At 52.0% G+C, this 70430-nt stretch overlaps 4 protein-coding genes across 4 annotated transcripts in view; 1 reads left to right on the top strand and 3 right to left on the bottom strand.

Annotated features, from left to right (window-relative positions):
• Positions 1–18074: 18074 nt before the first annotated feature.
• On the bottom strand, positions 18075–18941 carry SrpRbeta (signal recognition particle receptor beta). The gene has a single exon (XM_003739409.2). It carries the CDS (start codon positions 18878–18880, stop codon positions 18191–18193), a length of 690 nt encoding a protein of 229 aa, XP_003739457.1. The 5' UTR covers positions 18881–18941; the 3' UTR covers positions 18075–18190.
• Positions 18942–23213: 4272 nt separating this feature from the next.
• LOC100900529 (activator of basal transcription 1) lies at positions 23214–24444 on the bottom strand. Its single transcript, XM_018642090.1, has 2 exons — positions 24424–24444; positions 23214–23953 (listed from the first exon to the last, which is right to left on the bottom strand). The coding sequence occupies exons 1-2, from the start codon at positions 24442–24444 to the stop codon at positions 23354–23356; spliced, it is 621 nt and encodes a 206-aa protein (XP_018497606.1). The 3' UTR covers positions 23214–23353.
• A 10648-nt stretch (positions 24445–35092) lies between these two features.
• On the top strand, positions 35093–51260 carry LOC100897237 (polypyrimidine tract-binding protein 1). The gene is made up of 10 exons (XM_018642089.1): positions 35093–35139; positions 47915–48001; positions 48156–48478; positions 48750–49119; positions 49237–49288; positions 49405–49814; positions 50250–50283; positions 50410–50502; positions 50661–50877; positions 51041–51260. Exons 1-10 carry the CDS (start codon positions 35131–35133, stop codon positions 51252–51254), a joined length of 1809 nt encoding a protein of 602 aa, XP_018497605.1. The 5' UTR covers positions 35093–35130; the 3' UTR covers positions 51255–51260.
• Positions 51261–65268: 14008 nt separating this feature from the next.
• Positions 65269–70430, bottom strand: part of r (carbamoyl-phosphate synthetase 2, aspartate transcarbamylase, and dihydroorotase rudimentary) — an 8066-nt gene continuing 2904 nt past the window's right edge. The window contains exons 5-12 of the mRNA XM_003739411.1: positions 70110–70430; positions 69793–69990; positions 69233–69664; positions 66492–69092; positions 66227–66366; positions 65946–66114; positions 65514–65866; positions 65269–65394 (exon numbers count right to left, since the gene is read on the bottom strand). The exon at positions 70110–70430 is cut by the window's right edge and continues 1412 nt beyond it. Of these exons, the coding sequence (XP_003739459.1) occupies positions 65292–65394; positions 65514–65866; positions 65946–66114; positions 66227–66366; positions 66492–69092; positions 69233–69664; positions 69793–69990; positions 70110–70430 (4317 nt within the window). The 3' untranslated portion in view covers positions 65269–65291. The remainder of the gene's footprint in view (positions 65395–65513; positions 65867–65945; positions 66115–66226; positions 66367–66491; positions 69093–69232; positions 69665–69792; positions 69991–70109) is intronic.

Here is a 70430-nt window from a genome sequence, read left to right on the forward strand (position 1 = left end):
CTCCCCGAATCGACGGAGATAAAGGACGAAACGAACGAGAGGAAGGAAGAGAGCCACCGCCTGTGAGCAATGGGTTCCGAACCGCGGAGCCGGCGCACCGACGCACATCCTGCTAACCTTTCAAACAGTCGCTGGCTTCGCGAGCTTTCAGCATAATTGTTTCCTTCTACAACGGCGGCTTAGCGAGGAAGACGAGCTGGAGCGAGAACCCCACCGATGGGACAAGGGATTTCGCCTATGGGTCGAGGAGAACCCAACACCTCACTGGCGGGAATTAATCTACAATGATTTTCGTGCCTGATGTGCACGGCACGAAGTTCTCTGTGACAGTTCCGCGAACAGTTGCCCTGGGCCGTGGATGGTCATTTGTACAGCACCAATGTTCAAGCAGATCAATCAATGGAATTATGCTTCGATGTTTGATGACGATAGTTTGGAGAAGAGGCGGGATTGAGGGCGGAACATTTTAGGGTGGCATCGAGGCCGAATTCGGGGTCCTGAAGCGACATCGGCAGCCGCGGGGTGTGCGGCTGGTTTCCGAGCGATAAGGGGGAATCGAATCGATTCGCAACGAGAAACTGTTAAACTCCTATGAGTTTTCAGTTCCGCTGTCGACAGCAGCGATTATTGTTTTTTCGCTCGTATGGTCCCGACTCTCGTTTCGTCGGCTCCTTGTTCGAGCCCCGATTCAGATAAACGGGTCCTGGGTCGTGAAATTCCCCCTTCCTCATGGTTCGGATCCGGTCGAATCGTGACCTGAGTTTCCGTTGTTTTTTTTTCTCCCGCTGCCAAGATCCCCTCATGTGTATTAGACAGTTTACAGTCGGCGCAGCAGTCGACCCGTGACTAAGGTGAAGTTTCCGGTCTAGTGTCGCAGTGACATTTTCGTACCGTTCGTTGGGGCATTCTCGTTTCGATATTCCCTCCCGGATACTCTTCCGGCTCGGCCGCTATCTCGTCCATGGCGCGCTTCGCCGCGAATTCGAAGCCACACTTTGTCTCTTGATCCCCGCTGCTCGAACGAATTCGAACCTGTGCTTCGGTGCTCCACAAGTCACAATCCTATCTCGCCGCCCTCTAAAAGCCGCTCCGCGCTTTTCTCCACAATGAATCCCCGACAGCGCCGTGCCACCGTTTTCGTTCTCTTTTTCGGCTCTAAATCCTAGATACGCAGCTGTGTCCAAGGGATTATTCTGCCAGAATTCTCGATATAGAAAACGTTCTTAGGATCGGAAGGAGAAAATCTCGGCGTTCCGCGACAGCTGTTCGAAGCAGTCAGCGGTAGCGAACCGCGGAACTGAATTAGGTAGGCGATAAGATTCGTCGATAAAAAATTCACTGGAAGCAGTGCCTCCTATATTGTTGTCTCCAACTGTCACGGGGATATCCGCGGAGTCTGCTCCTGGCATCGAGTCAAGTAAGCGTGACAAGCGGAGACGTTCCTGTCGACCTGAGACCATGTTGCCAAGTTGACACAACGATGATGATGTGCTGCTGCTGCCGCCGCTGCTGTTGGTGATGTCGACCCGACATATCTGAGATGTTTGCGATTACGACAACCCTTGATCTAGCTATGGTGACGACCACGATGACGGCAAACCCAGGTTTTCTGTTGATTGTCATGACATCTTTTCTCGGTCTCACCTAGCAGAACTTTCGGAACTTGAGACGAATCCACAGCTGTGCTCCGAGATGAGAAATTCGTCGCAACAAAAAAGCTCAATGAAAGAGACTCTCTCGTCGTCCCGGTCGCAATTCCCTCGGGCTGCTTTTACCGCCCCAACATCTCACCCCACCCCGTTCCGCCACTATCGAGCAAGCAAGCAAGCCGTAATTTATCACTCGGCGGCTATCGACCGGAGTCTCAATCAATCTTCCCATTTGGGTTCTCTTGCCCAATGGATCTGGCTGGATTTGATTAAAACGGATCGCTACCTGCGAGAGTACGGTCATCACTTTCGCGACTGAATTTTTGATGTGAGCTGGAGAGAAACTTCTCTTTCTTGTCTCTGTCTCTCTCTCGTCCTCTAGATTGGTCCCCGTGTTTATGCTCAAAGTTCTCGGGTAGAACATCGTCGAGGCTTCATTTTCAACTACTTCCGAGTGTTTCCTCGACTCTCTCCGAAAAGTTGGCTGACAAAACTTGAGGCTTCAGGACTCGTCTCTGAAAAAGCTCCCTCCATCCGCTAGGCCATCCGCCGCGTGTTGAAAACTTCTGAACCAAATCCAATATCCTGCAGAGGGCGTATCCCGAGTTCCGGTTGACTCCCAACGACAACAGAACGAGGATGGGTCTGGGTAGGTCCCGAAATAAAGCCAGCTAAACGCAACGTGGCAGTTTGCATACCGAGACAAGACTTCTCGGCTTTTTACGATTTGCCATTTAAACCGTTATGACTCGTTTTTCCGTTACGGTGATGGCTCGTTGCTTGAGAACTCCGACGTCCCAATCTTCGGGATATCGCCGTCGGGCCATCGGAAACGCCGCAAAACCATTACGGAGAATACTCCATTTCCCATAATTACACCGCGGGATCGATGTACTGCGTAAATGCCGACGAGTCGAGTAACTTGATACCAAGTAGTGCCCAGGGGATTGCGTCAGATTAGGTGGATGACCAGGTGGATCCATAAAAAAAGGAGCAACGGAAACTCCGGGACGGAACTCGTGTTCGCTTGATTATTCTCGGGAATGTTGGATGCCACCCTCAGCTGTGGCCACCACCACCACCAGCCTCGGCCCGCCATGGCAACCACCGACCTTACGCAGGAGAATAATGATAGAACATTCGCTAATTAATAAAGCAGCGTAAATTTGCATCGGCCGCTGTGTGTCCGGTCTGCTCGCTTTTATCTTCTCTCTCGGCCGTCTAAGCCCGCAGAGCGCACAGGTCGACGGTAGGACGCGCAGAGAAGCCTTATGAGGAGGGTTCCCGTTCGAGTTCTGAGAAATCTTCTCTTCGGCATCCTGTACGCTCTGCATGAGATGAGACTTCCGTGTCGTGGGGCTAATTGTCTGAGCCTCTGGAGTTCTCTTTCCCGAATCCAATCTATCGAAAGGCAGCAAAACGAGGAGGAGAAGCGAGCTTGTCCAAATCGGGAGGGAAACAGTTTGGGAGATCAAGCTTAGGAAATATCGTTTCCTAATAGTTCCCTACTTACCCTGAAGGTGTCCTATCGATGAGTGGGATTTGGACATCCGAAGGATGGAGCCGTTCGTGAGCGATTCTGCTGACCATCCGGGGGAAGAGTGGTCGAGACTCGGGAATGTGATATAGGGAACAGGAAGGAGAAGCCGCCGGCAGACGAGTTGCTGGCCGCTGATAGCTCGCGTGTCGACAACTGACGAGTTTTCAAATCCCAGGCGGAGCATACCGGAGAGCGAATGAACGAGAGGACGTGCGAATGAAGCAACGAAGAAACTTGCTCACTGTCTGCCTGACTGCCTGCAGGGTTTCTGCCTACCGGCCTGCGTGGTCCCTCGTTGTCCTGAGGGAGACGGGTTCATTACAAGTTCAGCCGGCGATGGGTAAGGAGTTTCTAATTCGACGATCATCCAAGCTTGCTCGCTGTCCGCGGGGTCGTTCTATCCATCACGAGCAGTTGCTCCGCCGTCATCGAGACTCGACATCGAGTCGTAAGAACTCATGGCGATGCTTCTGGAGAAAAAGTTACTCGCACGTTTAATAGAGGTCGGAGACAATCTCGTTCCGCTCGCAATCGGAACTCAACGCAAGCGACTCGCCATTAAAATGCTAATGGATCGCTCGCCGATTACGGTGTACCTTTCTAAGAGCTGCGTCTGTTGCTTTCAACACTTTCAACTCGTCCACGGCTCAGATTCCGGCCGAGGCGGAATCTTATTGAAATTACTTCCCGAAGACCCCTGGTTCAGCTTGGCGAGAGCACATGGTTCCCAGAGCCGTCCGCGCTTCATAGGTGTCTCGCCGCCGAGAGCGTCGCAAGAGCTGATATTTCTGATTTTATCGACAGAAATGTCCGCTCCTACATGTGTTTCCGCCCTCTCGAGGCGCCCGCGTCATTTCTCGTCGCCTGTCCATGTATCTCTACAAGTCGCAACACCCTCCTCCCTTTTGATAGGTACATGGAAACCCTCCTACAGGAAGAATTTTTCCGCCCATTACAGCCAGCGAGTCTCGGATATAACGAATGACGCCCTCAGAATAACTGCTCCGCTCCTCAGCGACACGGATCGGCAGCAGGAAAGAATGCCCTCATGAGAACACAGCGAGAAAGAGCATTCGTTCTGCTGCTCCTCTAGGGTCTGGCCTTGTCGTTCCGAAACGATAGACTTCAAAACCCGGAGTTTTCTCATTGGACGGCGGGGTCGCTCCGGGTTCTCCGCCCGAAAGCCGCAGCGAAGGAAAGAGCTAGTTTGTTCCTACCTTGAGAAATCTGATATCGCGGAATGCCCTCCATACAGTCCCAGTGGCCTCGAAATTCCCAATTCGGCCTTTCCGCAAGAGAATGAAATATATTTTTCCTCGTCCGTGTAGTGGACATGGAAACCTTCACGAAGATCTGAGCTGCAGAGAGTTTTTTGCCTCGAAAGCGGCTCAGCGAGGAACTCAGCTCCGAGCGAGAATCTTTTCTGATGTTCGCCTGCAGAAATTGAAATCCGCTCCTTTGCCTTCCCCAGGGATCAGGATAAAAAGACAACGAGAAGCCTCTCGTTCTCCGAAGATTTCCGAGAATCACCCACGCGACCTGTATCCTTTGTTTGTTCTCAATGCCTCACTGCTCGGTCCCCTCTTTTTCCTTGGAGAAATACCTTGCGAGTTTCGTTTCCAACGGTTTCCTTGACGTTATTCACTCCGTATCCCGACTCCGACACGGTGACCGTGGAGCTGAAATGACGAGGTGCTCCGTGAGAATCTCCGGTTGACGGGAGTGCTCCTTCTGTGAGCCATTGTTCGACATCGGGAGGAAGACGCATCGTCGACGTAAACGCGAACGATAGTGCAGCGAAAGAGGCTGATGGGAGAAATCTGAGGGAGATGAGGTAATCCTTATCTTGGTTGGTGGGCACGCAGGCAGGCGGGCGAACGGGCTGTCTGATATCTCCGTGATGGTGATACCCGTCGTGCTCCCGCGCAGGCTGCCTGACGGATCAGGAGATGATGACGAGAGAGATTCCATCAGAGATATGGAGATAGCCGCAAGCTTCTCGGTCCACGTCTCCGTCTCGCCCCCCACCTTAATATGGATCAATAGAGGCCCCGAGTGGCCGATAGGGACAACGAGTCGCGTAAAATAACCACAATATAAGCGCACTTTAGCGCTTCATGACTGATTTAAATAATCGTTCCGCGGAAGGCTTTTGTATCGATCGTCATCACGAAATGATATCCTGTTCTTTTTTGAAACCCATCGATTCTCGCTTCCGGATCGAGTGGAATCGTTTCTCGAGTGTAGGTCTGGCCTTATCGCCCGAAACTGACAGAAGTTGCGGAGAAAACGTAGATAAGCGGGCGGAAACTTTGTTCGTTGATGTATCAGCAGACGCAGATGTATCTGAGGGAGCTCTAGTGATGAGGTCTCTCGGGAGCTGGGTTGAGGTTCGCCTCGTTGTTTCCGGAGCCTGTCCCCGGCCAACAGTCCTAACTTCGGGCCTTGACGAATCAAACGATGTATGGGAGACTTGATTGGCAGAAAAAAAGTTCCGATGACACTGTGGAATCTCCGCTGTTTGCAACGCATCTATCAATCACCAAGGTATTCTGAGGCTAGCATTCAATCCATTCGTTTCACGGATGCCTTCGATCATCGATGCCTGATCGGGTGGATGCGCGTCCGTGATCGAAGAAATCCCAATCTCCAGAATCCATAAACCTCCGACCAGTGGAGATCCTTCTATCATAATGATATACATCATATATATGAAAAATATGCAGGGCTTCGGAAATTTCCGCTCTGGGACTCTTTCGAATCCCATTGTGGTGGAATCCAGGAGACCGTCGAGACAGCTGATCCAATATTGTCTCAGGCTAACGCCGGTCACTCGTCATATTTGGGCGCTGCGTGCCATTGCCAGAGACTGAACGATAGCGTCAGCGGTCCGAAGCTCCGATAGAAGTACCTATCCGAAGCGTAAGCGAGGTAAACCAGGCCGAAACGGCGAAATAGGGAGCAAACAGAAAATGTGAAATTGAAGAACTCTCGGAAACTCTTGGAGGCGCCCACCATTGAAACGCTGGGTTGATATGGACGCATTTTTCCTCCTTGCGTGGAGTCGAGAAGAAGAAAAAACTATTTATTCCGCTGGCTGAGACTTACTTGTCGTGCGACTCTCTCGACCCGATGCTCGCCGTCCGGGTCCTTTCCCGTCTCCCACGCTTCGGCCCCATCTCCAGAAGCTTCTTCCAAGAGAGTTTTTCAAACGAGTCACGGAGAGTTGCCGACCGAGAGGCAACTGGGGTCTGACCGAGAACGTTCGCTATGCGGGTCTTTCGTTTCGCGGACAGCTGAATTTTGCAGCGGAGACAGTCAGACGCAGGACGCGGGCCGAGGGCCACGGCGATGCATACTGCTGAGCCGGAATACATACATTCCGCGAACCCGGTACCGATGCAACTTATGTGCAGTGTCAGAGAACGGTGTCGCGAATATTTCGCGTATGACGAACGCCACGAAAGGAACGCGCTTGTCGAGTCGAGCTGACCAAGAGAGAGATGGGAGAATTCATTCGGACCGAACTTCGAGAGGTTTTGGATCCCACCCTCCATTGCTAGGTAGCAGTAGAGAAGAGGCTTCTCCGGCTTGTCATAGAGTCGAACAAATCACCGATGGATCTGATCCAAAGAGCTCAGAAGCAGCCCGTGGAAGGATTGAGAAGCATCGAGAGGACATGGTCCCGAGATCGAGAGAGATCGAGTGAGCCGAGCCAATCACGGCGACACACAGTGGTACACAAGAAAGCGTCCGGCCGAGCACATGGACGAGATAAGAACGTTTGAACTCTGGCAACATCCTTGTTGCCCTCTCTCAGACTTCGCTTCCAAGTGTCGGCTCCCTCTTGCCTCGGGATATTTTTCTCTCGCCGGCATCCACACTTCGTATTCCGATCAGAGCCATTGCCGGAGAACGCTCTTTAAAAACAAATAGACGCGTTACTCGCAATGGATGCGCGGGAGGGACCGACGGCGTCGCCTAAATACAGCCGTTCGACCGCGGCAGCCAGATAAATAAAGAAATCGCGGTCAGACGGCGGATTACGCCGATACGGCACCACCATACCAAGCAAGTTCCATCGTATCCTTTCCTCCGAAGGCTATGTGCTCGCGCAGCTCCTTCCCCACGCGGAGGTTCGTTTGCCAGCTTTCTTGGCTGGGCATACCCCTCTACTCGAGCAACAATCGCTCCGAAGTGCCGGGATTCTCTACGTGCGAGAGCTGGCTGGTGGAGTTGGCGAATCAAAATCTCCCAAGAAGAGACAGTCGAAAGACTGACGGCTGATGCCGTTCGTGTCTCGGGGAGTGTAGGAGAAGGTGTCGAAAAGTTCTTCCTTGTTTTGCCGCAGCTCTTTCTGCGGCGGTCGTCGATTCCCTGGAGACCAGCGAACAGTTAGAGGACACCGAATGGAAGTGAGGAAAAGAACGACGAGCAGGGGAAACGAACGAAAACGAAGGAGGATTCAGAGGAGTGATCGGACCAGCTGTGGCAAATTGAACGATGGAAACAAGACAGAAACCGACTCTCTGAGAAAAAAAGAATCTCATACGAGCGGGAGAAAATGTCAAGCGACAGTGGCTTCCTGCGTCTTTGTATGTCAATACTTCCCTCTGGTCTCTCGTCCCCTTTGCCTCGCCCGACCGAATCGAGAGCCAATCTTTCTGTTTGGGGAGAACATACGAGGAATTAGCTGGACTCGCGGTCTGCCGCGGCTCCGCTGCTGAATTCGGCTAATTTGGTATCGAGAGTCCCGAACAAATACGAGCAGGAGTTGCCGGTGCGCAGGACGTGAGATTTCCACATCCAGTCTCTATCCTGCAAGCTTGTGTATCTCAGATCGGACTCCTCCTTCCGGAGTGATTTCTTTGTCGCTCAAGGCTCAAACGAAGTCTCTTGAAGCAGGAGCACGAAGAAAGAAAAAGAAGAGGTAGGGAGCCGGATCTCGATTGTATTCCTAAAGAGTTTTTTACTCCTCTGTTCCCCCGCGCTAGACGTTGGAGGCGCGCTCACGTCGGCGTCGCTCGCTCGGAGGAGTAGGATCGATTATTTTCCCGGCTCGGTCTCTTTCCCCTCCGAACGATTTTCCACTTGAACGTCGAACGGAAGTTCTCGCTCCACGTAGACAAATATGCTCCGGACTATTTTCTGACGGCCCACGTCTCAGTCTCTGTCGGCGTTCCGACGGTACAATCTTTCTTGTTGGCAGCCTGAGTAGCAGTGTGTGACCCTCTACTCGGCAGCCGCGCTCACCATCAATCCGGAGAATAGGAACAGAAGTCGACTTGAATACCAATGCGAACACGAGAGCGAAAACTGCTTCCGTGGAAACAATCAACAAAGAGGTAGTCGGGACCTCCCCCCGACACAGTTCCGTGGCAATCACTTGCTTGGAAGGAAATCGTCACGGGGGAGCGCGTCTCTTAGATTATGTCGCGATTCATCGAGTGCGAAACCGTTTGATGATCGAATTTCACAACATCTATACCTCTATCATCGTTCGCCGTTCTCTTTTTTTTCGCAGATGTCGGTCCCCTCGCTCATTTTCTGGAATTATTTTCCTTGCTCTCTATCTAATCCCTCGGGAGCCAGATTCTGATTGATATGTATATGATTATTCCAGTGGTAGGAACGATTTGTCGGTCGGACGCCCAGTCGCTCGGATAATAATCGATTAGTCGGACATTCAGTCGACGTAATTGTTGAGAAGCCCACGAGTGGGGATTGACGGATCTTCTGTCGGATCTTTTCAGGCAGGTGGAGGAGGACTGGCAGCAGTGGCGAACACATCGCCGACGGTCTCTACGACCAGTCGCCGTCTAGCATTAGGAAATCCCCAGTTGAGTCTTGCCGCCATGGAATGGCTCGTCGCCCAGGAGTGTCCTGCACAGGTTCTGTGGACACCTCGCACAGAGCAGGACGCCCCCTCGGAGTTCCAGGTCAGCATTGCACATCCTCGTTCCTTTGTTGGAGCCTTTTCCTCCCGACTAGTTCGGTCGTCGGTCGACGTCCTGAGACGATTGTCGAAGTTCGTAGCGTCGTTCAGTTCTCTCCCATTTCCCTCCTGTTCCCTTCGAGATACCACAAGGATGCCGAGGAAGAATGGCCCCAGCGAGTGAAGACTGTTGTCTACGTCAGAGTCATTTGCGCATCGATACTCGCATTCGGACCAGTGAAGTTCAAACTAGCGACGGCTGCAAGACCCCAATCGGAAAATATGCGAACTCCGCTTGGGGTTGTCTAGAAACTTTCTTCGAGACTGGCCAGCCGAACAGCTAGTTCGCTCAGCTTGCCCCTAATACAGGATGGAAATAGCAGAGAGGAGTCGATACAAAGTTTGAGCTGAAGATAAGCTCCGGCTCAGAGCGTGTCTGCACAAATCAACGTTATTCGATGCCTACCAGATCTCCGAAAATTCCCCCCCCCGACTCGGGTCGTTTATTTTTTTCCCCGCATGGCAAAATAATACAAATCGTGAAGCGAGACGACTGATGATGTCGCGCCTTGAGTTAGGGACGAATCATATTCGACGGGTATCAATACCGGAAAGGGTCTTCGCGAAAAGCTTAGGACCCCTCGCTCGTGGGAGCTCAGGAGTCACGGGATCGTTTCCTGACCGAGCGGCACCGACTACTAACAGGATTTGTTTGACTCATTTGCCGTGCCCCCTCTGAATCGGATCGGATGTTTTATCTGCTTGAAGATTAAAACTTTAGCAGCTTAACGATGTCCCGCCGAGAGCAGACGATTCGTCGACGCGATGTCGTCGACATAGACCGTTAGAGCGTCATTAGGGGTCTGATTATCTCATGAAGGCAAAACGAAAAAAAAATGGGATCAAGCTACGGGCGATAGCAAAAGAGGGGAACCTTGATGAGGTTGGTCGGTCGGTCGGTCGCTCTACTTGTCATTCAAATGGATTACACAGCTGCTGAGGAAATGGAGTTCGCTCGCTCGTTCGCCCGTCCCCCTCCTTTCTCCCCGCTCTCCGCTCCGTGTGGAGCCGGTATGATAGGATAACACGGGAATTGTACGTTGCATGCGAGTGTTTGGGGGGTGGGCGCTCGTTCGGCGCGGAGCGGCTCACGACGCATCTGCCTCCTGGTCGCATTGCAGTGAGCCACGGGAATCCAACGAGGACGCACGGACAGGCGGACGATTGAGCCGCTCATTCGGTCGCTCCAGCCACCGAAAAGACGCTCCCGAAGAGCTTCAAGTGGGAATGCGCTCATTGAGTCTTGATTATATTCTAATGCGTTTGCTGCTGTATCCGAATTAAAGACACTCTTTCCCTTGACTGCCTTCACAATCGCTCGAACTGTCCCGTCCGCCGCCGCTCCCGCCGGTACGACGCTTCTCCTGCCTGCCCTCAAGCTGCGTTGCGTCCTGCGGATTGAGGTCCCTCCTCAGGGAAGTCCACCGATTCCCTGAGCACCAACGGCACGAGCTGGGGAAGAGATACGCGCAAGCCCCCTCCCCCCATTGCTCACATCTTTCCATCACTAGAAGTTCAGCCTTGCCGAAAACAGTGAATTCATCCCGACAACTGCATTGGTAGCCAGGAGTTCTGTCCCCAATTTCGTTCTATTCCTTTATTCGTCTCTATGCCTCGGTGCGTTCGTATTTCTCAAGTTCCCCCCAATGTTTCGCCTCGCGGTAATTTCACGAGGGACTTGGGATTTTCGGTTGACGAATTCCCGCTCGCGCATTCGTCTGAACCTGAAAGAGCAACGGGCTGTTCGGGCCTGAGTTCTCGTCGGGGGGCCCTTCTTCGCATAGTTCCCCCTTTTGCTGGCGATAAACAGGGAACTCGAAGGTGAAGGGTGCCGCCCTGAGGAGGTGGTTTGATCAAAGAGCATGTTGCTCGATTCAATTATGCAAATCATTTCTGTGGCTGGGCAGCGTTGCCGGATGCGAGCTCGCTCGCTCGTTCTTCTCCTCTTCGTTCATGGTGCAGGGATCGGCTTCGGGGTATGACCCCGGTGGAATCGTCGGTGGGAACTTGCATTCTCCAGGCTCTGACGCAGCCTCTCCGCGCCACTTGCTGATGCGTTGCCGAATTCTCGTAGAGGAGCCCAGGAGTGACCATCCGAGCCACCGTAAGAACGCCAAATGAACTTACCAAGGGCCTCTGTTGCCAGCATGGATATCGCGAAGGGTTTCATCCCCTTCTCCTTCTTACATTTCTTCCATAATTCCTGATAGTTTCCTTTCGATTTTCGAGGTCTGACGATTAATGGGATCGGAAGCGACTTGATTTCTCCCCGTAAGTTTCGACCCCACTGTTGAGGAGAGTCGAGGTTTGTCGTTATTATGCCGTTGAACCACGTGATCCTTAATTCTCGAAGAAGCCAGAGAAAGAAGTTTTCTATCGTCGACGAGAACCCGTAGCCCCGTCAATTTTCATGTCAATGTCCACAGTCCTATTTGAGTGTCCCTATCGCTGTTCGCTGCTCTGCTCGCCTGCTTGCTCGGTCGATCGCGCGGCCGCCCGTCGGCCGGTCGGTTTTCACTCGTTATCGATCCGAGTCGGCTCACTTGCTCGCTTGCTACGAAGTGGTTCGGCGCTGCTGCCGACGATGATGGTAGTGGCCGGCCGGCCGGCCTTCCTGCGGGATCGATTCAGCCTGAGTTCGATTGTTGCGCGTGACTCCACGGAGACAGGCACGCAGCAGACCGAGCTCGGGCATTCGCTTGTGCTCGGCAGCAACAGAAGTAATCCAATCGAGATTGAGGGTTTTTTTGAAGAAGAAAAACGGAAGCAGATGAACTGACCCGATCTCTCGGAAGTTTCTGACTCTGAGAATGGAGTGGGAGTATTGTCCGCCCTCGAGGAGCATGAGTGACTCGATGCTGAATCCAGAATCGGGACGCAGCATTTTGAGTGGAGCACCGAACGACGGTTCGACCTTTTAGCGCTCTCAACGTCTACCTCGCAAGAGCCTCCTAATTTGCTGTACACGCCACGGCTATTAAGCTCTCAGAAGCTGTCCTCCTTCGCAACGAAAGTTCAAGATTAGTTTCATTCCAGCACCGGAGCGCGTTGTTCTCTTCCGATAGGGTCGAGAGAGGAAATAAATTTTAGGACTCGAGAGGACGGTGGGTCTCGACATCAGTCGGATCTTTCGAGCGCTACTTGGGCATGGGATCCTCGGCACTGGAAGTAGAAATCATTCACGATGACGACCTGAGGTTTCTGGAGTTTTGAAAGGTCTAACGACGAGAAGTGTTCCACACGGAGAAATCGGATGACAATGTGAAGACCTGTCGGGAGTCGTTTCCTCGCAATATTCCCGTGGCGGTTCCTCGTGAGTAATGCCTCGTACGCCTTCGGCTGCGGCGCAGGCGGAGGAACTCCGCAATCGAACAGGAGTGCCCCATCAAGAAGGCGAATTTCTCGAACAGGAACATTGAAAATGGTCTTGGCAGTACATCGCGAAGATGACACGAGTCAAACACGCTCTCAGACGTCGGGAGCGTAGGGCTTCACATTTGGCACGTCTGTAATTTGCGTGTTCGATGTAGGTGTGAATGAAAACCGTGAACGAGAGGATGGAAGTAAGCAAGATGTTCATAAACAGCGGGAAAAGCTGAATGGCAAGCAACTATCAGCAAACGACAGACGACAACAGCAACGACGACCGCCATCATCGGTGCAGCCTTTCGGTTCAACGGAGCGGTGGCTGGCGTTGTGTGTGGCAGGCGGCAACGAGACGGCTCCGAGCGGAAAAAGAGGAACAGCGACTGAACACAGGGGCGGGTTGTGTTCGTATCTTTCATTTCACTTCTAATGAACTCCCCTTGCTGCAGCAACTACGGCTGTTTCTGCATAGACGAGACTAGAGGAGAAGGGAGCCAGCGTCGTCGTGTGAGGGACACATGAGCTTAAAGAGGGGCTAATGGGAAGAAAGGCTGCAACGAGTGAGGAATCGCTTAGGGATTGAGGGAGCGAACCCGGGGGTTCGGACTGATGGACAGCTACTTCTTATCAGCGATGACAGCCGTGGAAGCGAGTCAGCCTCCTTGTTGAAGCGGGAGAATCGGGGAAAACGGAGCAAACAAGACCCCTATGGGGCTAATGTGTTCATGGCTGGGAGTTTGGGAGTCTGTTTGGAGAAAAGATTGAATCCCAACAAGATCAAACTCCGCCGGAGCTCTTTCCCCGAGAGGGAGGAATCCGGGGACTCAATCTCCCTCCGTCCGATGACCATCTGTTTGAATTCGAAGCTATTTCAATTGCGTAACGTCGATCAGAACCGCCTGCTGGCTCGCCGATGGGCGCGGTATCGAGAAATGGCTTCCAGCCCATTATATGCATATGTCCCCGAATATCCCTGTCTCCCACGAGCGGCATGATGCGCGGAAACACTGGACGAAACTTTGCTCTCTCTGCTCAACTTCTTCCCTCATACTCATATTTGCCCCCTCCTCGAGCGCTACCCTTGAAAGCTTCGAGAAAATTAAGATGGATCAGGAGAAGACTCAAGCCGCGACTTGCATCTATGCGACAGAGTAGCGGAAAAAAAAGAAGCGCAGCGAAACTGTCTGCTGAGGCGGGGAAAAACCGTGAAGCAGCCCTCATCACTCATTAACGCAGTGAAACCAGAGACGCGTGGCGCGGCCTGGGATGTGTATATCATTTTCCGCGGATGCAAGAGAAAAAGCTGAATTTTCTCATCTCCATAATGAGAGTCTCAAAGTGAGATTTGCGAAGTCTATCATTTCCTCTCGGAGGCGCGTTCTGGTTTGTGGACCCTCTCGACAAGAGCTTGGGAAGTTTTCTTACAACTTCGTGATTGTTTCCACCTCTCCCGAAAGAGTACAGCATCAATCGTCGCCGGGCGCCGCATCGAGAGAGCTCATCCGATCCGACTTTCGTTATCCGATCCTGATTCGACCAATCAAGCGCTGCGCTGGCCTAAAAAAAAGTGAGGACGACAACCTACTGAGCAGTGCCGAAGATCACGGTCGATAATAATGAACGTTGCAGGAAACTTTGAAGGTCGTGCGGTGTCGTCGGCGATTACGGATTGATCGCGGGATTGATTGGAACCTCGTGGGGTGGAGTGCGTTCTCGAATTTGTTCGCCTAGATTTGAGTGGTCCACGAAGGGCCATCGGCGATTGAGAGAGCCGAAGATATTCGGGTCTCTTCAAATCGATCTCGATCGGAGCTCGGTCCGAGTTCGGGACAATTGAGTCGAGCTTCGACCCTGCTTGTTCTTCTTGTGAGAATGTAAATGAGCGGGTCATGGATTTCGCCCAGGAAAAAGACGAATAGAAAACACATACATAGAGACAGGGATTTGTTTGTTAGGTATCGCGTGTTTATGATCGAGAGATGCGTAATACTGATAGGAGAGCATCTCCTCGAGAAGTTCTGAAATTAGTTTCGATCGGCTCGGTAGGTTCAGACTTTGCTGAATCCTTACGATGTCTGCTGTTGTGGCCTGGATGGTTTTCAAATCCCAGGCGAGCGAGGAATCGACGGATCGACTGAATGAGCCGGGAAACCGGAGCCAGAGATCGTTTGGCGAACAGACCATAAAAACGGCGACACGACGTTTCCGCTCCCGAAGAAGGCTTAATTTAATAGTGTTCATCAGACATCGCCAATTTTTCCCAGTGACCGATGCACTGCGGGCCGCGAGCTCTGTCGATTCCCTGGGGAATATTTTGGCGAGGGGAAACCGATGAAGTCCTTTGCGTGAGAACTCCGAGTAAGCTAGCCTCTTACACAGCTGCCGCGGTGTGAGTGGAGATGTCCTCAACTCTTTGTTCTGATCTTGGGAACGGCTCATCCGATGGTTCCATCTTCAACTCCTTGGGACGGGAATCCAAATGAGAATGGTCTCAGTTTTTGGTTCGCCCGGAAGCTGAGCTGAAAACCCGACGGAGGGCGATCGCGTATGCCCCGAAAGCGGATTCGAATCGAACATATTTATTCTGATTCCGAGATCGGGAACCGGGGAATCCAGCTCTGTGCCAAGAAGTGTTCGAGCGTGTTCGGCAGCTGTCAATTCAAAGTCAATCACCGGAAAGCCGTCGTGGATGACAGACAATAAAGCACGCAGTGTGGTGGAACAATTTAAGGTGGTTGCAGGCACAGACATGTACGAGTACCGGAGGTCATTCGTAATCGAACGCGACAGCCAGGCAAGCGAGGAGCGAGCGGTTGGCGCACATGCTTACTCGCTTACCTTCCACGTTTTCGTCATTTCTGAGCAGTGGGGAACGTCGGCTCGACGTCAAGCTTAACCGAGTCGAATCAGGAGCGCTTCATCGACCTTATCGCAATGATTTGCACCTGGCTTTCGACATGTTAACCGATGCTCTGAGCCGAGACGGGGTCGTCGAAGAAAGGGCAACCACCCGAGCTAGAGCTATGTTCTCGAGATGGACGGCGGGACCGACATGAAAAAGAAGAATTTCCTGCTGCAGGCGATTCCCTTGCATGAGATCCCGATGCATGTTAGGCAGACCGTGTATTCCTGACGGGAGGGAGACTGAAGCGGTCTTTGTTTTCGATGCTCTCCATATATGTTCTTTCCTTACACCCTTGTATTGGCTGTCTTGGCGACAATATTCGTCTAGGTCCACTGGCTGGTTGGCGGTTGATCGCTTGGCTGACTTTCAGGCTGCTCCAGTGGATGCCTCGCGAAGTCGACAGATGAATAGAATCAATCATGTGTGCCTTCTTGTCGCTGGGACGTCCTGCTTCGAGGCTGATCAGAACTTTCCCCTCCGCCTGCGCCGAAGGGATTCCGAGAGCCGCCGGGACCGAAAACGACTTCCAGAGACCTTTAAAGCTCGAATCACTGATTTCCTTCGGGCTCTCACTCAGAGAGTTCCCATGGTCGCGACGGGGAGCTCATCAGGGGAGGAACTCCACCTCATGACCTCGGAATACTCGGTCGCGATCCTTCGGGATTCGGGACATGTGGCCCGACTCCTGGAAAGTTCGACGAAGTTTCATAAATAATGATTATCGCCGCGGCCACTAGTGAGAGAGATATGGAGTTCATCGGTTGCACGTGGTCTCTGAACACGATAATTAAGTTATCATCAGGCGAAACTTGCGTTTTTCTACACCTTGTCAAACTCTGCCCCGAGTCGACTTCGAACGAAAAGCCCGTGATCGCTCCGGGCTGGGAACTCCACGAAGCGAACACGCATTAATCACTGATGAGACCAAGGGAGACAAAGTGGAGAAGTTTGGAGAGCGGCGCGAAACGATATTATAACGCACAAGTGATTTGAGAGCGATGGAAAGTTCGGGACACATTGAGCCCCTGAAGGAGAGAGAGGGAAAGAGGAGCGGAGCAGAATTTCAACTATAGAGACCGGCGGTGGCTGCGCGACGGAGGCTGCAGTGGGTGTCAAGTGTCACAACCGTCGGCGTCGCCGTCCCCGCCTCGAATCGTACATATTCAGTGAACAGTTTGGAGTCGAGCGCCGACACTTGGTTCTCCATCCGATGGCTAGATCCCCGACTCCTATTCCTGACGGTATCCTCGCCTTCTGTTCCAATCCATTCCGTTTCCCGACTTGACTCTCCTGCTCCCTTCTCGGATACCGAGGTCTTCCCATGCGCACAATCAGAGATTTCCCGCCGCTAATCGACTTGCCGTGGCGGGAAGAATTTCGAAGCCACATGGCTCCTTCCCCGGCGTCAGCAGAGTAGGATTTCGTGAGAGAGGCGGACACCGTCACACGGGGAATCTATGTTTTTTATAGCCTAATTCCGCGGCAAGCTAAATCAATCGTAGTTCCTCCGTCTGTCTGGAGAACTTCAACCTAGCAGGCTCGGTGATTCGATCCGACTGTCGCTCGCTGCCGACGTCCACGGCCGCTGATCGGAATGCGGGAGCGAGGAGAACGGAACGTTGACGGCAGCGACAACAACGACGGCGATTCTGGAGCGACCAAAGTCGAGAGAACGACGCGGTTCTCTCAACTTACAGCAACTTGGGCTCGAATTCATAAATTCTACATCCATCCAGACACTAGTCTGCTCGCCGGGTCGTTGCTTGTTTTCCACTTCTGCCTCGGACGGCTTCTCGGAAGACTATCGTCGTCGTCGCCATCGCCGTTGTAGTCGACATCGCTGTTCGAGATGATTCGTTCGCTCTGCGGTGTTCCTGCTCTCGCTGCTGTGATCTGCCTCGCTGTGCTCTGATCGAATCCAAAGCATCACTCCGAATAGGAGCGCTGACCTCAGCTTCGAGCTCTTGATTCCGCTGCTGGTGTTCCTAAGAAATCTACGTAAGATTCTGCAGTTCTAGTTGATCCGGCAATATGACCGAGAGGAGGGAAGACGAGAAGGAGGAGGTAAGCCTGGAAACGAACGATCGATATGGTACTGGGACGCGGCAACTTTGGCTTCGATTCGATTCAGCAAGGACGGGGAGTCCCTTAATTCATGCCGTGCGTGGCTCCTCGACGCATAATAGACATCGGACAGAATTTTCCATGAATACATCAAGTAGGCATTCCACCGGCTGATGCGCTGTTCGAATCGATCGAGGATGTGTCTTGATGCACACTCGAAGGCATGCAATCAAGAAGTGTCGCATATCCAATCGGAGAAACTTCGCATTTCGATATCTCCCACCATGGTTACAAATTTGGTGGGGAGCGTCCGGCACGAATGATTGACGAAGAATTCCTGGAAGTGGGGAAAGACTCGACAAATCTCTGGATGCTGTGAGAAACTTGCATCTTGAATCGAAATGTCCGTGCCCTGGCCCATTAGTATACTCAATGGACGACGCCTGATCCCGAGTGGGAACGATTCTGGAATTCACGTACACCACTTATATGTTTTCATTCTTCCCTTAGAGCGACATAAGCCTTACAAGAGCCTTTATACAATCCTTCACAGAATTGATTTATTCCTCGATTGCCGTAGGGCGAGTACGCGACTCCGGACGCAACAAACAGATAATTTACAACAACTCGGGTCGGGTTTGATCGCTTCTCGTATTCATGTACATGAGGCATCACAGTTTGCTCAACCAATCGAGCACGGGGGTCCGATCTGCGGTAGAGCTGAACTCGACGAAGTCGACCGTCTGGCTGAGATCGGCGAACTCGAAGTCTTTGCGTGCGCTGCCGAGAACTCTCCCCAGCTGAGCACCTTCAGTCGTCACCAGCTTGGAAGATTGAGTTTTTCGGAGGAGGTTGAGCTCTTTCTCGAGATTGCTCTTGATCACGGTGATCGACTTCGCCATGGAATCGTCTTGTTTGTTGCAAGCGATCAGAACAGGCAGCCGCGAAGTATCGGGATCCGAAAGAACGTAATAGGCGTATTCAGCTACATCTTTGAGTTCACTCATGAAGCTAATAGAGTCCACTACGAAGATGAGCGCACGCGCGCTGGATTTGAAGTTGTCGAATACGTTCATGCGTTGGCGTTCGTTGCCGGGGATGTCAACGAGTTTGACCACTTTCCCGGAACTCGGATGTTCGAACTGGCCCTGATTCTCCTTGATGGACACATATGTTTGGACGGTTTTTCCTGAACACAGATGAGCGTAGAGCACTGTTTTACCAGCGTTTGATATGCCGCAGATGAGTACGTTCGAGCGTCCTCCTCTACTCCGGCGAAGCACGAAAACTACAGTAATGACCACGATCAGAAGCGCCAAGACGACCGATAATACGGTCGCTTCGGACCCGAGAACGTCCATCTCCTGCTTCAACTATAGCCGACGAGACACGATGACACGGAACGGTAGCTGATGCCGCTGCCAACTCGGTGGAATTTCATGGGCGTCGCCATATTGTTTGGCTTATAGCAGACGATTTAACAGAGGTGGAGAGCAGACGGCCTGCGAATTTGTTTAGATTTTTGTTTCGAACTTCCAAACAACGAGACATTGCCCGAATGTTAAAATATAAGGTACGTTCGGCATGATCTGATTTCCTCTCCGTAATCGACCGCAACGAAGTCCCGAGCTCTCTGAGCGGTGCCGTGAGAAGTGATTATCGTGCTCGATCTGCGAGCTCCTCCTAGTTTGCCTGAACTCAAGTAGAGGGCGCCACGGCGATCGCGCGCGGCAACCCTTGGCGCGTGAGCAACTCGGAACTATGAACTACTTCAAGGTGATGAATGATGAGTGATGCGGGTGCTGCTGGTAACTCGGGGCCACTTTGCGCGATTCCCTTGCTATTGGTGCAATGAGCGAGTCGCCCATCACGGCAGATACATGCAGAGATCCAGTTGACAATACAACGATGTGAACAGCGTTATCCTCGCGAAATTGAATATCCGACCTAGGAAGAGTCGAAGGGTGGCGATTGCTCTCAATCAGGGAAGAATCCATTGAGGGTATCTCCGCAGAGGGTATCTAGCGGAGCATGGCGAGAGAATAGAAAGCAGCTCCTTGATTATCAGATTCGATCAAGAGTCGTCTCTCTCCTGCCCCACCGTAATTTGTCCAGTTGGGGCAAATTTTACCGCCACATTTCGCGTTCGGCGCAGAGAACTAGGCGATCGGCGCAGAGAACTAGGCGATCGGCGCTTGGTGCGGGCGCATGATTTAGTTGGTTGCTCCTTGTCACGCCAGAGCTATCGAGCAACAATGAACTTTGCCATTTCCCATATCACCGTCTTGCCACGCCGGCGTGGGCACCGGTTGCAACTCGGGTCAGAGGGGGAGTTTTCCCTTCATCCGCGCTCTCTGAGAGACACAGTAGACGGCAGGCTAGCGGCAAGCGCCCGAATGGTTGCTACCATGCGATTTTGTGGCTTGTTCACGATGAACACGATCTCCACCGACAGACGGCCGACAGTCTGTTGTAGTCTTGAATAAAATCATTCCGAACTGAGAAGTCATGCTACTCTTTCTCTGAGGTGGCAAAAATCTCTATGTCTCGACTCGAGTCTGTCAACATCGTACCGGAATTTCTCATAGTCTTCAAGGCAGAAATATTTTCGATACTCTGACCGGTTTCTAGAAATGTGAATCGATCGCAACAGCCGTCATCGATCACTGCGCCTCAAAGAGCTTCCTTGGGTTTGGTTAGGAAATCTGCGAGGCCTCAGTAAGAATGAATAAAGGTTGTCCGGGCAGCGCGAGGAGCTAGATTCAGGTTTGAATATTCGCGTCTGATTCTGCTTGGTGCACGACCGGGAAACGAGAATTTTATGGCTCACGGCAAGAGTGGCCGTAAAGAGATGTTTGCTTTGATCTCCGAATCGCGGCCTGCTAAGAAAACAGCATCCGGGCTGACCTAACTCCAGGGTAGATTGGGGCATGCCGAAAGCAGACGAGGACAGGAACAGACGAGGAAAATCCTAATCCTAATCCCGATTAGGATCGCGGGAGAGTATAGCAGAGTCGCTCCCCATCTCTCGCCGGAATACTTGCTGCCATCTAAGCTCCCTTCGAAGAGAATCCTGAGAGACCTTTCCAAAACGATCCTCTCTTGCTCTACGTACCAGCGCCAAACTCAATCGAGCAGTCTGAGCTTCGGAATTTCGACGGCGCGGCGCCATGCTCAAACTCGGGGAATGCGGTGTTGCCGATCGCTGCGAAACAATGTGGAACTCGTCCGCTTCGCTCCAGTTTTTTCCAAGGCTTGTCCCATTGGACGTAAACACACATTCCCTCTGGAATTCGCGAGAGAAGAGGGACTGAAAAGCGTGGAGCCTACGATTTGTGATGAATTGCTCCTGCAAGCAAGGTCCCAACGGCTTGACAGAAAGGTCCTCGCCGTGTGGGCCTCGGCTTCAATTTGACCCGGCTTGAAGTTTCTGTCGACCTCCGAGTCAAAGGGCTCATCGACTACGGAGAAGCATCTGGCAGAATTTTGCGAGGTCTCCTCCACCCTGATATAGACTGCTCTCGAGCCGACATTCCTCATTCGATGAGAGAGAATTCGAACAGGAGACGAGGGAAAAATCATTGAATTTGATGGCGTTCGAATGGGAATTCTTGACAACAAGACTCGTCTCCCGGCACCGAGGGAGTCTGTCTGAATGGACGAGCCACGTGACACGAGCGTGTAAAAAAGATCCAAGTTCGTATCGTAGACGTCAGTTTTCCAAACGAGGCCCTCGAGGAGAAATTCCGCTCGACGAGGATCGTCGTTCGTCATTCGAGCGACCGACTCAAAGTCACTTGTCTGAACGCCCGCCCGCTAGCTCGCTCGCCAACCGATTGAATGACCAAGTGAATTGAATGACCGATCGACCGAATTTCTGAACGACGGAGCTCGAACGTGGGGAAGGGGGGGGGGTTGGGTGCGTTTCGTACTTCGAACAGCTCGGTAGAACGCGAGTCTCCTCACTCAGTTCGTGGGAGCACATCCATAGATAGACACGCGATCACGCAATCCGACCCTTTGCATGAATGCGGGGTCTATTCTGATTGAAGCAACTCGAATCTTTAATTGCGAGTTGACGATCTTCGGTTTACGATGCTGGTTCCGGGCGTCTTCTCCTGCATCAGGGACTGGTCTCGGACAGCAGAACGTTTCCCGGCGAGCCGTTGCCAGCCTTACGAAAGATGGCCGCGGAACTGGACGAGCCGGCAAGCGCCTGACTACGTGACGAGCGTCAGAGCATGAGAAGGGACTCCTCCTTCGAGTTCGAGTTCCTATCATTACAAAACTGCCCAGGGCGGGAAGAGCTACGTAATTCGGTATCTTCGCCTATCTATTGCCCCGTCGTCGTTTCATTCCTCCCCTCGTGACTATTCCGCTATCTGTGTACCTAGGAAGTGCGGGGAAACTACTGATTCGAAATCGACGCGCTCCCGGAAAAGAGGTCCAGAGGCTTCTGTGCTTCAATTGAGATCGAAATTATTCATGGAGACCTCGCGGAGCGTTCCCGATGATATTCCACATCAGAGATATTGGTCTGCCACGTCTGGAAGAGCGTCACAGTGAATAGAGAGTTGGAACTCCTCGTCTCACCGAGCCAATATCTCGACTTTCCCTCGACTATCCCTGGTCGGGGGCAATGCCGCTGTGACTTTTCCTTCCGATCGTGCAGCGCGCTCAACGAGGCGTCCCCGTGCTCCTGATCTAGACTCCCCGCAGTTACCGAGGGAACGAATTCTTCTTCCCTGCTCACAAATCAATATCGACACAATCAGACCTCGTCGCCGGGATTAGTGTCTGTCACATTTCGGTCGTCGTATCCGCCGGATCTCCCTGTTTGTGCATCGGTCTGTCCGGGTAGTCCGATTATCTGCCGGTGCCTTGCGTCTCTATCGGGGCAGTGGCGTTGTTGCAAGCCCGATTTTCGCTGTCATCTTGTGTGTTCGACCAGTCGCACGGTCGCTCGCCGCTAATATCACCAGCGGCGTCCTCTCTGTATCGGAAAAGCGTTCGATGTGACTTCCAAGCCTTCATCGTTCGCGTTCCCGCGGGCGTGTTGCGTTTTCAACAGGGACTCCGCCGGGACGCGATTTTTCACTCCCTAGTTCTTTATTCAAGCCCGCTCTCGAGGAAATCAAAATCGACATCGATGAGGAAATATTTGCCGATTCCCCGGAACCTCATCGGGTAGAGCGTGTTTTTTTTTTCCGGTGACTGTTGGTGTCTATCTTAGAATCGAAGAATAAACATGATTGCGATTGTCGCGGAGAGGACCGATTGCCATAAGGCGATGAAGTTGGTCAACTTATGTGATCTTGAAACGCATTTGTCTGACCTTGAATTCCCTTTTTTCAGGCGGCTCAGTATGTGCAGCATCCCGGCCTCAAACGCAAGGAGGTGAGTAATGTGATTCGTTTGCTTCGAGCTTGACGGGATTCGATTTTCTCCTCGGTTTATGAACCGAGGGAGGAGAGAAACGAGAGACTATGAAAATATTCCTCATGTTCATTCTGATACCCTCGGGACCACTCCGGATCGATCGGAAAATCGATCCGCTTCCTCTGCTTTGCGCGGGATCGTTCGTCGGTCAGAATTATGCTCGATGACAAACGGACCTAGCCATTTCCATGAGTCTTCTCCATAAATTCAGACTGTACACGTGACACTAAAGAAAACGCTGTCACAAATTGCCTGAGGATCGGAGGAAGGCGACGCACGTTTTTGTTTCGAAGTAATTTGTATTCATAAATTATACAGACTCTGCGCAGACCTCACAATGACAGTTTCAAAAACTTCACTACTGTACAAACAGACGCAACGATGGACAATGCGTGTTATTCTTTGGAAAAAATGCTCATGAGTAAGCTCCTATCCGCAGTGTCGTTGGGGGCCGGCTGTGGTTTCTCTTCTCGGATTTCCTTGTCGGTTTTCCTGAGTTTAATTCGCGAAGGGTTTTCCTCCAGAACTTCTCCGACTTTCCGTTTTTTCTTCCTACGAATCGACATCTCGAGGACCTTGGCGTAGTAACTCGCTTCCCTCTTGGCTTTGGCGATTTCGGTGCGCAGTCTCTGATCTTTGACGGCCTTCTCGTACGTCAATCTCTCGGAGAGATGCGTCCAACGGTACCTGTTCAGATATTTGATGTTCCACAAGCAGTCATGGTAAGGAGCTCGCCGCTTGCCGCCGACAGGCTTTGCGTTCAGCACTTCCGCCACTCTTTTCGCGTCTTTCTTCCTCTTGAACTCTATCCAACCTTCTCTGAATCGATGGGTGGGACGAGACTTCGAGTCAAGTTTCTTGATAGGTTCGAAGTACATCCTTCCTATGTCGCCGAAGTCGCTGAGGATCTCACGCGTTTTGGCCACGGTCAAACCCGTGGGAATGTAGTTTAGATAGACGATGCCGGGCGTGCTTTCTTTCTTCTCCTTCGTCTTCTTCGTGTCAGGTGTCGCGGCATCGTCTCCTCCGGAACCTATCCCGTGTAGTAGCGAAGGATTAGCGTCTTCGGTGTCCGACGCTCCCGTTCGCTCCTCGTCGGATTGATCCCCTTCGATATCTGAAACTTTATTATCCTCGATATCGGAGGGTCGTTTCGGATTCTCCGACTCTGCGTGTTCAATATCGTCTCCGCGTCCTGCCTCAGATCCGTCATCTGTGTCGTCATTACTACAACCACTTCCACGTATATTGTCCTCGACCACGTTGCGGTCTTCGCCTTCGGACAGCAAGTCTGATATGGACACGGGAGGCTTTCTGGTAGACGAAGAAGTCGAATTAGGCGCCTTCCGTCGCGGCGGGATCACTTTCGGAGCATTTCGCCGCCGATCCTCCAGTCTGCGTGGTCCTTTTTTTCACTCTCCTCGGATTCGACTCCGAGCGCCGAGGATCGGGCACGTTCCTCAACCGGCAATGAGCGCTCCTCCATCCAGCCTGAGTCCTTGCACAGCAATCACGACCGCACAACTAACACGCAGAATCTCATTCGAACATATTATGCTGGAACAACGTGGTGTGGTGGTGACACGGCTGACGGCGGTTATTGTTTACCTCCCTGGAACACAACACGGGTAAATGGCGACCGCGGACGACTGGAGCGCCCTCTACGAGCGCGGTTTTCAAATTCCAAGGTTCGCCATGAGATCGAGCCTGAAGTTCTCGAAGTGACAGCTTCCGCTTCATCGATTCTCTCGCTCGTTCCTTATTTCGAAACTCTATTTAGATGTTGTCGATCGTTAAAATCATCCCTGGGAGGGGGGGAAGGAAACGCAATCCCTCCATATATGGAAGAAATAGGGAACTCAAGATGGGAGAACTTCTTTGTCACTCCGCAGTCGGACCGGCTCGAAAGGCTCAGTCGGCCTTGAAAGACGACGGCGAGTGCCAAGATTGGGGCAATCTTCCGGGAACCTCGATCCAGTGCCCCACCGACTCGTGCTAGTGGGAGCGCGACTTCCCCGCGCTCTATGAAGGCTCCCCTCTTGCGCGAGGAGCATTTCCTGGAATGCTCCGCGCCGAATACCTCAAGGACCCTGTTCGCGTGTTTAAGGGACTTGATCAGCATCACTTTTTTATCGTGCCAGAGCCATTTCTTCTGTGGTTGCGAGGTTCATCGACTTTGCCTCGGCGGCTCAGTCAGTCTCTTCATTTTCTGATGGAATCTCATGAACTGACAGAGATTTCGCAGGATCGTGTCACTCGTCACTCCAACTGTGACACGATCCTTCCCGGTCCTGCAACGCCAACGACGGATTGAAGTCTGGATGTGCACCCCCTCGGCCTTACGGAAGCGAAGATCCGTCCGATAGCCTCAGGTCGATCCAGTCGTGCGGATTTTCTGTTCGATCGAGTCCTGGGTGCAATGAGCTCGATGGCGCATTTCGTTGCACAATCGAATTCGGAAAAGTTCTGACAGAGATTAGGAAGAGCTCGTCCGGGAGAGCTCGTCCGGGAAAGCCCGACTCGGATGTCGTCCTCTGCGACGAGCCCAGTGTCTACAGAAATTAATTTTGGAGCAATGACTCATCCGGACGTTCGCATGAGAGCCGAGCCGCGAGAGTACTCTCATCAGTTCGCTTTAGGGAAAGAAGGAATGTAAAAAGAAGTCACTCGCTATTGTTGTTGACATCGGTTAGCGTTCTCTGCGGGCACTGCGTTGGCGGTGCTGCTGGTAGAGGAAACCAGATGGCGGCAGCCTCTCTTCAATCCAGACTGGCCTTGGGAAAAGTCTGTTGCCCCCAGTCGACGCCGGCGTGCCATGGTGCTTTCTCTGCTGGTTCACCGCAGCCGGCATCAAGCGTTCTCTCATGCCAACAACATCTTCGTCGACGACGACATCGGCAGCCACAGCGATCCGTCGTTCTACGTATGCGCTGTTTGCTTACTTGTTTGCTTCAGTGCTTTACGAAAAAAGCGATTTACCAGCGACATCTGCAGCCGATTTCGATCTGAGCTTGACTTTTCGGATCGTTCGCCGCGATTTGTCGAGAACCCAACGCCTAAAAATTCATAGAATCGAGGGAATCGTCAGATTCCCAGAGAAGTTGAGACAAGCCAATGCCAGTGAACAGGGGCTCTGAATTCGTGAATCGTTCCAGTTTCCAAAAGCTTGAGATTGGTCGGAGATTTCGCTATTTCCGAGCGGCTCCGAATGGCTTCGGTACGGAACGCTGAACGCGGCCATGCGCAAAGCGGAATCAACGACCACCGGCGAAAGAAGATGCTGAGAAACTGAACTTCAATGCAGACAGCGAGTCAGCCGAGAACGCCAAATGTTCCCAACGTCGGCATCAAGGAACACGAGAAAATTCGGGGGCCCTCCGAAGAGTGTAGCGACAAGGAAGAGAAATATCTATAAGCCCGTTTATTCCGATTGGCTCCCGATGCTTTAGCGAGAGCTCAGGCGATGGATGCTCTTGACACTTGAGCCGGAGTTCAGCCGTCAATGTCCACGAAGTCATTCACACACCCAGAGCGCGCTGGGGAAGCGTGTTCTGTACGTGTCTGCAATGCTTACAATCGTGACTGACCATACTTTCGCAAATGCTCTCATTTCTCGCGGGGATTTCGCAAGAAACGTGCAAGCAAGTTCCTGTCCCACGTGGCGACTACTGGCTTGACGTTTGTTGTTCCCAGCCTCGAACGATCTCCGTACGCTCAACCGTGCCAGCTCGACGTGCCGAATGGCTGTGCATGGAGTAATTGGGAAACCCCTCAATATCGACTTGGCGTGGATTCATCGCGATCGAAGGTTTCGACTCACATTAGCCTATCCAGGAAAATAAACGAAGCCTTTCCTCCCCCGACCTGGAAAGTGGTACACGATCCTTCTGAAACTGGAATTCTGTTTCCTTCCGTCCCCCATTTCGGTACGCAGGGACTTCTTCGGGGTACAAAGCCAATAAACTGACAGCGACGATCCAAACTTAATGGAGACGCCCACCGTTCGTCTTTCGCGAGAGTTGCGGCGAAAATCTAAAGGAACAAGAGAAGAGATGGACTAGAGAAAGGGTCACCAAAACTGTTTTCAAGTGACAGCCAGCTGGCTCATCGCTGGACCGATGGTGGCTGCTACCGAGGCAAACTGCGATGATGGTCAGTGGCGTCGCGACGCCACTTCGACTGTATGGTCGGTCTTCGATGGCTGAAGTCGCTGACGTAACGGCGCGAGGAATGCGGCAAGTGAGTGAAAAGGGCTATGACCAACGGAGACATCGACCGCGTACATACACACTTATGAACTTCCAAATACATTGAAGGATCGCCGGTGGATGTCGTGTCGTCGTCGGAGCTTCCGGGGTGAATGTCAGAGAATCCGCTTGGCATTCAATCGAGGAATCGTCGCGCCAGTATCTCCCCCGACCGCTTATGCAATACAATCCTGCCGGTGTCAACAAAGTTAAATCGGTCTATCAGAGATAAGCAAGGCGTCAAAAACACCTCTCCGACCCCCCGGCGATCGTCCATTAGAATTTCAGCTGGGCAATCAGGAGAATGGGGCTCTTGGAAGATTTTGAACTCGAGAAATGAGCGAGCGATCCCCGCCGGAGCTCCGATGAGACGACGCGACCACGTGGTCTTCGGTCGCTGCGGCGGAGAAAAATATATACAGCGAATTTTCTCCCGTCGCCGTGCTTGTTGTTCCGCTTCTCCGACTGACTTTTGATGGTACCTCAGAGCTGACGGATGACTTGTATTTGTCAGAAGTTGCCTCGCGGTCTCACGAAGTTCAGCCCTCTGGCAGATCGACTCTGTCGAGAATCATCACGTCGCTTGGAAACGATTCTTTTTTGTTTCGCTCGTGTTCTTAGGAGTCGCAGAACAGCTCCTTCTTTTCAAACTGCGGACTTTCTCTGTTTCTCGTGTGATGCAGTGGCGTACCCAGGAGAAATCACGATGAAGAATCGATACCGTTGTTCTCCTCGCGAATAGGATTGGGCTACCATGCAGATCGCCGTGGGAATTCTCTCCGAGTAGGCCACTGGCTCGCTGGTTTCCGGCCTAGGGTCTTGGCTCATGGCTCATTCCCGAACCCGTTCGTCTCAATCTCCAGATATCCGCAATACGGACCGGGATGTCCCACCATCGAGACTCGCTTCTCCGGGGCAGTATTGGCTATATGTAGACGTTTACCTGTCGAGACAGAATTGTCGTCGGCGACGAGCTCGATCGTTTCGCTATATGACTTTTTCCGCTTCGAGGATCACGTCCATTGTGGGGAAATGAGGACGAATGTGCGAAAGACTGGGACACGAGAGAATCCTTGTCGCCTGGCGAAAGTACCATCCGCGAAATTCTAGTCTGTCTGCGCTCTCTGAATGAATCTCTCTTCGCTGTTGCGCACATTTCTATCTTCCATCTCGATTCAACGCAAGGAGTCGAAGTCCGGAGATACCGCGTCACATAAGGCCCATTGACCGGCAGGCGTGGAAACGGGTATTTCGAAAACCGTATTTTCCTCGCTTAGAGATTCTATCTTCGGCTCGGGGAAGGGTCCGGAATCCCGTACAATGCTGAGGTGGCTCATCTGAGAAACGTGCGTGGTCGTTGTCTATAGCCTGAGGCTTCCGTGTGCTGGCCAAGGAATAACCCGCCTGTGGCGAGCCTCAAAAATCTGAGTTTTCTTGCCGACCTCGGATAGGTAATCGACAGGCCGAGCGCCCGACGGCCTAATGTGCTTTTGATGAGGGACTTGGCCGATATCGAGAGTACACGCTTTTTCGTTCATGAAACCCCTGTTTAATAGTAAGGATGATCCAACTCTGCCGTGATGAGAAGGAGGAACGAGGTCGTATGAATACTTGAGCCGATATCGCGAAGCGTTCGCAAAAAGAGAGGAACAGTCGGGCGAAGGACAGCTCCCAATGATTGGATGCGTACTGTCGGGAACTTCGTTTCGAGGAGAGGAATCGGGAATAGGTACACATGACAGATCCCGAAGCTTGAAAATGTCTCGTGGAATTTTTTCCTGAAGAGTGATGAGAATCAGTTCCGTCATCGATAGCGTCGAGATGGAGGTGGTTGGAGCACCGGGTGCTGCGTTGCCAGACGAAGTTCACTTGTCAATCAATCCGCGGTTAGTCCGTCAGCGATTCGCCAGAATTCGAATCTGCGTCCTTCGTTGACCTCGATTTCCTCCATAGGTCTTGGGTTTAGGCTCAGCCGACCTATGAAAATGGTGGAATAGAGGGCGGTTATCCTGTTTGAAGCTTCATATCGACATATTCCCGCTGTTGTTGTTGATGTTTTGGTTCGCGTTCGGGAGCTAAGCTGTCTCTCTGTTAGAACAAATCATCAAGATGGAAATGAATCTATCGACTGAGCGCTAATCCCCTGCTAGAGAAACAGCAGCACCGTATTAGGCGTTGCGTCAGTCAATTAGATTAGGCTGCCATGGGCTCTCTTCACAGGCGCATTGTTTCGTAGGAAGTGTGGCACAATTGAGCGAGGTCCGAATCTGATAATTGGGCTCCAGGGGCTCTACAAAACGAGTAGAGAACCAGATTCGATCCCCTGATATATCAGCTATAAAATGACTGACACGAAAATTCGATCTGTTGGAAAAGTCGACAACTGGTTTAAACCTGATACCGCGGTGACGAACGATGACAAGCGGTGTCTGTGGCTCTCGGATCGAAGCCTACCACTCAGTCAGTCAGCGAGTCCAACTTTCGGAATGGAATCTAATAAGCGGTCGATTGGCATATTTGCTGTAGATAACAGAATTTTTCCCCCATCTCTCCTCGAGTCTGATTGTTAGTTGATTTCTACTCGCCTCCGATCGTGTTCTCACAAATGCTCTCGTGAGCGAGACTTCGAAGCCGTCATGGCGGCGGACCATGCCGAGCTCTTTCACTCGTCTACGGAGGGTTTCTGAGCTTTTGCTGGGTCGAGAATTCAGTCCCGGACCTCGAGCATAGATCGAGATTCATCCGGATCAGTATCAATGTGTCGCAGATAGACGGTGAGGGAGAAATTCAGCCCCGGAGGTGGAGTTCTCTTTATTCTGAGTGCATTAAAGGGATGCGCTTTGTTTGCTTACCTGGAGTGGAGAAGCGGAGGATTTGTAGAGCAGGGCGCAGGGTGTGGGGTGATGAGTGGGGAAACGAAGCGGTTAGCGTAGCGGACGGTCTCCCAACTGGCGAGCCGGCCCATGATTGTGTGTACTCCTCTGGGCTCTGATTGCCTCCAACGTTCGGCTTTTACTTCCGGCTTTATTACTGTGTGTCAATGGCAGGGTCTTCAAATATTTATTCTCGTACATTTCGTCGAGTACGAACGGCCGAGCTCTGGCAAGACTCATGAGTCATGAGCATCGAGAAAATTCCTGCGAGATTTTCAGCTCCGAAATGGATTATCTCGAGGTTCATGGTCTCATGACCGAGCAGCGCATCACGGAACTTTTGTAACAACTCCCGACGATTCTCCATGCTCGAGATCGAGCGCAATTTTCCGAAGTTTCGGAGATACGCGCTCGACTCGGCGGTCCGCGTAAAGCCTCTACAGGCTGGGAGAGTGCATCCTGTGGATATGTAGGTATATAAAAAAAACCAACGAGCTCTAACCCTACCTGGCATGGACCTCCGGCTAAGGAGATCACCCGAGCGCAGGCCGGGTTAAGTGTAGCCGTTGTGGTAGCTCACTGAGTAATGACTGTTTTGCTGCACCGTATAAAAAGTTGGAGCCACCCAGTTTGCTCCCAAATCTCCAGGGGTGGTATTTGCCGGTGACAGTTTGCTCCGTATTTTCTCCCGATGAGTGCGGTCGTCGAGCGGGCAGCTCCAAGCCTTTCATCTGCACTCCGCAGGTACACTCACTGCCGGTGAAAATTAATATGATCCAGCGGCTACACATTAGATAAGCCGCAATTATGCAGCCGGAAAGAATAAATGGAGATTGGCACGTTTTGCCGTGCGTGACGCTTAAGATGCGCCTCCGGATGAGCATTCACCTCCGAAGCGTTTTTGTACGGCGGAATCTCTCTCCCGGGGGAATATGGACTGATGATTATATTCTCTGCAGCTTCCCTCTCGTTGCATGAATCCGGCCATCCAACGATTTTTCGATTCGATAATGGATGAGCACGACTCGACATGAGTCTCGTTTCTCTGATCTGCTGAGGTTTGTTTACTTGAGTCGCTATGACACAAGCTCTGTTGATCAAGTGCAATGAATTCGCGATATCTGCCAAAGTTCATTCTCAGACGATTGAATGTTGCGACCCATGCGACTTCATGTGTCTAAGTGACGTGATACCTCGACTCGCTTCTCCGCAGATGAATGGGTTTCGTTGTCTCCCGTCGCTGCTCTGCTTCGCCAACTGCTCGACATGTTTGGCTACCTGGTAGCTGTTTCGAATGACGTTGTTCTTTCGATTGTCCACGAATCCAGATTCCGACCGCGCTCATTACCAATACTCGACCGAGGAACTGAACCCCCGTCTCCGAAGTGGACAGGAGAATCGGCAAGAAGTCGACAGCGCCTCCTGATTAAACAACTCAGAAACTTCGAACAACTCATATTGTTCTTGCCTGTCCGTAGGTTTCCGCTGATTAGGCGCGGAACATAGAGCTTATTATCCGGTTTTTGACACCGAATCACTACCCAGCCAGCGGAGCGTGGACGCAACAGGTGACGGAGTCGTTCGTGCGAGCCGCACCGGTACAGATCATTCATCTACTTGTTGTTGCATTCGAAATCCGAAACATAAGCTGTGCGAGGAAACTACGCAAAGCCGCTGCGTCTTCTCGCGCTGTCATTTACAGAGGGATGTGGTGAGCGAACAGGAGACCGAATCAGCAACAGGGTCTCGATCGACCCATCGATCGATATCCCGCCCGGCCCTCGACACGATTGGGGGCATTGGACGATGGAAACTGAGAGCGGAAGATTGAGTCCAAGAGAGTGCGGGGGCTCTGGAGCGGGCAGACCGACGCCGAAATGACTTCGTCGTAGAGAGCGGGAGCGAGGCTTGTTTAGCTGTTGCTGCTCGTGGCTTTGTGGTTGTTCGTCTCGCTCTTGGCTGATGATTGGCTCTTGGCAAACTGATTACCCACCGCGCGGCCCTCTGTGTGCAAATGCCTCTCCATCGGAAAGACCCCCGAACGAACAAGGCGATGCCCTGAGAGGGTTCCACGAGAGAAAGAGAGAGTCTCTCGTCAGAGAGGCCAAGATTCGAGTCCTTCTCTTTGGCGTTTCCACGCCCTGACGAAATTGACCTTTTTCCCTATCGGCGACAGTCGTGAACTTGGTCCATCATCGTCCGTTATCGTCGTACCCTCTGCCCCAAATACGATCGACGACAGTTAGCTTGGATCATGCGTTCCGTGAATAAATGATGAAGTCCCACCAAAGCCACGAGGTTTAGGGCCATGATAAATGAAGTTCGCGGAGTCATATGATCCGCGTCCTCGGGGCGTCTGCCTCGAAACTTCCGAATCGCTCGGTACCTTCACCGATGGCCGGAACGATGATCAGCCGAAATATTATGCTGGAATGATTCCTGGTTCGAATTCGTCACCGGCGTAGCTTCCGCTATTCCCTGGTGCAATCTCGGTTTGTTGCCTCCGAGTGAGGTCACCGCGAAAAAAAACACTCGTCTCGACTGCGTGTGGAGGAACTCGCGGGAAGTGGAAACTAGACGCTCAATCGGGACGGGATGCGATCAGTCGGAATTCAAATTCGAGTCGTTAACGCGGTCGAGCGAATGAACTTGAACGACTGGAGGACGGAGTCTTGCAGGGTCCTGGCGCGTTGCTTCTTCCTTGACTGAGTAGGTCTATCAGTGATTCTGAGTAGAAGCACGAAGCACCGAACCTAGTTTGTCCGTCGCCGTTGCCGCCTCGTGCTGCGTCGTCGCCTCAGCTCCGGAGTCATCAGCGAGGAATATGCAAATGGCTCGTCGACGAATATATTCCTCGATCGGTATATGATAGTCCGTTTTCTAAACTTTGATGCATTTGGGTTCTCTGCGGCCCGCGGCTACTTTCTCTGTCGAATATGGAAAAATCGCAGGAAAAAACGCTCCTTCCTGGCGCTTCCGATGCCCGAGTCAAGATCCCTCGTCATCACTCCTAGAGGATCGAGCGCAGGATTAAACACGTCGAGAAATTCGGAAAATCGTGAACGAGAGTACGAGGAGCAGACGAAAGTAAACGTTTCGTGATGCTGTTACCGGAACGGAAAAGTTCGCGCTGAGATGACAGGAAAAGTTGCTGTTTGCAAGGGGAACATAGAGCGACGAAAAAAAACACGGAAATTCCGCCGTCGACGCGCGTCACTCAGGAAGCGCGAATCGGGAACTCGAGAGACTTTCCGACCGGTGGGACCCACGCCGCGCCGGGGGGCGCTCGCAGTGCGTCGAGCTCGGGTCCAGATCTTTGTTTGAGCAGCGAGATATTTTTTTATGAGATTCGTAGTTAGAGAGTGTCGACAGACGGACAGAGGGACGAGCTAACGAGGAGAAAGACGGAAAGAGAGACGAGCAGAGCGGGGGAAGCGATCTGCGCAATGGAAGGGGCGCCGAGTAATTCGATTTATGTATACGAAATGCAGAGCGAGCATAAGTCGCTCTGTTTAGGCCACGGTTTGTATAAACCGGCCGAAAGAAAACGATGAGATCGCTTGATAGCTACCCAACTCGACAGGCATCACCAGATTCCTTTCGAGCCTGTGTTTATCTTCGAGCCGAGCCCAAAAACGGATTTGATTTACATTACTGAGATTTCTTGTGGGTGGCGTGTAGAACGAAGGGTCGATCGGGCGAGATGTTGCTCGGTGTCCGAACCTGAATCTTCCGGTAACCGAGAAGACTCGGCGCGGGGTCTGGCGCGCGATACGGTGAACTTCCGATCGCCGATCCGGTAGCTCTATTGAGACTGAAGAAATCGAGCAGAAACTCGCGTCGGGCTCTTCTGAGTCCCAGCCGAATCACCGAGAACATCCCCGATCGATGGGGTTCGTCTCCGGATCGGGCAATCGGATACGGCCGAACTCGACTGTGAGGTTGGGTTCGTGATTCAACGAGGTGCGATGGGAGACTGTTCGCCGCAGCGGAGATCGAACGAGAAGCAACAAGTGTACCGTTCTGCGACAAGTTGTCGGCCGCATTGTCGAAGGCGCCCGTCGGAGTCTTATCCCTGTCGTTCGTCCGTCCACCCGCCGAATTTCCCGTCCGCGCGCTTACCATCCCCGCGGTCGGTTTGCCCGCCGTTGGGCCAGCGTTTTACCCGCAAGTCATTCGACCAACAGGCCGGCCGGGCGGACGCACAGCCAGCCAGCTAGTCAGCCTTCAAGTCGACTCGGGTCGAAGTGCGGCTTCTGTTCAAGTCGGCGCTCATGCCGCGCATCGTCAGATCGGCGGCCGAGGTGCTCCGCTCTGGGTGAGGGTAAACGACTGAATCGTCCTGTGCTCTGGCGGCTTCGTTCGGGTGGCGGGCGGGCGGGCTGACTGGCGAAAGGGCTATTTAGCGGCGGGATCGGCGGGCGAACGGCTCCGAGCTGTTTGCCTGACTCTTGCCTGCCGGCGGCCGCCGCCGCTGTCGCTGTTGGGATCGCGAGCAGGCGGGCAGGCGGGCGGCATTTCACTCTGGCCTCTGCTCCGTTCACCGCCGCTAGCTCGCGGTCTGTCTGCTAAAACTGGCCGCCGCCGTCTCTGTTCTGCTGCTGTCCAGTCTTACTACTATTCATCAGTGAAGACTGATTTCTGTTCTTTCGATCGGCACCCGTTCGGATTGTTATGTGACGCGCTGTCTATCATCATCCACACGAGCAGCAACAAGCAGTCGTCCGTCGGTAACCGAATCCTGTGAACGATTCCTTCGTAATCCTGACGTCCTCGTCTTCAACGACGTCCGATCCGTGATCACCGCTATTTCAGTCACCGTCGGTTGTTGTTGTAGTCGCTGCTGCTACAGCTCGACGATTTGGGAAAAAAAACTTTTCTGTGAAAACGTTCAAACAAGTGCTTCCTTCGACCACTACTTGGACTACATCACGGCTGTCATTCTACCCCCCTATCAACACTAGTACAACTTCATCTACTGTTGTGACTTCTGTCCGCTTCTATCGGGACTAATCGAGAGCTCATCGTTTCGAGCGCGACAGAAAAAAAATCATGACTCTGGTGAGTACGCATCCGAAACGATCTTCGTCCACCGTGGTCTCTGGTCACGGAATCGGAAACCTGCGCAGACACTTGTTGAGTCTGTTATCGATTGATCGAATGAAAAGAAAAACCCTTGAGCTCATGGGGAGCGAAGAGAAATATCTTGAAACCGTTGGCGAACTCGCCAGAAGAGCGGTGAAGTTCCGATGGAATTCAGAACTTCTGAGTGAGTGAATGACGAAGGTGATCCGCGAGGACCTTCGCCGCCGATTTTATCTCGTTAGCGAATCGTGTTCCATTGATCGATTGGTCGCTCGGTAACTCGGAGTGTACGCTCATCGTGAGTCGATTAGGTTGACTCGATCTGCACAATTCTTGCGAGATTAGCCTTTCCGCCGTATTTATTAGTCGTCATAACAACAACCTGTGGATTGAACAGAGGGTTCGCCTACGGTGGTGGTGCTGCTGCTGTATGTTGCTTTCGCCCGCTCGCCTGTTCGCTCACTGCTTCGTTCGCTTGTCTGCCTGCCTGCCTGCCAGCCCGGTTGTTGGCTTGCTTCGGACGGTTCGCTTGGTTGGCTGGTGCTGGTCGGTCGGTCGGTCCATCCGTCGTTCGGTCCGTACATCCGTCCGTCGGCCGGTGCGTGTGACTCTTGCTACTCTTTCCACCGGATTTGTTTCTTCTTCGGCGCGTCGTTGTGAAGGGGCACGTTACGTTGCCGATACGTCTATCGTGGTCATCATGGATTTTTCATTTTTTCTTCCCCTGCTTCTTCTCTCCTCTCGGCTTCTGCCGCCGCTGGTTCGCTTGACGTTTGCCGCGTTCCGGCCGGCCGATGGCTGCTTGGCCGGGCAAGTCTGCGATCGAGAGAATCGATGGAGGAACTTCATGCGAAATTCAACGACGGGCTACATGACGACGACAATCGGGCACGGGGTTCCTTGATTTCCCTTCGACGAGTGGATTCTTTGCAGTAGTGTTACTCTGTAGTTTGGGTCTCGGAATTTATTCAACGGGTCATTCCGGAAAGAACGGCGGTGAATCTCTTCTCGGTGCCGCTGTCACCGGTTCCGATGCCTCGATTTTGTGGGTGGAGATCTTCGTAATTGCTATTGTTGACTCCTCCGTCGACGAGAGAAATTTTTGTTTTTCGTAGGGAAGTCTCTGGGAGACCTCGAGGTCATCCACTATCGAGCCGGACATCGCGTCCACGTTCCTCGCAATCATCCCACGTTCCTCGCAGTAATCCTTGATGATTGGAGCGCAGGCTGGGAGAAATGCCCCCCGCGAATCGCACAGACTTGAACTTCTCCTCATCCCGGCAAGCTAGAGACTTCACAGGACAGTTCGCGAAGCAGAGATTCGGTGGGGAACGCGTCCCGGGAGAAACTCGGTACCTGAATGTGGCACGGAGTCGGACCTCGGCTCGTTGATTGACAATAATTGATATTCGAGCGGGGAAAGCTCGACGCGTCCAGTCAGATTACTCGCTCGTTTGCTGTCAGCGGAAATGGGAGAAATAGTTGAAAAGTCAAGTTATTGAATGAACTCCTGACCGTGGGGCCTATATTGAGATGGAAATCCACCGCGAAGCTAGCTTCGTAACGCGCGAATGGAGAGCGTTTTCTATCTCCCCGTGTACGGCATGCTTTGCAGCGCTGGATTGCTGCGCGGAAGGAAAAGGGAAGAAAGCTAGCGACTATTTAGTATGAGGGGGGCCGGGCAGAAGAAAAAAATCAACAATAGAATTCAGACGGCCGGGAGAAGTGCTCGTCTGTTTTTTCGACTGTCGGCCGGCTTCTGTTCTGTCTGTTTAAGAATTCGTTTTCTCCTTAGAACCCTAGGAATCTGAGCAGAACGCTGAACGAGAAGATGAAGCCGCACCACCAGGGGCAGCTGGCTGAATTGTATGAGAATAGAGAATTCTGAGCTGAGCCGAAAGACGGCGGCGGTGGGACCGAAAGCAAACCACAACAGTTCTCATCGAGTTTGAGGGTCGACTCGTACGAGCGAAGTTCGGCTGCGTTTCTGTTGAGACAATTGTCCTCTCGAAACTTCTGGGCAAAATAGTTCGAATGCAGATGCAATTTGTTTGAAATTCCCACTCACCGGGAGTTTGCCGTCCGGAGCGTCGAGTCCTCATGATGAGAGATCTGGACGTGTTTTCGAAGTGATGTCCTCAAGCGCCCCGACGAAGCATCGGGGAGGCTAGAATCTCACAAAGCAATCTCGGCGTTCTCCCTGTGCGGCATCGGATGGGGTCCGAACGCCAGGGGTGAACACCAGAAATAATTGCCTCGAGGTTTCGCTGTTCTTTGTCCGCTTGCACTTTTGCGGTGCTTCTGACCGAACAGCTCAGTGGATATCGACCGCGCTTCCATCCTGTTGCTGTATTTCTCCTTTGGCGCTCATCGCCGTCGTCTTCGCATTTACAAGGCTCGCCTCCTGACCGTTAGACTAGCAAGCCACACCCTTCTCCCTAGGCCTGCCCTTTACGCCATGGGGGATCTCCCCTCCCCCTACTCCCCTATCGCCCCGACCCCTGAGGTTCCGACCGGGTATCCCGCGGTATGTTTTGGTCTCCAGGCTCTGAGCGACGAATATTGGAGCTCAACAGCAATCTTGCGCTAACAAGACAGGAGACGCCTTGCCCAGTTTTGAGACTATTGCAGAGACTCTCCCACTCAGTCGCCTCCGCTGGCTGACAGAGTATTGCTTTGCGGGGAGCTTGTTGCTCCGGCGAACTCTCGCGCGGCGCATTGGAGAGCGCAATGCCGATCCGGGTATTTGTTTGCTCGTTCGTTCGTTCGTTTCTCTTGAGTAAAAGGGAGTTGGTGGAGGGCAGGGAAAACGCGGGGTCGTCGGAGATCGGACTTCACTCGAGTACTATCGGCGCCGTCGATCCCGCTGGCACAGATGCGCTCGGGAAGTGGGAGGATGAATGAAGCGGCGAACGATAGTGAATATCCCGAGTCTGCTCAGTGTCCACTCACGCTCGACGTTGGAGAGTTTCGCCAGGATGAGGGAACGAATCCTCACTCACTCAGATGCATCCTCTGGCGTGAGCTTCCTGTCGTGTTCGAAACAGCTCCGAAAGACCATTGACGGGCCTTTTCCATCGTCGTCGCCGATCGACGTTTATGAGTGAAAGCCACTCCACTTGATCAATCGGAAGCGACGGGCTCTTTTCGATCGTTAACTAGCGGCTACAGACGATGATCAGAAAATCTCGAGACGGAAGGAGAGGGATGATCAATGATTCGCAGCGAGCATTTTCCGGAAGCGACCGTACACAGACCTGATTTCTGGCCTACGAACGAACGTACCTATCAACGCCCCGGACTCACCGGGCTTGACCTTCCGGAATGGGTTACGTCACGTCGCTGTCACCTCCTTGCGAACTGTTCACGCATCCGACTGGGGTCTTGTGGAAATAAAACTTTATTGTTCTAACCTTTGCGACGCGACGGCGGAAGAAACAACAACGACGGCGTCAGTTGTCGCGCGGGTCGCCGATCGGCGTTCACCCTAACGATGATCGTCGCCTCAGTATAATTCAAGGCGAATGAAACGAAGCGTCGAACGGGCATACTCGTTCTGACGGAGACCGGAGGCGAAGCGAACGAGACAATTCTAGTCGACCCCGGGTTCGAATCCGAGGCTGGATAAGCCTCGAGGCAGATGGATAGGTGGAGGGGTGGATAGATAGACGAATGATGATTTGCCGGATAGACAGACAGAAAGACGCACGAAAAGACGGATGAAGCGACGGATTATCCGTGCCCTGGATGCTGCAGTTCCGGCGGCGGTCGCCGTTAACATTTGAGCCCCGCCCAGCTCGATGTGTGAATAGTTTACGCTCAGGCTGAGGAAGCGTCGAGTGAGCAGCGATCCAGTACGGCTCGGGTGGAAGAGGTAGACAAAGCGAGTAGAAGTCCCAGGGCCCACTCTTAATGAATTCTGTTATCAATCTACACGAATAAAGGGAAAGACGAAGAGGTCGAGTCCAGGAACACTGCCGCAGCCGGCTCCCTCGCCCCCGTGGTACGGAGCCCCTTCGCGTCGGCCATCCCTCCCCTTGCGTCGCCCCCCCTCTACCCCCTTAGGTAGTTTCGCCAGGAAGTCGGGAGGAGTACGAGCAATGTGGAATAACTGCTTACGAGTAGCCCTTAGACCTCACTCATCAGTCGTCGTGGGCCCCGGCTCGATCCCATAACCAACGAAGCAACCGAGCACCCACCCACCCGCGCAGCTCATATGCCAGCAATCATTCATGCATGCATGCGCCGAAAACAATGGACACTCGAGATAATTGCGCGTCCCATGTTGACGTCCACCCGAGACATTTCCTTTAATTTCCGTTTTCGAGTTCTCCTGCACGATCTCCGTAAATCACCAACTCCTATCGCCCTGGTGGCGCGAGCGACGCGGTGCCGTAAAGTGCTAATTCATTCGGGTGCTGAGTCCGGAGCGTTTTGTTGCCCGTTCGTTTCCCGATCGATTCTCCCTGGGGATAGAACGAGTAATAGGAACCCGAAGCTCAAACGCACGGCTCCTTCGCGCTTCGAAATGGGTGCTTCAGTGGAGGATTTTCAAACGAAACCTCTCTGGTTTCGGCTCGGCGCGTTCCTCAGGCGAGAAAACGCACCCGCGCTGCACGGTCTCTTGCTGATCGAAGTTCTTCGGCCGAGTTGTTTCGAGCTCCGCTCTCGTCTTTATTGGACAGATCGGTACGTGCTAATGTAGGAGAACGGCAAACATGCACGCGTAGATCACCGGATCGCTTGGCTCTCCGATGGCCTGCTATTAAGTGGAAGACGATGCTTGTAGTGGTGGCGGCAGCAGCAGCAGCAGCAGCAGCAATATAATAATGAATACACTCGGATCGATAGCCGATACCACACGACGCCGCACCCCCAGGTACGGGGGAGTCTTAGCTCCGGCTAATAGTGTCCGCTGGCTCGCGACGTCGCCGCTGCACAGAAGACGACGAAGGAGAACACTGACTGAATGGAATCCTACGACCCTCCTCGGGTCGTTCCACAGACATTCCCCGCTGGGCTCCTCATTCCTTCTCTTTTCGGTCGCTGTATCATTACAGTCCATGACTTTCTTATGACAGTCTTCTTTGTTGCGTTCATCGTTCCGCCTGTGCGGGTGAAGAATCGCCGTAAAATCGGCGAAGAGCTGAACGTTCACTTCAAGCCCTCAGCATCAGGTGGGGGGGACGGAGCCGGGCTGGGGAAAACAACCGTGTTCCGGGAGTGCTGTCGAGTTCGGAAAAGATCAGAAACGAAAATCTGCTCATTCCCCTCGCGCATCATGAATACGAGGAATTTCTCTGAATATTATTCCACGAAAGCGAATATCGTCGGATAAACGCGTAGTTGACCTGCTCGTGAACTCCTGATCGTGTTTACATGCTTGTACTGGCAGGAGGTCTGCTCGTCGTAGTACTACTCCTTTCAACGCTCCGAGGAATCGTCGTAGCGGTGCTAATGGAGCCGATGCGGTGGCCGTAACAACAGCAGCAGCCAGCAGGAGTGCCAGTGGGTGAATGGTTGGTGTTGTTGACCGGAAACGTTGCCGTCGGGATTCGCCGTCAAACATTATCAGCCGTCGGTTATGGCGGCAACCGACGGCGTCCGATTAGTTGAAATGGAGCGGGCGAATGTTTTTCACTCGCTTTCACAAATATTCCCACTCGGTGGATTACTATTCTCCGCTCTATACAATCAATGTAATTACGAGGGAAGGAATTCCATGATAAGGAGATTCCGAATTGTACTTGTGCTTTTATTTTTGCTAGGAGGAAGTTTTGCGCACCGGTTTCCCGGCTCATTCGTGCCCCCGGATTCTGGGAATATAAATCCCGAAGAGATAAAAAAATCCTCCTCGTCCGGATTAAATATCCCCAGAAGCCTCCGACCGCCGGTCGGGACCTCGGTACAGTTCGGAGATGAATGGCCGGATATACCCCGTTCGATTCCGGCTCCAGTTCAGAGAGCGGATTTAGTTGTGAATCAGACGGAATCGGCTCTGGATTTGCGGCTGCTTGCGCGCTACTTGTGGCGCGTCCGTTCTCACCGCCGCCGCCCGTTCCGTGATTCGGCTACTCCACGTGGCCGTATCGGATGGCGCGCTGAACTTCAGTAGTTTTCGATGTTGCTGCTGCCACTGTGGCCGCCGCTGCCAACGCCGTCGCCATCGTTTATCAGTTGAGCAACATCGAGCTGAAGACGTCACGGCTGCTTCACTCGGCTTTCCAGACGAAGGATGAACCCCAAGAAAGATTCTCGAAGTTTAAAAACTCAAGTTCGCATTGTGTGATAGCCTTCGTTCTTGCGCAACAGCTGCGCGCATGAAGCTGAAGTCCAATGACGCTTTTCCGAGGTCCTCCCGCTCTTCCAACTTCCGAAACCAAGCGTGCTGGGGCATCGAGAGGCGTGTTTCTCCCGAGTTTCGCCTAGAGTCGCGCTCCTGAGCTCATGAGGTCCGTTTTCGGGCGTTCACACGACCGAAACGACCGAGAAGATCGGCTGCGTTTTCTGACGTAGTTTCGGCGCCGCTGCTCGTTTGTTGAAAAAATAAGAACAATGAAGTGAGCGAGAAGAGATCAGCAATTCAAATGGTTCCACCCCAAATCGCTGTCGTGGAGGAGCGGCGATGACCGTCGGGTGGAGCGCGAGCAAATCTGTGTGAGAATCGACTGATTCAACAAACAGAGCGATGCTCTTCCACGGCTTCTGTTTTTCCCGCGCTTGTGGTTACGGCACTCCGATGTTCCCTCCCCTCAGATACCTCCAAGCTCGCTGGGCGGTGGAAAAGTCCGAACGTGCCTCGTGCCACAGCCCTGTGCCGAATTCCTCCGATGTCCCTCTAACCGAGTTCTCCGTGAAATCGCTTAGACGTCCTCGGATGCTCTGGACTCTGAGCGCGGCACAGAGACAACAAAAACCAGCGAAGGAATCGAGAAAATATCCGGAAAAAAACGACGATGACGATCTCGGGTAAATTCGAGGCTTCCTTCGTTTCCCTGCCTCGCATCGAACAAATCGATCATTCCACGATGGATCTGACGTTCGAATGATTTGACTATACATCGCGGCAGGAACCTAACGTATTGCCGTGGTCGGATCGTCGCTGCTCCGATTGAAGGCTCCTAGACAACACTGCCTTGATGGTGATCCCCGTCAGATGATTATCTCGTTTTTCTGTCGTTGTTGACGCTATTGTCGTCGCCGTCGAAGTCGTCGTTGTTCAGAACAACGTGTCCGTCAAACCATCGGCTCGTCCGATAGAGGATGTGAAAACGAAGAAAAGAAGAAAGAACAGTCGCCGCTCTGTTGCGAGCACAACTCGTTGCCCACAACTGCGCACTCGCCGTGCTGGACGCGGTTCGAGGCATGGACGGCGCTTCGTCCGTCGCGTCGCTTGGCGGACGCACCGTCGATGTTTGCTTCGGAGCAGAGGCAGGAGAACTCGGGGCATCAACCCATTGCCGTCCGAGCGGCTAGCGCATGTGTGAACGATGTTGCCTACGGTGATGACGGCCAGCGTTAGCGGCAGCAGTAGCCGATGCACCGATGCCGGTGGCGACGCTGCTGGTTCTCAGACCCGGCGACCCGGCCTCGCTTCCTCTATGACGAACGCTTCCAGCCGGCTCCGTACTCGGTGATTCATTCACCGATCCGGTGCGCTTCTCCGAATGCAGAAATTCTCATCGGAGAGCGTCCCACGAGCAGTATGGTGGAAAATATTTTTCGCGGAGACACACTCAATTTTCTCGTCAGAGTCGAGGACGAGGGGGAGTGAACTACATCGTCCGATCAGAAGACGGGGAGCTGTATAAGCTGTTCCGATCAGGGGAGTTCGTGCCAGAACGCGCGCTTATAAGACCAATAATAAGAGGCCATCATCGGCCGATCAATGCATTGCTGATCAGCTGATGGAGGGACATAGGGCGCCCGCGGTCAAATGAGCGACGCGGCCGGGCAGGTATGGGATCCGATAATTCCATGTTTCGGTGGATCACGGTGCTTGGGCTTCGATAGAGAGTAGGAAGTATTTCTCGATTCCGAGTTTTCCATGTTTTTGGGTCTGGTGACTGCATCTATTGCAATGGTGTCCGCCGGACGAGGTTTTGAGGCGATGGGGTCGCCACATCCGAACGTATTCCTCCCCTGCTTCCTCACTTGTTCGCCCGCTTTGGTGGTCTTGCTTAATGAGGCTTTCCGCAGAGAGCTGTCAATTGGGAGGGGCTCTATGAGAAACAGACGGAGCAAGCGCTGCGACGCTTCTCACGCGACACGCAATACGTCAGAACACAATCTTGTTCCCCACAAGCGGAATCGCTACCCAATGCCGCATGTGAGCCGGATCCTGCCCGCAGAACGGGATCCTACCTCTCTCCTCACTGTCCGAGCACTTGTCCTGGTTCAGGTCCACGTAATCTTGAGCTCGAAGTCCATTCTTCTACTCACAATCGTCGATCGTAGGTACTATCTTCTGGATTCCTCGCCTAGGTCGAGAACTTTGCTGACGCGAATGAGAAGCGAGAAGTCATCAGATCAGCAGAAGGAAAGACGAGTCGACTGAAAGCTTGAGAATTCCTGTAGATGCCTCCGCTGGCGCTCCGCGGTCAGAATTGTTTCGGCCCTTGAGCCGTGCTCGAGCTTGACGTCGCGAAGACGTGGACGACTTCTGTCTTCTTACGGATACGAATCGCGCTTCAAAGGTTGCCTATGCAGGAGAGAAATCATTTCGTCGCGACTGGGGTCCACAAATCGTCCAAAGCCCGAGCGAGAAATACCTTAGGATAAGTGAGCGTGGGCGTCGCATGAGGAACCCTTTTTTCGAGTCTGTATTACGGAATCGGATTACCTGGTTAAGATCTTCAGACGCTCTGTGAACGATACGAGAATCGATGGCATCCTTCAATGAGTATCACTTCATTAAATCGAGAGGATCGATCATTTTCACGCCTTCTTGTCTGATGAAACGACGAGAAACTCGACAATTTACAAAAAGTTTCGGTTAGACGTCTCGGAAGTTCATATCGATTGCGTCAGTGACGGCACCTCAACTTCGGAGTTTCCATCCGCCTACCTCTCGACACCGAGAACCCGTAGAGCTGTTGACAGTTGAGCACTGATTTTTATTTCAGCCCGGCCTTGGGCGAGATTCTTTCATGTGTGTTAATTGTCGGTTGCGACTCTGGAATAGGTCGACTGTCGAAGTATTCGACAGTGGCGAGTATTAATTTTACATATGTATAGTTCAGAGGAGTCTTCGGAGAATTCCGGGATTGTTCTATCCAGAAGCGAGCTCTCGTCGAGTGGTAGCTCTGCGTGGGTTGTCTTGTTTGGGACGAGCAAACAGTCGAACGAACGAACTGGAAGGGACCTGGATGCAAAACCCTTTGACAGTGCAGCCGCGTGAATGGATCGAGCCGAGAGATTTTGAGAAGCAGCGCTCATATAAACGTCGAAGTCGCCGTCTGTTTTCGGTTTCTCGCTATTCTTTCGCCTGCGTGCTCCCCTTCCTCGTCGATTGACTGACTGACTGGCTGCCAAGCGACTGTCAAAGTGCACTGACTTCGAAGTGTCCATCCACGCCGTGTCGGCGTACATCGCGGTCCGTCCGGCCGCTGGCGGCAGGCAACGTCGCTCGGTCGCTTTCTCTAGCGCTCGGCGCGACCGGCCTTGAGAACTGGTTCTGGTTCGCTCGCCGTCTGGTTGGCTCAGTCAGTCAGTCAGTCAGACAGTCGCTCGCTGCTCCGAACGACGAACCACGGGACTCACCGACTGACGCTGGTCGACCAAGCTGTTGGCTCTGAAGCGATTGACAAGCGAACGAGGGAACGAGGCTGCCGCTCGGACGACGCATGCGTCCCATGGATGGCACGGCGGGCGTTTTCGATATTCTCAGACGTCAACAGACGGGGGGAAGCTTGAGGCTAACCGGGAGAGCATCCGGATTGACCGGGGCTCGGAGTCGGGCATGCGTCTTGCGGAGGGCGTCGTCGAATCAGTCAGAGAGAAACAGACAAGCGATCCGAGCCGTTCCTCTGAAGGTGGATCACTCGAATGAGACCCGATGGGAGTTCCGACTGAACTCTGGGAGCTTGGGTGTCGTCCGTCAGTGTACTTGCGCGTCGAATGCACCGTCAGAAGTCGTTTTCTCGAGGCCTGCCATGATTCAGTCGCGTATCCGCTTGACAATGACCGCTCGCCCCGGTCGTTGGGCGTGCAAATGATATACTTTCTCGCGGAATAATGACCCACCAACACATCAGCGAAGAGAATGAATATGCAACAGAGTAACTGCTTTTTGAATACTCTACGTTTTGACCACCCAAGCTCTGACCACCACTCTGCCCTTATCCCTTGCGGGAAATCTGCGCCGACATGAAGTAAATTCATCTTATGTCATCGTTTCCGGAGACAATATCGTCCCGACAAACGATCAGACCGAGCGATGGAATTCGGCAAATTCATAGGATTTATTCCTCTTTCGGGAAATTCGAACACCGCGAGCCAACTCTGCTGTCGACGACTCGGACCGCTTCCGATGGACCGTGTTGCTGTGAGACTAGAGCGGAATGGAAATGGAGCTCGGACTCGAGCACCGGGAAAAAATTGTCCGAGTGCGGTCTTGCGGGACTGTTTTGTGCTGCATGGGGGAAAAAAGTAATCGAGAAACGATGCTCTCTAGAACGAGACCCACTCCAGCGTGGAGTTCAGCTCCACGCGGGTGTTTGTGCGTTATATTCTCGATCGATAAGAGACATTAAATCGTTTGCATAATGTTCGGGAGGGAGACTCTCTCTGAAAGTGAGCCAGCTCCCTGCGGCTCGTTCACGAGGGACGACGACGGGCCCTGCGCGGAGGACCCTGTTCGTGGGGGGAATTTCATGGACGAGACCGGTCGAGATAGCCGATGCACAGTTCGCCGTTCCTGGAAGGGGATTCAGCTAGACGCTGCTTTCAAAGGAAACCGTTCGGAGCTCTCTCTTCGAGGCCAGTACGTATCGATCGGAGCGCCATCTTATGAATAAACTCAGGACACTACGTAGGCAAGCGAGACGCACTCTCCGGATGTATTCGAGAGCATTACGAACTCCAGGCGCTTTGTACCTCGACTGATCGATCGATGCCGTGGGCTGCGCGCTGGATGCTTCGGGGACAAATGCAGATGGATTCTCACGAGGAGACACAAACGACGAGTCCAATTGAGAGACCCGTCGATGACTGCCGTCGGCCCACGAGGGTTCACGCCACGTCGAGAACAACCGAACTCGCTTTCTCGGTGGCCTGTGGAGCCTCATCTAGAGAGAGGTATCGATCGTCGGAAGTTCAGGTCTCGTGGACAGGGAGTGAAAAACAACATGCGCCCACATAATGTATACTGGCCGAAATTGTATCATTTGCTAGCCGGGCTCGGCGGCGCGGTTTATACCGAACCGCTTGATATTATTCTGGATCCACTACTCTATCGGCAAAACTTTTCGATCCTCACGGGCTCAGAGGACTGCTTCCCGAAGACGCGTCAGGGAGGGTCGAATGCCTCTTCCTCTCTCTCGTTGCCGATATTCCCGGGAAAAATTAGTCTTCAGAGGGGAGGGCTCCCCCAGATATAGGGCTCCCCCTTCCTCTAAATGACAATCGAGGCTGTGCTGTGCATTCGGGAACTCAAGTTCTCGGTAGATAGTCCACCCGAACACGTGACGGAAAGTTCCTGGTGGAAAGTCAGCGAGCGTTCAAAAGTTTCATCGAAATTCGCGCAAAAAAGTCTAAATTCCAAAGTTGGCCAACGGCTGACATGCGGGCACGGTTCGGACTGCGGTTCACTCAGCTTTTCTACTATTTTCTCGTCGCAAAAAAGAACACAAAAACTACAGTCCGATTATGCGAGACTCGGCCGATGTAGTTTAAGCCAGCGCGAGTTCGGACGCTACTGTCCGTTTGGTGGGAGGCGGTATCCGTCCACTTTCTCCGGGTTGTTGGTTCCTCTGCCGAAGAACGCCATGCGTGTGTACCAAAGCGGCAGTTGATAACGTACGCAACAAGGGCTACGACTCGAGACTTCCAAGGGTGTTGTTGTCGCCTTCCGAGTTGCATAACGGTTCTCATTATGAGTGTGAAGTGGATTGATTCATCCATTCCCTGCTTCATAAGTCCTGCATGCACGATGTAAACGCCGACCGCTCTTCTCACCCGAGCGCGATCGATATTGCTCCCTAACGACATGTCCCGTGGAAAAATCGCCACATGTCTAATGTTGAGCATGTAAAGCTCCCCGTGTGTACGGCACAAGCTCACAAACGTTTCACATGAGCTTGCGTTATTCATCCTCGCTGTTGTCATCTGATGGCGAAGGCTACAATGTTCATGGGACTTCCGGGAGAAAACGGTCAGATCCGAGCCGAGAAAAACTCGCTTTCATTGTCGCGAAGCACGATGCTGGACGGCATATTTCGCCAAGGGTGAAGGTCGCCTCGAAGAACCGGGAGCGTAACTTCAAACTTATCTCATCAAGTCCAGGAACGGCCTTCCGCAGAAGCGTCTCGCGGTTTAATCCTCATCCAAATGAAAATGTTCCCGCAACGTAATATTCAAAACTCAAAATTATTCCGAAATTAGATTAAGTAAGCGTGTGGGTCGAGATTGTCACTGCGGAGACGCATGGAGATATGATTCTGACACCCGAAGGAACACCGCGGAAGCGGAAAATGGGCTCGCTCTCGAATCTCCTGGAACACAAATTTAATTTTTGTTCTTTCCTTTGCAGAGAGGCACGGACGAATTATTAACCGTGAATGGTGGCATGGGTCCTCTAGCCACAGTCACAGACAACAACAACGAGAATGCCAAAAAGGTGAGTCTGGTTTCTCTGAACGATTTCGCCAAATCTGATCATACCGGCCCGCTCCGAGGAGGAACGTTCAAGGATTGCAGTACTGATACCCGCCCCTTCTCCTCGGTCCGCGAAGATCAATCCGCAATATCCGATAACTTTTCTTTATCCGCAGATACGCATGGAGAAAGCCGCTGCTGCCCAAAATAACAACAACCTTGCCACGGCAAACAACAACAACAACACAACAAGCAACAACAATAACAATAGTACGAGTCCCAACAACAACAACAATAACAACAGCAAAAGCAGCACTGCAAACAGTAACAATGCGGCACCGCCAAACAACAATGCGTCGATGACGTCGTCACCGTCAACTTCGCCGTCTCAGACTTCTCGCGTGGTTCATCTGCGGAACGTTCCGAACGATGCGAGCGACTCCGAGATTCTGCAATTGGGAATCCCATTCGGGAAAATCACCAATATTCTCCAACTACGGTGAGTTCAGCGGGAGTCTTTCAGGAGATCGAGTACAGAGCGGAAGTTGCCGGGCCGGAAAGAAGACCTCCGAAATTTCCCTCACTCCGATGGGGGAATTTTTCGTCTAAGGAGGGCTCCTCTTTTGAATACGCTCAAGCGTCGCCATATAGCGCGTCGGTTGTTCTCGATCACCGGTTTCGTCCGATCCGCCTCCACATTGAGAAAGCTGTTGTAGTCATGGTTTCTCCATATCGGCTCCTTAACACTCTCGGACGATTCTTGGTTGCAGGGGCAAGAATCAGGCGTTCCTTGAGATGGAGACCGAGGTTTCCGCTGGACAAATGGTCGAATACTTTGCCAAGACTTCGTCACCTCCACAAATCCGCGGTCGCACGATTTACGTCCAACAGTCGAATCACCGCGAATTGAAAGTCAACGATAATGGGCATGGGATGTTACTCAACTCGACGCAGGTCGCGTTGGCCGCCGCCCAGGCTCTCGTGGGTCTTCAGCAACAGCATGGTTTGTCTCCACGAGCCAGCGGAGACGTAGGCAGTGGGGAAATCAGCCCTACACACAATGGTCAAACCCTAAACACTGTGCTACGCGTGATCATCGAGAATCAGCTCTACCCCATCACCTTGGACGTCCTCAACAGCGTGAGTCGGCGGTTCCGGAACTCGAAATGGGATGGCATCGATAGTAATCGAAGAGGCCCGCCTCGACGTATTTTTTTTATTATTATCACTGATCCGCGTTCTTCTCTCTTTTAACAGCTCTTCAGCCGGATAGGCAAGGTGCTAAAAATCGTTACGTTCAACAAGAACAGTAAGTTGTCAACAAGGGCCACGTCTCATGATTCTGATCACGAGGCGGAGGATGAAGCTAGAAACCTGGAGATCCAGAGAAAAATAATTAAAATGATCTCCCCCCTACCCTTCCAGACACCCTGCAAGCTTTGGTGCAGTACGGGGACGCCCTAGCAGCGCAAGCGGCCAAAATGACTCTGGATGGCCAACACATCTACAATAGCTGCTGCACCTTGAGAATCGAATATTCGAAACTCCAGCAGCTGAATGTGAAATACAACAACGACAAGAGTCGCGACTTCACCAACCCCTCGCTCCCGACCGGTGACCCGACCCTGGATAACTTGGGTCTCGCGAACCCATTGGGTATGCTCCATTCGCCTTTCGCGAATCTCGGATCTCATCTCACAGCTGCTTTCAACCCACCGACGCTCCCACTCGGGGGCTTCGCGCTCCCCGCAGCTCAGGCCCTCGGAGTCGCCAGCCTCAGACTGCCCGGAACGCCGCAGTCATGTGTCCTGCTGGTCTCCAACCTCAATGAACAGGTGATTATCAGGAGCTTTCCTCCTCGAGCTCCATCTATCCGCGCGAAATTCAGTCCATCAGCTGTTCGGTGAAGCTGCTGTCTCACCCTGAATCAAGCGATCGATGAATGAATCGGCGAAGGCTCACGTGAAGGTGGCACCGGTGGTACCTCGGTTGTCGACTTCTGTTCTCCGTCGAGGATCTTTGTCTCAGCGCGGCCGACCTACATTCGATCTCCTCTCACGATTCTTCATGGAGTTCGTTGCTGTTCCTCATCTAAATGGAACTTCTTCTCTTCCTTTCCCGACTCCTCCACCCTTGACAACTTGACCACTCTGATTCATGGCTGCCTCATCCGTCTACCTCATCTCCCGGATTCCTGGCGCTGCTCTGCTGGCTGTTCGTCTGTCATTTGCATCCATACAAATACCACAATCCACAACTGATCGCGACAGACTGTCACACCAGACGCCCTCTTTACGCTTTTCGGTACGTTGTTTGCTTCGGCGCAGTGAAATCCTCTCCTCTCATTCTCTTGGTGCCCTCTTCCCAGCGCTCCTACTCCCCGATCAAAGCTCTTCTGCACCGAACTGAAATCTCACTCGAATTTTTTAGGAGTGTACGGCGACGTGATTCGGGTCAAGATCATGTTCAACAAGAAGGACAGTGCCCTCATTCAGATGGCTGAGCCACAACAGGCACATGTTGGTAAGAACATCCGCTCCGAACTCCGTCACGTATGATCGGAGGTGCAACTCGTACGTGGATGATGGGATGCCCAACGGGCATTCCTGTCGGACCTCCATTAGCCGGAGATCTTCGAGGGCAGGAGAATAAGAACGAAATCGTTTCTTCCATGCTCGCAGCGATGACGCATCTCGACAAAATCAAACTATTCGGGAAACAGCTGCGTGTGACTCCATCCAAACATCATATGGTGCAATTGCCGAAAGAAGGGCAGCCCGACGCCGGCCTCACGAAAGACTATATCAGTAGCCCTCTGCACCGCTTCAAGAAGCCTGGATCAAAGAACTATCAGAACATCTACCCACCTTCGGCCACGCTGCATCTGTCCAACATACCGTGAGTTGCCCCCCTCTCCAGCCCTCCTCGGGATTGCTGAATGACTGTCATCTTCATTTTCAAGCATTCTCTAGGTCTCGATTTCGATATCGGGCAACCGAGTCGACTCCCCTTTCGAAATGTGAAGGTTCTGCTTAGATTGAATGAATTCGCTCAATTGCAGACCGACTTGCGGCGAGGAGAAGATACAGGAATCCTTCGCTGAAGCTGGATGCGCTGCGATAATGGGATTCAAGTTTTTCCCGAAAGATCGGAAAATGGCCCTCCTACAGTTGCCTTCCGTCGAGGACGCCGTCGTTGCCTTGATCAAGATGCACAACTATCAACTCTCAGAGTCGTCCCATCTCCGTGTGTCGTTCTCCAAGTCCACCATTTAAAGCAAGCCCGGCAGCTGAGTCGGTTGCCATCATCAAACGGGACCAAAGCACTGAGTCGGAACGGGGAAAGTTTTGACGAAGTGTCAGTGGACTTAGTTCAAACAGCCATTTCAAAGTGATTCAAGGAGCGATTGCTGAACCGATAGATGGACAACCAACCAACAAACCAAACAAACAAAAAACAAACAAACCAACCAACAAGGGAGTGAACATACAACAAGGATTCGATCCGACAAACATGCGAAAAAGTCCCTCAAGGGGCAACGAGAATGCCCTCAAGCGGCAACGAGAATGCCCTCAAGCAAGACTTTCGATTCCTTTCTCTCTTTCTGTGTCTCAAACAAGATTTCTCATTACTATCCATCCATATATATCCAAGCGTCGACTGCTGATCGATAAACGAACCTACCTACCTACCTACCTATCTACCTAGCTAGCTACATTATAAACATGTTTGAACCTATAATAATCCTTCATTGAGCGTGATCGTACCATCGGATCACAGTACGGCTCTTGTTTGCCCTCATCTGTGTTATATGCGTTTTTCCCTGACTGCGTTGAGCGGATCTATTTATGCAACAGATGCCCGTGTGCAGGTACGACAAGATATGATCAGCCTTGGTCGTTCCGGACCGGGTCCCACCCGAAACGAGCGTTGAGCGATACGCGGATCAGCTGACGATCACGTCCCGCTCTTGTGATTGTTCTTGATTCGGGCTGGCTCCAAAGGAATCTTGGGAGTTTCGGATCCTCGCGAGTTGATTCTCAAGTATCGAGCGTTATCGAAGTGATCTGAACATTTTTCTCCGACGCCGGATTGAACGAGCCTCGTTCAAAGATGAATCGGCAGAAAAATGGGAAACCAACCACCCACCTGAACGATCTTGATTTCTGTGTCATCGATTGATTTGCCTTTGACGCCGATTTTTTTCCGATTCTCCTTGGGACCAAAACTTCCATCATTATACGATTGCCTCCGCCGGAGCACGCTCCGTCCACTTGAATTCTGAAACAGTATCCTGACGAACTCTGGCGATACGGCCGTGGCCCGGGTTGTGAGAGTCCGAGACTTCGGCGGAGTCCGTCCGGGATAGCCGTCACGCCGGAGCATCGTCCGGCAAAAATGATCCGTACAGCTAGTCAGTCATGTTTTTGCCGGGAGAAGAGGGACGATGGAGCAGGAGAGAACCGAGGCACCTCGTGAATCGGAGCTCTCCTCCAGACTCACTCTGCTCCCGGAACTCCGGCGTAGAAGTCCGTAATTGATATCCGGAACATTGATATCCGGCAAGGAGCACACCGAGCGAGAATCGAGCAGATATGCTTGCCGGAAAGACCCGTTTGATTCCTCCACGCCGGAAAACTCGCTTGAGTGCCGGAGCGTAATCAGAGGATCATGACCAGACCGCCCGACCACAATCTCAACCCGAGTGTAGACTCGCGAGCAGACCAACGATTTTTTTTCAATCGCAGCTCCCGAACTTAGCTGTCGAAGCCTCTGAACAAATCCCCGATCGCGCACGCGAAAGAGTGCTGATTTTTTTCATGGTGCAGCTTGGAATTCGATGTTCGAAATGCATAAGGATCACCTCGTGGAGCTGATTCACTGGAGGGATTATTTCTTGTTGTACACAATAACTTATAATCGAAACCCCATGATTTGATCGGGAAGTGCGACCGATCGAGTTCTTTGTTGAATACGAAGGAAACGGGAAGCGAAGAAGCAGGCGGAAGCAAGCAGCTTTCGCAACGCTTCTGAACACACAGACGATGAATGCAGTGCAGTAGATGCGATAACAGAAGCCACTGATTGTTTTTTGAGGTGGCGAAGCCAACGACTCGTGTGGACGCAATCGATCGTGTGAGCACGACATCAGCGTGGAGCCTGCGAGAAACGAGGAACATTTGAATCCGAAGCCATTCGGGAAGTACTGGCAGGCCAGAATCGAGTTTCGCTACTTTTACCAAACCAACTGAAGACGAAGACGGAACGATCTTGAGAGTTATTCACGAATAGTAAAAACTAAGAACTATTCCTTGCAAGTGCAAAAAGACGCAGAGTGCAATGAACCGGGTCAGAATCCCCCATCAGGTACTCGAATGCCAGGTGGCTCGATTCCGAAGGGACTCGAGCGTCGACTGTGGGAAGGGAATTTATTTTCTTCCGAGTTCTTCGACATGCTGAGAGTTATCCTCGACCTTGTATGAAGACTCGTCGACCCGGGGCTCCATCCTACTTGCCAAATTCAGCCGTATACCGGACAAGTTCAACATTTTCAGAGAGTTTTCACGTCGCCAGCGGAGCTGTCCCTTGAGAACAATAGTTTTTCCGAGATGGAATGGTATTTCCGAAAGTATATCTGGGGATACTTCATGAAGACTGTGGTATTATTCGGAGCCTTGTTCACGAGCGCGTTGGCTTTGTGATCCTCCTCGGGAAATAGTAGTTAGTAGACTTAAAGAAGTGATTTGATTTTGGCCAGGAGTATTGTCGAATGCCTTCATGTACCAAAGCGTGTACAGGGAGACGTGGCGCGAGCCGCGAACTTATATGTGAGTAACTCCCCTGCAATGTTAAGGGGTATGTTGCCCAAGTATTACCAAGTGTTAGCAGTTATTCAATTGTGTATTGACTACGAGCATTATTATCAACTGATGACTGAGTATACGAACACCCTATCTATATCGATCATCGTCACTATTAATATTACCCTAAGAGAGAGGAGCGTCCGGACGAATCGTCCTATCGAAAATCTTTTCTCTCGCTCTTCTTCTTCATTGATTCAGTTCGTCTTCTCGCTGTGTCGGCATCGTCCGATTCCGTGGGGTTTCTCCGGATTCCTAGTCGTTCTCTGGGGCGGAACTCCACATCTGTAGCAGCGGTTGACAGCTCTTTCCCCCGGGGTTGATGAATTTCGCACGGCCGGAGCGTCTCGCTGATTCTCCCTTCCGCACAGCGACGCCTCGAGTCGAATGTTCGGGATTCCGAACGCGTCCCCTCTTTGAGAGAACAAAGAAAAGAACAAATTCCGTCGATGAAGTCCGTCGAAGATCGAAGAGAAAAGATCCTATGCATTGAAGAATGGATGGATGGCTATGAGAGTCGATTGATATCATTAGCATGAATGAAACAAAAAGATCTTTATCGAAAACGACAACCACCACGACCTCGACGAGAATGAAACAATGAGACACAGGAACGTAGCATATCGAACCGCTGCAGAACTCGATGCCATCCTGTTTTTTGGCGTCGACTAGATTTGATGATGATCATGATGATGGATGATAGTTGTAAGCATTTTGTGCATCGCCGTTACGAACTTTGAACGCGATTCGAATCGCCGCACAGAGACTGACAGCAGCGATGTTTTCGTGCGCATTCATTCGCTACTGACGCTGTATTTTCTAACTGAATGAGGAGAAGTGCCTTCGATGTAGTTTCAGGGGTTAGCTCAGGTGAGGTCTCATTCGACTGGCGCGACTCGGCTCACTTCGCCGCTTCGGCAGGCCTCGGCGGGTGTCCGTCGTCACAACCGCCGAAGTCCGTGTTTCGAGCGGATTCCCGCCGACGGTCTATCACTTCGCGCGTCGGTCGAAGCCGTCCCAAGTCGAAAGACCCCGCTCTCTATTTTTCATACCCACCACCAAGACAAGCAACAAACTTACAATTACCTACTGACGAATCTAAAAACTTGCAAATGAATCATCTCAGCGAGAGCGTATCCAGGAGTCGGAGCTCTGGTACGATTCATCATATCACGACCTCTTAGTGAACCTGTGAGAGCTCGCTGCGGAGACCGGTCGTATGGACGAGCCGATCCCGTTCTGTGATGTTCTTATCTCATCACTGAAATTCTAGTTTCAATCGATAGCCGATCGCGAGCGATCGCGTATGGGTTTGGTTGTTATCGTCGAAGTTGAGTGAAGCACCAATGCTATCTACATTCGCATCGGATGAGGACATAATCACGAACAAACAGACTGGAACCAAGTAGGGAACGAGGAAGGTCAAGCAGAAGAAAAACGAACTCAACAACCTGCATACAACACATTGGGATGGCCCAAGGCATTTAGAGGCATTTATTGAAGCGAAAATTGATCATCGAGCAAAAAGGAAATGAGAAATCAACTTGTGTTGTCGTCTGCATTCGTCACCCGAACCAATGACTTGAAACTTGAAACCTCGCGACCTGTTGATTTTCTGACAGTCAACCGATCGCACGTTTCGATGTCGCTCCTTATCTCTTGAATCAACTCTACTGACATCTATATAAAGCGCATTATACCTTAAGAACCTTGTTTTCATTCTGCGAAAGCATCTCTCAGGTTTTTCATCAGGGAACTGCGGCGACGTGCCGTGAGCGAAGACTCGAGGGAGGATTTCGAAGAACATCCTAGCCCTTGATGAACAGGGTCTCATGCGCAGAGCACCTCGAGCATTGGTTGGTTCGAATTCGGAGACTGCGTACGCGGGCAATACGTGCCGAGAGAGTCGCGCACGTCATTCGCCGAAACAAGGACCGGAATTCCGATGTTTCTCATAGCTGTTGGCTCGTCTCAGCCATCCGTGGACAAGCTCGAAGCGGATCATTCAAGTGGAAGTCAGCTCGCCCATGTTAGCTGCATCCGTCAGGCGAAGTCTCCTGCGATATCGAGCACAAACTCACCGAGGACAGAGATAAAATTCTGGGCGAGCCGTATCATAGTCTAGAAATCCAACGATTTGACCTACTTTCTTCATGGAAAATGAGACCTGTCGCTACATTCGATATCACACGGCACCCCGTGAGGGAGGGAATCGGGACCACTATCAGAAAGGATTAGATATCGGGGGCTCCTCCTCCGGCTTGCCTGTCTCACAGGGTCCCGAACCCGGGGTTCGCTCATTCGAATGGACAGGAATTCCGTTGCACACTCTCAGGGTCTCTCATCATTAGGGCTGGAGATTTTTCGCGGAAATTCCTGGCTACTCCTCATAGAGTTCCAATGGGGGCCGCGAATCTATGCGAATTCGGCGAAAAATTTGCAGCCCTACTCATCATCAATCGCGAGAGACTCCTTCTATTGCGCGATGATTGCGCGAAGCGAGCGACAACAACATAGGTAGGACGTCTAGGTCGATCGTGTTTCGTGGCGGAGGTCCCTGAGTGCACTGGCATATCTGCTAATATCCTTGTTGGGGATTCAGTCGAAATATGTTGGATCTCATTGTAAGTATGACGAGACTTTGAGACTCGAGGATTATTTGTTTCTTCGAAGGGCACCCACCAAGGCAAACATCTATGGTTTTTGTTATGGATTTTCAGTATTCTTCATGAGCAGGGGACAGAGGACAACGATTGGCTTCAACAAATTGAAAAAAAGGAACTCACGAGCGGCTCCGGAATTTTTATTTCCCTCTTTTCTTCAAACTCCGACTTTCAACACTCAAGAAATGATTCCGACCCATCCTTCTCGTCGATCGATCCTCCTCGTTTGTCGATGAATGATCATCTCTGAATTTTCTTCCCCGCTGATCACGGCGTGGAACGAAACGCCTGACATGGCGCATTGAATTGCATGTATTGTAGCCATTCGGAAATCCACGTCGCTCCAGGCCGCTGTTTCCGGGCTCATAGAGCTCATATAGATATTTACAGAAGTAGACAAGAGATATATTTCTGTACATGGCATCAACACGTGATCACATCGTGCAGTATCACATAGTATCTGACAATTCCTTTATTAGGCGAGGGTTGCTGACCGCGTTGTTGATTGGTGAAGCATGCAATTTCGAAGTCGCGAAGTCGCGACGTCGCCCACATCGTCGTGATTATCGCGTCGGTCCTGAAATTCGGAAGGTGGATCTGAGATCACTCATTTCGAACTTTTTGTGAGAGCTTTAGATTTCTTGCACACGTTTTCATCTCCGAGCCTCGACTCATCTTGATAGGTGTGGGTAGTTCCGAAGATGGCTGGTATAGAGGCAGCATGCTCAAATCTTGGAAAATATTCTGGGACATGACACCCTTGATCAGCGGTCGTAGGGAATGGGAGCTGACCTCCAGGAAACCCGAACGTTTTCCGGACAAGCTGGCCTCGTCGCCGTACGATATCGCGACTTATTTCGAGCAGTCATGAGCTCATCGGGCGGCGCTTGCCAACTCGGGATGAAAATTCGGGCTTCCAGGGTCGAATATGATTTCCAACGAACCTGAGCTTAGATGTGCAGGAGGGACAGTATCACCCCAGAACTCAGGAATAAACCGTGCAGAGTAGCCTCCAGCTTCCCAGTGACTCCGGCTTCTGCGACCATAGGCCATTTGCAGTACACGAATAGAATGTAGGTTGCGAAGAGCATCGAAGTCATAAAGAATTGTCGAGTTCTCACAAAGAGCATCATCTGGAAGGCGCGGGGACGGCTCGTCCCACCGTGGATACATGCAGAAAATGCGTCTCGTGGACAATTCTCCAGAGCACGCGATGAGAAATCTTCGTCTTCAGGGCCTCCTTTTCGCTCAGATCTTGTGGAACCAACACTAGCTCGGCAGGAGGGAAGGCACCCTGCTGGATGTTTACAAACACCTCGTACCGATCCGGTCTGCTAAGAGCGGCGCGAAAACGAGTCGCGCGAGGCGCAAGTGAATCCGCACTTGCCTTGAAGTCATTGACGTAATGAAATCTCCCTGTAGGTAAATTGCGAGAGCGTCTCGACTGATTGAGAGCCGGTCTCCCAGAGCGTCTGATCCGTGGATGATTCGATTAGCGGAAACGCATCGTCGAGCGATTCCGCCCCGACGGTCAACGGATAGGAAAAGGATGCCCCGGGGCCAGTTGGGTCGCCCGTTCGCGGCTTCGCGATCGAATGACGCAGACATGAACCCGGTTTCGCGTCCAAGTCTCTGGCATGAGCCGTGTTAGGTAGACCATTTAAGTCGCGAAAATTGCCCGGCTTACGTGGTCGATATTAGTCGGATCGCTCACGATTAGAGTACCTCGGTGGCCGAGTGGCGCGTATTGACGTGACGGGTTCTCTCTAGGGGAGTCATGGACAAGGACGAATTCGGGCAGCTGTTGAGACTACAGCTCGGGACATTCCAATCGCTTGAAGATCTCGACGAATGTTTAGCTTTAGCCGTAGCATGGACTTTCCATAGTGAGTCATGGTCGGATATTTGCAAGCCCCCTGTGTCTCTGCCTCCGACTCGGGAAAGCTGAAAAGATTCTGCCGAATGCCGTCGAAATCGAGAGCTTAGACCTCGAGTGGTGCTCTCAGCGGCGCGGCCTGTTTGGCTTCGGCATGCGCGGCCTGAAAATGCTTGAATCCCGGATCGGCAGAAAATAATCAGCTCTTCTGGCAAACTTGAGGGAATCGATCGAATGTATCGACGTTGGCGGTCTCGGCCACGGGACAGGTGAATCATCGGCGCAACGGAAGAGACTGACGGTCAAACGGAGCGCTGGGGAACACGAGAGCTTTGGATCAGGGGCAAGAAGGGGCCTCTCGTCGGGTTCTCCGTTCGCTATGCATATGCCTCGGTAAATCTTTAAGGGAGCTGAATGCGACTCAGTTGTGTTTGTTCTGTAGCGATAAAGTGGCAGAATGAACCGATGTCTCCGATTTTGGAGGAGTTCTATGACTTCTCCCGCTCAAATATCCCAGCAACCGTTACTGGAGAAATTTCCCAGTCTAGTTTGACAGTCCAGTATCTAGTCGACTCACGCAGATTGGGAAGTGGGAACACACTTGACTGATGCGGCAGACATATGACAATCGGTTCGGGTTTCGGAGATCGTGATCATCTCCTCCCGGAATCCAATCCGAAATTTCAGCGTGGAGGGAAGCAGAGCGACTTTTCACGAGAAGACCAGGAGCTTTCCGCGAAACCCTCTCTCGAACCTCCCCGAAATCTTTCCTCCGTCTCCCTGTTCGGTGTCGATCGAAAAACCCAAATAGAATGACTACTGCGATCGGTAGAACAGACGCCTCGCGCGAAGATCGAACACGCTGTAGTCATGCTTCGTTGTTTGAAGCATTCTTTTGAGAAGACGTCCCAGCGTGGACCCTCAATGAGTCCGTTGTGGATGATCGAGTCTATGTGGACGACACTGTCTTCTGGACAGAAGAAGCTTGAGCACACACAGGATAGCCTGGGGTCATCATAGTCAATGATCCTGGGTGACACTTCTAACAGGCGATCATTCTAATAGATGCGGGGGAACATACTGAACAGACGCCCCTGAGGGTTGTTTATTTAGAAGAAGTTCTAACTTAGTCATGTTGGGTGTTCGTCTCGAAATGATTCGGTTTTGGTCCCTAGAGACATGCCGGATGGGAAATGGGAAGTGGTCAGAAGGGCGAAAACTGGCCTTGTGCCTGTTGTAAAATCGGCGCCTGAAAATGATGCGGTCGGATCTATCTGGACAGAGCTATTACACCATAGGCATCTCTCAATGTTGCTCTTCTCTCTCGGTACAGATCAATCCTGTTTGAGAGGCGTTGAGTCTGTTCTCACGGGTCGACGTTTGTTTATGGTTCCAAAAACTTGGAAGCCGACCGACCGGTATTTGTTTTCTCAACGCTGCCGCCTTTTCTGCTGTTGCCTTGTTCTAGAGTGCGGAGCTTGGAAATACAGCAGTGACCGGTACTCTGGACCAGTTCACTGCCCGGAGTCCATTCACTTTATCCCTCCAACTCTTCACTGAGAAAATAGATTCTATCAAAGCATTGTATTGATGGCGCGTCCTATGCACTCATGGGAATGTTAACCCCAGTTTTTGTTTGGATGATTACTAATCCAATGATCAGTCTGACTGAGCCATTTCCACTTTCATCTGAAAGATCCTCCCTCAAACTAGTCCTCTTCGATCAGAGGGCACTTTATTCTGCATCTGAATCTCGTTCAGTACACCCCTGCCTGTGTTCAACACTCAGTTTCCCTAGCCGATCTTCATCATGAATCTGTCTCCGAGAGACGCTTCTGCCTTGTCCACCACGGGTCCTGCAGACATGGTACAGGATACTTCGCTTACCAACGAGCTGAACATCGCTCAGATGACAGTTCATGAGACGGCGTGGTTTGAGTCCTATTCTCGAGTAATCTCGGATAGGGTTACGCGCATTGAGAACAATCTGGAGCTCTACCGAAGTGATGTCATCTCGTGCACCGATAATTACCGGCTCATCTACAATTTATCCGAGACCGTTCGCATGCTTGGACTTGAGATGTCGAGTCATTGGAAGAACTTCAGTGATCTTATCCATACGTTGAATCGGTTTGCCAAAACCGTCATTCCGACCTCCAAGACTCAGGAGATCATCGAGTCACTGGATGAGCTGAAAGTATCCATCAACAAGCAGCAGAAGCAGCTTTGGAGTGCGCGTGCGACCCAAACCGGAATGGTCTCTCGTCAGGACAAGATCATCTCCAGTTCGGCCACGAATGAGCAAGTGGCTCATCTGCACGCACTGATTGCCACTCTTAGGGAAGAGCTGAACAACGTCCGTGGGACGGTGTGTCAGCTCAATGCGACCTCCAGGGTGAATACCACGAAGAGTTCTCGCAGAGTGGATCAGGTCATCGAGGATATAAGCAATCTCAAGGACTCCAGCTACAAGCTCGAAGATTTGATTCGACGACTTGAGGACAATTTCAGGAAAAAGTCCAAGTCCGATGCTGATCGCATCCAGGATATCGAGGACACTGTTTCACAGCGGGCCCTGGAGTCGGAGGAATCGTTTGCCAGCAATGAGATTCGCCTTCTGAGCATTGAGTCCAGGCTCATTGACGTGGAGGGAAAGATGAAAACAACCATCGGATGCCCGATCTGCTCCGATCTCTACTGAGGAACCAGACCGCAACTTCCACAATCGTTCTTCCGGAAAGCCCAACTCGGAGAATGGTAGGACATCTACCCTGGGACCAATGGTTGATGTCTATTCCAGCAAGGTCGTCCTCATGAAGTTGTATACTCGCAAGAGGAAAGGTTGTGGTTGGCTATGCGAACATCGTTATGAAGACCACTGTCTTTGGATAGATGGTATGGCAGTCATGACTCATGTTGTCGGCTCTTTGACCAGGCTTACGAGCCGACGATGTGTCAGAGGTGGAGTCACTCATGAATGTGAGCGACGCTAATTGTCTATGCTCCCTCTGCGAGAAGCCACTACCGCCTGGAACTCGTATTATGATTCCAGTGGTGCGAGTGGCAGATTGAAATTTCGGATTAAGCGCGCATGTTTATCATACCATGCCACAATTTAATAAACACTTTTGGTTCCCCTTTCTCGATCGGTTCGTTATTCAAAAAATGGTTCTATGTTCATAGTCACCATTTGGTATTTAGCATTCGATGCGGTAGCCATGAGATCTTTTTGCCATATCTGTGCCGGGGTTTGTTCGGGAGTGTTCATACTTCCTGGAGTATTTTGTGTGAGCGAAAACTTCCCCTTGGATATGAGATCCATATATCATCAGGGGTTGAAATGTTCAGCCGAGCTGTCATCCGTTGATCAGGCAGATGACAAGGTAACTGTGGTTTTTTCATCTAGTGCATTCAGATGGGATCAATTGCCAAACTCCAACTCCGTAGTGGAGCCCGTGACACTGACGCTTTTCTACGAAGTTTCTCCATGGAGATCTCCTCGCTTGATTTCCAATGAATTTGCTCAAACTCTCCTGAGTTCGAAGTCTCTCTCTACTAGATTGAAGCCTTTCACTGTGATAATGGAATCTCCAGAGTCATCTCTCTTGTCTCCATAATATCCTTGGGAGGTTGCTCTTGAGGATTCGGACTTCTCACAGTCAGCCTTGGTGACTTTTCCCGTGATGGCATTGACATCAGAGCCCATGGTTGTTTCACCAAGTTCCACACTCCAAGTCTTAATCTCACTCGATTTTTTCTTCGGATACTGAAAGGTAATTCCACACAGAGGGTCTCATCATTGATTCAGTCAACCATCACCAAGACGGGTATTTATTCTGCTACGAGTGCTCCGATCCTTCAGAGTCCGACGCCACCTTTACCAAGCACCTACTTCTTCTTTCAAGGGAAGTTCTCCAAGTAACTCTGGTTTCTTATCTTTAAGGACGCCCAACAAGATCCATTTTGGCTAGATTCGTACAATGGAGGATTCTCCCTACTACAGGAGAGATCCTAAGTACAATCGGGTCATCGTTCCGTCGGTTCATATCGTGGCTTATTCAAGCTCTTCGCTTCGTTTGGGAGCTTCTCTTCTACTTCCTTCGGTCAAAGTAGGACTCATTCCTGATCTAGAGGTGGCCGGAGCAACACATGCGACCTCGACCTCCAGACCTAGGATTTCTACCACCCGATCTTTTCTGCCCCCAAGCAAGGTTATCACAACCACTTGTCCAACAACATTGAAGAGAGTTTCAACATCTTTTGCCTTGTGCTTCCAGTAATGTCAAGACTCTGAGTATTGCTCCAAGCTTGGTCACAGTTGTTTTTCCACAGACTGACTACTTAGTAGAGTCATTGACCACCGACACCCCGGGGGTGATAACTGAGTCTATGACTACCACCGAGCTCCCAGTGATGATGATTCACCTCTCGTGGTCTAAATTCCGTTGTACTCGACTGGATTACAATCATCTCTGTCGATCTGATTTAGACAGAACCTTCGATGTGGCACGCGGGTCTTCTAGCTTCAGTATAATTAATTCGCGCTTTTCAGAAAAACGATATTTATTTTAAGGGCGTAAATAGTAAATTGATTGAGTATCTTGGGTAGAATCGTGAATCGTGATATGGGGAATTAGGGCTGCCCGGAACTCCTCCGGCGGACTGGCTCTCTTCCGTTGCTCGAGAAAGGATTTCTCCAGTCTTTCCGTGGGGAAGGCGCCTTTCGTGTCGGCTAGTAGAACGCCAAGTTTTGGAAAGCCACTATATTTTACGGAAACTGTGAGATAAAACTCTCGAGTCGGAGGAGAGTCACACGAATCCGATGGAGTGAGGAGGTGAGGAGTAAGGGAGTCTCCGACTATTCCCTCTTCCTTTGTGAAGCGGCATGTGTGGCGAATCGCGAATAATATCACGGAACTTGGGTAGAGATTCTACGGTCGGAGAAAGCGATTCCCTTAGCTTCCTAAGAACTGTCCGCGCCCTCGCTCCAGCTCTCCTTTTCCCTCCACGCCATAGCCGAGACTATGAAAGATGAGCTCTCGATTAGAAGAAAGTTCCTCAGCGGACTCAAGTATGATTGGTTATCGAAGTACTCTTCATGAAGATCCATTTACCGCTCGATACGCGGCCTGGTCTCGGAATCGAGGTCTTCATGGGTCAGACACAAATAGGTGACTCAAGTACAAGGTGGACTCAAGTTGAGGGGACTCAAGTGTGAGATCGAACTGTAATGGAATTCGTTGGAATTCGGACTCCAGGCGTATTATAGTCTAAGACCATACATCCTTCCACAACACCGATATGTATGATCTTTACTACCATTGCTATTTACTATTCGTGCTTGGTGACCGTCACGCTTCGAGACGGGGCCACGACGACCGACTGTCCAGTCGTGAGAATCGCTTACAACATCAACTTGAACCTCTCCCCAGGCATCGAGAGAGTCTTCAATGAGAAGCTGCTTCGTATGGACCCGTGCTTGCTCCCTCGATTCCTCCGAATCTTCGTCTTTTTCACGGAGCTGGAATCCAAAGACGTAGAAGACAGAAGGGCTCCCCTCGCAAGTACGGGATGGCCGAGATCTCTAATCGCGGCCAAAGCTGATTCCCCTTTTTCAAAGCGCTTTTATGATTCTACAGCCCGAATAATCAAACTCTACTGCTTGACCGATCGGCAAACCGCGCGATCCCAACGATAAAACTTTCCTGGGTTTCCTGGCGAGCGGTGCCGATACAGCCGACTCCGGGGAGATGATTTGCCGGAAACGGGAGCTGATGCGGTCGTTGATCGGCACACCGGGAATTTTTATTGGCGAGAAAAACTCGCCCCCTCGGGTTATCCCTCGTTTGAGGGAGGCCATGGGCAGCGTGAAAATTCCGCATTTTTTCTAATGAGGGGTATGCTCGACAATTGTCCAGAGCCCCGGATGAGTGCCCCCCAAAGGGAAGTGCCCGTTTTTATGAGCAAATGTCCATTGGATCGGACGATCTGTGAGCTGGGACGCGAAGCAAACCGGAATCGTAGCTTCGGGAAGGCACAAACGGATACTTGCCTGTCCCTCGTATGATAAACATACCGTACTAGGGTTCAATGCGAATCACGAAATCACATCCTGTTTCGCATCATTCACATCTGTAAGCTCGTCTAAGCCAATCTCCTCCGTATATGGTGCCCGTCAAATAGAGGTTCAGAAGAGTGTCCGATAATAAAGGCTTGCCCGCCTGAGTAAGATCTCCCAAACACGGCCCGTCAGATAGAGTATGCTTAGCAATCCGAATATGTCTTCCTATTAGAGGATGACGGTATTTGCTTGAGCCCCTCACCTCGGATTCCACTCGATCGAGATCATGACTTCTATGCACAGGTGTCTTCGATGAACCTTTCGAGAAAAGCCTCGCTATCAAGATAAGTATCCAGCCAGATCTCGGCACGGCTCCCCGCTTCGAGAGAGTCCGCGTATCCGAGGGGAGATGCGAGTAACTCGGGAATCGAGAGACCGGGTGGTTTCCACTCGTCAAGAAACTCCTTGAGTTAAGAGCTGATTCATTCCTCCCTGCCACAGCTACTGCATGTCGGTCTCCAAAACCAACTCTCCTCGGAGGGTAATAGCCAAATGGAGAGAACGTACGTAGAATCACGGAGGTCAACTTCATTTATTTATCGCTGTAGTCTCAACTGATGTGTAAATAACTGAGATAAAAGTGCTTATTCGGAATAATCAATAAATATTCTTCATCGAGGTAACGTGGAGAGCTGATCCTCTCAAACGGAGCACAGCCTCGTAATCATTATAAAGTCGCGTATATATATAAATAACTTAGGAGAGAAAAAAACATTGTCCAATACTTTGAACGGATCTGGTCTATGTCCATCTCTTGACTTGAGGGACTCGATTCGTTCCTCTGGAGCTTTTCAGTTCGCTCCTAGAACCATCGTGAGTAGGGCCATTCTCACGTACATCCCATTTTCACTTTGCCTGAAGTAGGCTGCTCGTGGGTCGGAATCGAACTCGGGGCTGTAATAAGATAAACAATTCGAACATTAGAAATGACCGACTCGCCTCCGATGATAATGATTCATGAGGATGTTTTCTTATTTATTACGCCGGTGGCCTGATTCCACCCAATCGGGTACCTGATCTCGTTGACTCGAGGCAGAGGATGCATGACGGCCATTTTGCGCTTCGCATGCGCCATGAGATCTGGTGTGATGATGAACAAGTCCTTCACTCGTTCGAAATCAGCTACGCTCTTGAAGCGCTCCTTCTGTATCCGCGTCACGTAGACGATATCGGCGTCAATCACAGCCTCTTCCAGCGAATGGAACGTCGCTTGCGGGATATGCTTCGACTCTAGCTGTTTCTTGATATGCTCAGGCATTTCGAGGCCATTGGGAGCGACGTAACGGAGTTGAACCTTGTAGTGGGAAAGGAGCTGCACGAGCGAGTGAACGGTGCGGCCGTGTTTCAAGTCTCCCACGAGTGTTATCTGCGAACAAGGAGGAGTTTCAGCATCGCCGACAATCTCAGCATTCTGAAGACACTCTTAATTCCTCGCGGAGGCTCACCGTCAAACCGTTGACTGTTCCGATTTCCTCTCGGATCGTGAAAACATCGAGCAGCGCCTGCGTCGGATGTTCACCGACGCCGTCTCCGGCGTTGATCACGGGTCGTCGGCTGAACTTTGCGGCTCGAGACACGGATCCTGGCTGAGGGTGTCGCAGGACGACGATATCACTGAAAGAAGACTCCGCTTAGAGACGTCTCCTCAGGAGTCCCTGGATTTGTTTTTCTGATTGGATAGTGCATAGTAGTGAGATTTGGCTGAGCCACGTGAGGAGCCACGAACCTGTAGCTCGAAGTTATTGCCACGGTGTCTTCGAGAGATTCCCCTTTCTGAGCGGAAGACGTCGCGTTGTCGATGGATATGACGCTTCCACCGAGTCGTTGCATGGCCGCGGCGAAGGACGCCGAAGTTCTTGTCGAGGCCTGAAATCACGTTCGGTAAGCACCCGTCACCACATCGTGAATCCCCTTGAGCTCAGTATCCTTCATGGTTCTCATTAACACGACGTATTATGCTGGTGACGCAATAGTCAGTGCGGGAGACTCACCTCGTAGAACACCGATGCCATGACCTTACCCTGTAGAACGTCATTGAGGGTTTTTCCCTTATGTACGGACATGGAGTACTTTTGTGCGAGATTGAAGATTGCGTGCAGCTGATCCCTGGTGAACATATCAGCTGAGAGGATATTGCGGCCTCTCAATGACGGAGCTCCGGGAGCCGATTTTCCGGGAGAGAGGAGGAGCGCTGCGTCGCCCTGATCTTTCTCTTCGTTGTCGATCTTCCCGAGACCGAGCTCAGCGAACATCTGATCGTAAAGTTCAGCCGAGGCTTTCACCGAGTTCCTCCTTCGAGTATTGGCGGAGTCCAGTCGAGGACGACTCGTCACGCCGACAGTTCCCGCCGGAGCTCCCTTGCTGGGGGTCTTGTTGGGGCCGGCTCTCACAGTCCGAGCGAGCGAAAAGATATCTTCCCCTGAGCCGGGTGCCGCGAGAACAGACCCGTCGATGTAAACAGTTTCGTTGCGGAGTATCACACGGCGGACCTGTCCTCGCACCTTCCGGCCGGCGAATGGAGTCCATCGAGCCTTCGAGAAGGGCAATCTCTCAGGAATCACCCATTCCTTGTCCAGATCCACCTCGATATAAGTATCCGGCTGTTCTGGGAGATTGAAGATCCGCTTCGGATTGGTGTACATCTTCGCGACGACATCGTCCAAGGTGAGCCTCTTCTGACTGACAGCTGTCAGCATCAAGGCGAGAGCCGTCTCCAAACCAGGGAAGCCCGGCGGCGGAATTGTGGAGTTTTTCTCGGCTTTTTGGTGAGGCGCGTGATCGGTGGCGATGCAGTCGATGTAATCCATGTGATCCCAAAGTGCCTGAACGTCGCGCTCTGTCACCAGAGGGGGCTTCACGTAGGCGAGATTCTCGCCGATGCTTTTTCCAGCCCCTGCTCGGGTCATGAAAAGGTGGTGAGGCGCAACTTCACAAGTCACGGGAAGACCGAGTTCCTTCGCCGCTTTTATCGCCAAAATCTCCGCCTCGGTGGCCACGTGACAGACGTGCACCGGCCTCTTGTTTGCGAGCAGCAGAGCCATTCCGAGCGTCGCCCCTTCGGCGTGAATGCAGACAGGAATATCAGTGGGCCAGTTCTCGAAGTGAGCGACCCAATCCGCGAAAGATTCGAGCAGGAGCGGTCCGTGTGTGTTGTTCAGGTACATCTTGAGACCGCAAACTTGCGGTGCCAAGCTTTGGACCGTTCCCGTATTCTCGCTCGAAGCTCCCGCGAAGAGCGCGTAGTCGCATCTCGCGCCCTTTTTCGCAAGCTGCTTGGTGACGGAGAGATTCTCCAGCGTCGTGGCAGGTGGGTCCGTGTTCGGCATCGCGAGGATCATCGTGAATCCTCCGGCTAGGGCAGCAGCGGTGCCGCTGGAGAAGTCCTCTTTTTGGACCTCGCCGGGTTCTCGCATGTGGACGTGGATGTCGATCAGCCCCGGCAGACGCACGAACTTCTGCAGAGTCATGCAGTCTACGTGCGTTTTGATCGTTGGAGTACGCCCGATGAGACGTATGGCTTCGATGATGAGTTTCGCGCACTTGACGTCGGTGATGAGGGGGACGGCGCAGTCGATCGCCTTCCTGCGAGTGCGGTAACCCTGGGTCATGAAAGAGGAAACCCGGCGAGTACCACTCGACTCCATGGGGAGGTTTATCACGAGGTCGAAACCTTTCTGCTCGAGATAGTCGACGATCGAACGGATCTGTGCGGCGTTCCCCTGTCCGATATCGTCGAAGGGCCACGTGACCGGTTGAATTTTAATTCCGTGTTCCTGGTAGAAGTCGGCTGTCCCCAAGCTGCCGAACAGTTTGTAGCCCATCTTCTCGAGACTGCGAACACTCGGCAGCATTTCGTTCTTGTGCTTGTAGCTGCCGATCGACAGGAAGATATTTTCCTCTGGGATCACGAAGCCGGTCGAAATGAGTGCTTTCATATAGGCTTCGAAACGGTTCTCTCCGAAACAGGCGACCTCGCCCGTCGAAGCCATCTCGACTCCGAGTCGGACATCGGCGCCGACCAGACGGTTGAAAGAGAACTGAGGAACTTTCACGCCGACCTTCCCGTTGCCGCGCATGCAGTCAACCGGCTCCATGCGCTCGCCGCAGATTACTCGGGTGGCCAAGCTGACCAAGTCGTAGCCCAGAGTCTTGGAAACGAATGGGAAACTCCTCGAAACCCTCACATTGCACTCGATGACTTTCAGACGATTGTCTTTCGCGATCACCTGCAGATTGAAAGGTCCTGAGACTGCGAGCGCTTGTCCAATCGCCTGCGTTATTTTCCGGATGTTGCTGAGTGTTTCTTTGTTCAAGTCTTGAGGAGGCGTCACGAGTGTGGCATCTCCCGAGTGTACTCCCGCGTTCTCTACGTGCTCGGAGATGGCGATCGCGAGGAGTTTGCCGTCCTGGGCCACAGCATCGACATCGATCTCTTTCGCTTCTTGGATGAATTTGGAGATGACGACCGGATATTCCTTGCTGACAGCTGCGGCCTCGCCCAAATACCCCTCGAGGTCTGCGGGAGAATATGCAACATTCATGGCGGCTCCACTCAGCACGTACGACGGTCGCACGAGGCACGGGTATTTCACCTGAGAATGAAGCGGACGTCAAGATTTCGGTCTGGACCGGGGGAAATCATCAATCAGTGTACACGTAGATCCTAATTCCATCTGAGCTTCCTAGTCACTTGGCTATCGCTTCCCCTATGCGTGGGAAATCTAAAGTCTACCTCATCGCAGAAAGCCCAGGCTTGCTCGACGGTGCTCAGCTCCTTCCACCGAGGCTGGGAGATCCCTATCGAATCCAACATTCGCGAGAATTTGAAACGATTCTCGGCTGCATCGATAGACTCCGGTGACGTCCCGAGAACGCGACAGTTTTGACGGTGAAGATCCATTGCGATATTGTTCGGCAATTGTCCGCCCATGTTCAAAATCACGCCTTCGGGCTGCTCCAACTGATAGATGTCGAAGACGGTTTCAAAGGAAATGTCGTCGAAGTACAGTTTGTCGCACATGTCGTAGTCGGTCGAAACGGTCTCCGGGTTGAAGTTCACCATTATGGTTTTCTTCCCCATTTTGCGCAGCTCCTGTAGCGAAGATACGGCGCACCAATCGAATTCCACGGAGCTTCCTATGCGGTAGGCGCCCGAGCCGATCACCTTCGGAAGAAAACGCGGAATATGAAGACCATATGATCCGGGTTCTCAATAAAGTCAACATGATATAGACGAGATCATGCCCAACGATCGAGGAAAGCTTCAGGATGCCCAGAGGATAAATTATGTACCATGATGGTGTTGTCGACGATTCCGGTCTGCGCCAGAGGGATATCGTGCTCCTCGGCGTTGTACGTCAGATAGAGATAGTTTGTCGACGCGGGATACTCTGCGGCAACGGTATCGATTTGCTTCACGAACGGTCTCACATCGAGTTCCTCTCGCCTTCTCCGTACTTGCAGCTCGGAGCTGTGGATGCAGCTTGCGATCTAGAGAGAGGAGAATTTCCCATTGAGCGAATTCATGTTGGAATGAATAGCATGGGAAGGCACGTGGATGGACGGAGGGGAAAGGCGAGCCACAAAATATCACGCTGTATTGCACTGACCTGTTTGTCGGAGAATCCCAACTGTTTCGCTTTCTGGAGTAACTCTGATTGCAGTTTATCCGCTCCGCGCAGATCCTCGAGGTCTTTGTACATATTCGTGATGTTCTCCATCTTGTTCAGGAACCAGGGATCGATCTGGGTGAGCTCGTGCAATCGCTCGACAGTGTATCCGCGGATCAGCGCGGACGCCAAATGGAACAGTCGTTTGTCCGTTGGTGAAGACAAATGATCTTCGTCGGCTCTTTTCACGTACGGGTCGAAACCGTTGCCACCTTCGACCATTCGGATTGCCTTTTGGAAGGCTTCTTCAAAGTTGCGTCC

Source organism: Galendromus occidentalis, unplaced genomic scaffold (genome assembly GCF_000255335.2).
Source record: "Galendromus occidentalis unplaced genomic scaffold, Mocc_1.1 scf7180000076522, whole genome shotgun sequence".
In the NCBI taxonomy this organism is placed as follows: Eukaryota; Metazoa; Arthropoda; class Arachnida; order Mesostigmata; family Phytoseiidae; genus Galendromus; species Galendromus occidentalis.

Coding starts and splice junctions, on each gene's coding strand:
- SrpRbeta (XM_003739409.2), bottom strand. CDS start 18,880: ATGGACGTTCTCGGGTCCGAAGCGACCGTATTATCGGTCGTCTTGGCG.
- LOC100900529 (XM_018642090.1), bottom strand. CDS start 24,444: ATGGAGGAGCGCTCATTGCCG. Junction 23,954..24,423: donor TGGAGGAGCGCTCATTGCCG/GTTGAGGAACGT, acceptor CCTGACACGAAG/AAGACGAAGGAGAAGAAAGA.
- LOC100897237 (XM_018642089.1), top strand. Junction 49,289..49,404: donor CGTTACGTTCAACAAGAACA/GTAAGTTGTCAA, acceptor CTACCCTTCCAG/ACACCCTGCAAGCTTTGGTG. Junction 50,878..51,040: donor CTGCATCTGTCCAACATACC/GTGAGTTGCCCC, acceptor GCTCAATTGCAG/ACCGACTTGCGGCGAGGAGA.